This window comes from Solanum dulcamara, chromosome 4, assembly GCF_947179165.1.
Source record: "Solanum dulcamara chromosome 4, daSolDulc1.2, whole genome shotgun sequence".
In the NCBI taxonomy this organism is placed as follows: Eukaryota; Viridiplantae; Streptophyta; class Magnoliopsida; order Solanales; family Solanaceae; genus Solanum; species Solanum dulcamara.
The window spans coordinates 41,617,157-41,689,245 of record NC_077240.1 but is presented as its reverse complement, the minus strand read 5'-3'; the positions used below and the strand labels follow the sequence as shown (position 1 = coordinate 41,689,245).

The 72,089-nt window shown below is 35.2% G+C and overlaps 2 long non-coding RNA genes across 2 annotated transcripts; both read left to right on the top strand.

The window, feature by feature from the left end:
• Positions 1-34,141: 34,141 nt before the first annotated feature.
• On the top strand, positions 34,142-47,935 carry LOC129887369 (uncharacterized). Its single transcript, XR_008766333.1, has 6 exons — positions 34,142-34,418; positions 34,943-35,085; positions 37,244-37,396; positions 46,946-47,080; positions 47,153-47,220; positions 47,613-47,935. It is a non-coding gene; the product is annotated as an uncharacterized LOC129887369 (long non-coding RNA).
• A 3,142-nt stretch (positions 47,936-51,077) lies between these two features.
• Positions 51,078-53,669, top strand: LOC129885006 (uncharacterized). The gene is made up of 3 exons (XR_008766020.1): positions 51,078-51,323; positions 52,356-52,399; positions 53,392-53,669. It is a non-coding gene; the product is annotated as an uncharacterized LOC129885006 (long non-coding RNA).
• Positions 53,670-72,089: the final 18,420 nt, after the last annotated feature.

Below are 72,089 nucleotides of genomic sequence, written 5' to 3'. Positions count from 1 at the left end.
CTCTTGTTTTGAACATCGATTTGTGCCTCATTTAGGGTACAAGCTCAATAATGTATTTAGAAACCTTTTACTAAGTCATTTTTTGGTTTCCTATTATGGGTCCCACAATCCTTTTTTTGACCTAATTTTAGGTCCGTTTCCGAAAAATGCAATTTTAGTGTCAAAATATTTGTATTGATGAGGTGATCAACATTTTGATAGCGTGGAGGTATTTGGAGTTGTTTTTGGAGAAAAAGCTATCAGGAATTAGACTTGGAGCGCACATGTTCGGCTTTGAGGTAGGCTATGGTCTCCTTTCTTATGGTTGAGATTTATGAGGTAGTGTATAGTATAAATTGCTTATGGTTTGGATTGTATATGATGGGTTAGGCTTGATTCCAAGATTCTTGATTCTTTGTCCCGGTGTGAGCCTTAGGCTAGGTTGCCTTTATGAGACGTTCAATTTAGTGGGTAAGATTATTGATTATGCCTTAGTTTGGCCTTGATTAGCCTATTTTAGGTGACTTGATTGATGTTTATGGTGGTTGGTGGATTTATGCCTTAGAATTGAGTTTGAGTTGATTCTTAGTTAAGGTAGCCGTTGTTGGTAGGAATTTATGAGTCTTGGTGTCCTTCTCTATGGTAGTACTTACTAATGAGCCTCAGTGTAGTTTTTTTTACCCGGTTAGGCTTGTGAATTACCATTGGATCCCATTTTTGGATTTTGAGCTAGAATCCCCTATGCTTTCTTTTGTCGTTTGGTAGGGCTATCTGTGGTTGTAATCTTGAGGTTGTATTCCCAGTTTGATCTGGAGGTATTGATTGACTAGTTGAGCACCTGTTTTCTTATTTCATCTTCCTTGTTACCTAGTTTAGGTTGAGGTCCCTTTTGGGCTTTGTTGTTGAGTAATAGGGGTAGCGTTGAACCCTTAGCCTTGGTTAGAGGTCAGTTGCATATACTAGTCTTGTTTCTATGCTCTAGAGGGTAAGGTGCTTATGGTGTCATTATTGTATATGATTGTGCATGTTATTTGGGTGTGGGTGATGGCATGTATTGCATTGGATCTTTGATTTCTCACGGGTGTATTCAACCTCGGTGCATGCATTGGTTCTTGGCATTGATTTGAGAAAGTTGGGTTGTAACCCAAACTATTTTATACTGATTTTCTTAATGGAGGTCGTACTACCTTTATTACTACTATTTTTAATGGACTGGCGACATCGAGGATTCATTTATTTTATGATACTGGATTGAGGTATCAATGATGCACTCATTTTATGATTTCGGTTCAGTCATAAAGAGTTCCTAACCTTTTCTATACTGCTTTGACTATTTATCTCCGATCTCCGAGATGGAGTAGATTTTTAATGATTGGACATACTGATTGATACATATCTATATTGATATAAGACTTGGATCGGGACCAGGTACTTATATAGGGGCGTTTCTGAGCCCTCCATGGCAATCCCAAAGAGGTGCATGGGTCCTACTTCCTGGCTGGGAGTAGAAGTAGGTGTATATATCTTAGTATGAGGCACTTGGCATTGATGATACTACTGATTTTACTGCATGACTTTTATTCATGTATGCATTGCCTATCACCATCATAGTTGTTTGTACCTATTAGTAGTATGGGATGTCGTACGGGTTTACCTGTCTGTGGGGTGAACCTCTTGGGCATACAAGGGCTCAGGAGGTATTGTTTGACTATTTGTGAACTTGTGGCGGTATAAATGGTGGTCTCTTGTTTGAAGGTAGTTACTGTCCTTGTTCTTATTTATCTAACATTTTTGTGCAGGGATTTAGTTGATACGATCCTTTGGGCCTTTATGTGATATCTGTGTTTATGTCTATTAGTAGGTTGTCACTGTTATGTTTAGGTTCTGGGCTAGCGCCACCAGGTACGTCCTTTGGTTTCTTGCTTATTTCCTATCCTCTCCCTTTCTTGGGATGTTTCTTATTGCAGGCTTCCATATTATTCTTGTTAGTTACTTGTGATATATACTCCTTGTCTACATGTTCTTTATGCTTGCTTTATATTTGGAGCTCAGCCAGTCGATGCCTACTGAGTGCTACTTATTGGTACTCATAGTACACTTCTTTACCATGTAGATGATAGTACGAGTTTCCTTTGTTGATTTGGATTTCGTGTAGAGCGGCTTTTGGATTTTGGAGACTTGGGTGAGCTCTTGGAGTTCAGAGTTTCCTATCTCCCTTTGTTTTGGATTGGACTAGTATTTATTTTATATTCGAAGACAGTCTATATTACTATTATTATCATTGTATAAGTATAAACCTTGTACTTCCTTATTTGGTTTAGTAGCTTGAAGTGAAGCCAGAGATGATATTGATGATGCCCAGTTATCAAACCATCCATAATCAAATATGGTTTTTGTATCAATTTTTGGAATAGTCCATTCGTCTTTTGAAATTGGATGGTTTGCTCTAAATAATGTGACATTGGATTCGTTGACTAGGCATCAACAATCATGCATCATTCAAATCATCCAAGAGGATGGCATTGCATATTCATTGCCAAGAGGGTCATGCATCATTCAAATCATCCAAGAGGATGGCATTGCATATTCATTGCCAAGAGGGTCATTGCATATTCATTTGCCAAGAGGGACATTTCATTTTCATTGCATTACCAAGAGGGTCACGCATCATTCAAATCATCCAAGAGGATGACATTTGCATTATCATTGCCAAGATGATCATTATCATTTCATTGTTGGGAGGACCATTTCATTACATTGCATTGCCAAGAGGGTCATTATCATATTATTGCCGAGAGGGCCATTTCATTACATATCTTTGCCAAGAGGGCCATCATCATATCATTGCCAAGAGGGCCATCATCATTATCATATCATTTCCAAGAGGGCCATTTCATTACATTGCATTGCCAAAAGGGTCGTGCATCTTTCAAATCAATCAAGAGGATGACATTAACATAATTATTTGCTAAGAGGGCCATTGTATGTTGGTCTCATCAAAGAAAAACATCAATATTTTCCAGCGTTATAAACGCCTGAAGGGAACACGTAAGACACATCAAATATCAGAGAAAATTTGAAATGCAAATTGCCAATGGATCTTCATTCGTCCTATCGATGGGCACACATTTATATCCTATCAATGGATCTTCATTCATCCTACTGATGGACAGACAGTTATTTTGTTGAAATATCCTACCGATGGATCACCTTTATTCGTCCTATCGATGGACACATATTTATGTCCTATCAATGGATCTTCATTCATCCTATCGATGGACAGACAATTATTTTGCCAAAATATCCTACCTATAGATCACCTTTATTCATTCTACCAATGGACATGCATCATATCCTGCCGATGGATCACCTTCATTCATTTTACCAATGGATATCCATTTATCCTATCGATAGACACACATATTTATATCTAACCAATGAAACACCGATTTATATCCTATCAATAGAGTAACATACATCGTACCGATAGAATACTATTATCCTACCAATGGATCAACATATATCCTACTAATGGATCATCGTCCTACTAATGGATCAATTTATATCCTATCAATACGTCTTCATCCTTTCGATAAAGCATCATCATCTGATCAATGGAGAATCATCATCCTATCAATGGAGCATCATCATTCCTATCAATGGAATATCATCATCCTATCAATGGAGCATCATTATTCCTATCAATGGAATATCATCATCATATTAATGGAGCATTATCATCTTATTGATGGAATATCATCATCATTATATTACATCATATCTATCCATCATCTACAATATAAAATTGAAGGAAATTGGCGTCAAATATTCTAAGAGATGAATACGTGCCGATATAGTAATGACACTACCTCTTTATATGAATTATATTTTATACTAATGAGTTTTATATCAGTACTTGTCGAGAGCATCCAAGAGGATGAATTCTCAAATAAACCATAGGTACGGACGACATCAAAAAGGATGCAGCACAATGTAGAACTTTTTTCTTAGCAGCAAACTAGGACATAGTCTGAAGAGAAGTATCAAACTCTTAAGACGCGAGCTGAGGAGAGACTTCCACTACAATCAAACCACACCCCTATCAGAAGGCATATGAGTTTTTCTTGAGCCTTATCAGTTTCATTCTTTGTATCCGAAAAGCTTCAACTCTCACTGGAAGCAAATTTTCCAATCTGAGTGACAATGCTCCAAGAGCTATGGACATTATGTCCGCGTAAGGTCTTAATTATGGGTGTGAAGTACACCACATTCATGGCTAAGAGGTTGCAAATCTCTTTTTCATACTCAATTTAGTTGTCACTCTTCCTAACAGAAGGTTATCTTAGCATAAGAGATTTTCTTTTCAACCGATTGAGTTGAACTTCAAGCAGTCTGATTCCTATGTTTAAGGATATTTAGGCGGGCTCAATGTTGAAAACTCTACTGTACTCCAACAAGCTTTCTCATCTCATTCTCAAGAATTCTGGTCTCTCCATAATTCTACACAAGATAGCTTTTGTATTATTTCAAAAAAATCATGCACCAAATCAAGCGTCTCGAACTATAAGTGACCTAAATTCTCATGTAACCTGAGATATGTAGGAGACTCGATACCAGAGTTCGGCCATAACTTTCTAAAAGTCCGTACCAAACCTCCTTTCAGAAAGAGAAAGATATGGTCAGTCAAAATTCGATTGAAATTGGAAGAAACTTGGACTTTAAATGGAGAGATTGAGAGAATTTCTTGAGGATCTTCAATGGAGTCTTTGAGAGCTTTTGTAAAGAGAGAAATATTTGAATAGGTGAGTTGTGGTAAAATGAATGAATTTAGAGGTTTAGGTTAGTTTATAGCACCGAATTAGGTCGTAAAAACGTCCAGGTTCATTAACTAGTAATAAGGGATATATCTAAAGTATCCCCACTTAAAAACTAAATTCGAACAGAAAACCTACGCCAAGTCCGCATAGGCCAATTTTGAGCGAATGAGATTTTGGCCAGATTTTGACTTAGGGAAAAATTGCCTTTTGGGGGAGCAAGTCCGTGATGGTGACTTGCCGCGCACCCTACAATTTTTTGAAAAAATTATCTTTCGATATGCAGGTCCTAAAAATCCACCAAGACTATTTTTGGAATGCTTAACCTTATTATATCAAATTGCAATCTTCAAACGTCCTAGATATTACAATATCTTATCCTTGGGTACATTTGTCCTCAAGTGAGGTAAAACTAGCTTGAGTAGAGTGGAGTGTATAGCCTAATAACCTAGCATGAATGCAATAATGCAATTTAAACATCATTTAAAATCAAGTTCATGAGTATGTATACATGTAATAAGACATAGAGAGGTTGGAACGTAGGAGCTTGGAGGATTTGAGCATAAATAGTTAAATACCTTAGGTCAGAAGGGAAGGAAAGAGATAAGGATATCATTTCATCATGTTCGCTTCCTCTCTCCATGTAGTACTTTTAATTTCTTGGTTTCTCCACAATACTTTAACGGATGCAACTTCCTTGTTCCTCAACCTTTTCACTTGGTGGTCTAAAATTTCAACCGGAACATCCTTATAAGTCAAGTTTTCTTCAACACTCACATTACCCAAAGGTACAATGACATTGGGATTACCAACACATTTCCTCAATATTGATACATGAAATACCAGATGAACCGAGGCTAACTCCAATGGTAATTCAAGTTCATAGTCCACCTTACCAATACACTTTAGGATCCTATAAGGGCCTATATAGTGAAAGATAAGCTCCTCCTTCTTTCCGAAATGCATTACCCTATTCATGGGAGAGATCTTCATGTAAATCCAATCTTCTACATCGAATTCAAGATCTCATCTTCTAACATCTGAATAGGACTTTAGGCGAATTTGGGCAGCACTTAATCTTTATCGAATAAGCTTGACCTTTTCCAAGGCCTCAAACACTAACTCGGGTCCTAACAAGGCACCCTCTCCCACTTTAAACCATCCAATGGGTGATTGACACCTTCTTCCATACAAGACTTCAAATGGTGTCATTCCGATACTTTAATGGTAACTATTATTATATACAAACTCAACTAACCGTAGGTGATCATACCAACTTTCTTTGAAATTAAGACACAAGCCCTCAACATATCTTGTAAAGTTTGGATTTTCCTTTCGGATTGTCCATCTGTTTAAGGGTAAAATGCGGTACTTAGCTTAACTTTTGTGCCAAGACCCCTTTGAAAGGACTTCCAAAAGTGAGAAGTGAATTAATTACCATGATCAGAAATGATGGACAAAGGAACCCCATGTAACTTTACCAATTCTCAAATTTACATCTTAGCATAATCTTCGGCACGATAAGAAGTCTTAACCGATAGGAAATAGGCTGACTTGGTCATTCTATCTACTACCACCCAAATCAAATCATGTTGCTTTCGGGTATGAGGCAAACCCATTATGAAGTCCATGTTCACATCTTTCCACTTCCAAGTAGGAATTTAAATATCTTGGGCTAGACCTCCCAGTTTTTGATGTTCAACTTTCACTTGTTGGCAATTTGGACATTCTGCCATAAACTTTGCTATGTCCCTCTTCATACCATCCCACCAATACAATTCCCTCAAATCTCTATACATTTTGTCGGATCCCAAATGTATAGAATATCTAGAGCTATGTGTTTCACATAATATCATATCTCTTAGGCCATTAACATTAGGAACACATAACCGACCTTGGTAACCGTCAATTTCTTCAATTCAACTAAAGTTGAATCCATGTATTGCTTTGCCTTTACATCCACTACTAATGATGATTCTGAACCATTTTGAACAATAATACCACCCTCATTTAAATCAGTAAAACTTACACCCAAATAGGCCAATACGTGTACATCTTTAAGTAGCTCTTTCTTGTCATGTTCAACATGAGCAACACTAATAATGGATAACCGACTAAGAGCATCGGCAAGAACATTTGCTTTACCCGGATGGTAAAACACACTCATATAGTAATCCTTTAATAGTTCAAGCTACCTTATTTGCTTAAATTCTTTTTAGATAAACACATATTGCAAGCTTTTGTAGTTGGTAAATATATATCAACATGCAACCCAAAAAGATATTGTCACTAAATTTTCAAGGCAAAAAACAACTGCCGCCAATTCAAGGTCATGAGTTGGATAGTTTAATTCATGCACTTTTAGTTTTCTAGAAGAATATGTTATAACTTTGCCATGTTGCATCAAAACACAACCCAATCCAACCCGCGAGGCATCATAATATACAACAAACCCATCTGAACCTTTCGGCATGCCAAAATAGGAGCTGATGTAAGATGATCCTTCAATGTTTGGAAACTTCTTTCACACTCATCCAACCATTGGAACCTTACTTTCTTTTGGGTCACCTTTGTTAAAGGCGATGCAATAGATGAAAATCCTTCTACAAACCTTCTATAATATTCGGCCAAACCCAAGAAGCTACAAATATCCGAAGGAAATAATGGCCTGGGCAAATTCTTTACCTCCTTAATTTTCTTTATATGAACCATGATACCATCATCGGAAATAATGTGACCAAGAAATGCCAAAGACTTAAACCAAAATTCACATTTACTAAACATAGAAAATAATTGGTTATCCCTGAAAGTTTGTAATACAATTCCCAAATGACCCATATGCTCTTTTTCATCTTGGAAATAAATCAATATATCATCAATAAACACCACCATAAACATATCTAAGTAAGGTTTGAAAATTTGATTCATTAAACCATGAAAATAGTGAGAGCATTAGTCAACCGAAATGACATAACAAAGAACTCAAAATGGTGATACGTTGATCAAAATGTTGTCTTGGGAATGTCACACTCCCTCACCCTTAATTGGTGATAACCGAATTAGAGATCAATTTTGGAGAAGTGACTTGCATCTTGGAGTTGATCCAAAAATCATCTATTCTTGGAATGGGGTGCTTGTTCTTTCTGATGACCTTATTCAATTGCTGATAATCTATACACATGCGAAGTGACTCATCCTTCTTTCTAACAAACAACACGGCAGTACCCTATGGTGAAATACTTGGCCTTATGAAACCTTTGTCTAACAAGTCATTCAATTGTTCCTTCAACTCCTTAAATTTCACCGGATCCATATGAAAAGGAGAAATAAAGATAGGTTGAGTGATGGGAAGAAGATATATACCAAAATAAATTTATCTTTAAGGAGAAATATCGGTCAAATCATCAGAAAACACATTGGGGAATTCATTTACAATGGGAACCGACTCAATAGATGGAACTTTAAAATTTATATCCCTACCCTGTACTAGATGATAGATACAACCCTTCAAAATTATTTTCTGGGCTTTTAGGCATGATATGAATCGACTGAATCATTACCCTTCCACTCAAGAATTGGCTTATTAGGAAACTTGAATTTGATCATACTGGTTCTACAATCAATAGAAACATGGGAAGCATGTAGCTAATCGATACCAAGAATAACATCAAAATTGGTCATGTCAAGTTAAATAGGATCACAATGGAATATTTTATGCAAGATCAACACGTGGCAATTTCTATAGACTCTCTTGGCTAAAACCAAATCACCAACAAGGGTATAAACCAAAAAAGGATCTAGCAAGATTTTCGGGACATATATCAAATCATATAGCAAGGTAAGGAGTAAAAAAAGACAATGTGACACCCGGATCAAGTAAAGCATAAACATCAAAGTTAAAGACTCACAATAACATCATGAGCTCTCCTTCTTTTTATTATTCCTTTTGGTGTTACTATATTCTCTTCAATCTGGATGTCTCTTTTATTAGTTATAGCTTTTTTGAAGAATTTTCTAGTTAGTATTTCGTTGTAAAGGGGAGTCTCTCCCTTGTTTATTGTGTTTTTAGTTTCATTGTATTGAGAGAAGACCTCTCATTAGGTACTTAGTTTCTAGGTTTATTTCTTTATAGTATTAGGGATGAGTTGGTTATCCTTAGTAGGATGACCAATTTATGAACCACCATAGGAACAGAGGTAAGGTTTATGCCCCCCTTCTTGTATTTTTGTATTTTATTTATGTTAAGGCTTGGGGGTGTGTGGCTCTACCCTTGACCACCACAAGGGATAAGATCCTTGAGTTAGGTCTGTTTCTTAAAAAAATACCCACAATATACCCTAACCACATTGAGAGACCCCTCAACATCTTGCCTAACTTGAAGTACATAGAACTTATTTTTGCGTTGGCCACCACCTTGTTCAGCTTGTCCTCCTTGAGTAGCTCTTCCATGAGAATGTCCATCTCTCCCCTTGTTAAGGCATTCGAAGATCTTGTGCCCCATTTTACCACATCTAAAACAAGCACCCAAACCAAACAAATATTTCCCTCCATGGTTTTTTCCACACTTGGTACACTTAGAAAAAGTAGACTCACTAACTCCACCACTTTGGGCATTAGGGTTGGGCACCTTATCTTTTTCAAACATTTGCCCTGGAGCTTATGAAGAACCTTGGCCTTGAAACCTTTGACCTTGTCAAAAATGGCCATTACCACCTGATCTTGGGTGCATTTATACGCCCAATAGCCAATAAAACCCATGTGTATAGTCAAGATTGAGGACTAATTCCTATAATTTAGATCATTTTTAGAGTATTTGTGTGTTATTATAGCACCAACATGATTAGACCCTGAGAAATGGACCTTAAAAATGGATATCATGATGAAAGTAGAGCTCGAAGATGAAGTTGGGCGAGAAATTGAAGAAAATATGTTGTAAGGGAGCTTCTCTGTGTCGCATACTTTTCTTGAGGGATCAAAATTCAAGTTGGAATCAATTATTTGGTGAGACAGTAAGGTCTGCAATGTGGACCTAGCAGATAATAGAAGAAAAAATCGCCGAAGAAGAAAATTTGGAAAATTCCACAGTGCAGGAACATGCCCGCATCGTCAACTTTGGTATAATTAATTTATCTTCACATTTTTTGAGGCTATGAATAGCACACTTGTATGTTTTCTTATTATTCATTCAGTTTTTATTTAAAGGTTGGACGAAGGGAAACCTTCTCTAGGGTTATATTTCTTCTTGTCTTTCATTTGGAACTAAGTTTTTATACCATTAATTATTTGTTTGATTTTTTTTTCAAAACTATGAGTGGCTAAATCCTCTTGTTCTAGGGTTGTAGCCACAAGATGCGGGTTTTAATATGATTTGTGTTGGTTAAAAATAGTGTCTTTCATACAATTACTCCTATATTCTTGTTTACACTATTTTAATGCCTGATCACTATTAGAATAAATTTATTGTCTACCCGGAACTCGAGAGACGGAAAGGAAATATAACCCTAGAATGTAGGGAGCATGTTTGTTGTAGAATTTTCTAGGATAATTCATGTATAGAATGCCCGTGACACATACCTTTACGCCATGCTTGCTTACTAGAAGAGATGATAGGATTAATGCATCTTTGTTTGTTCATGTCTATCCCCGCTCAATGATGTAGTTAGGCTATAAACAAAGGTAGCTAATTAGAGGTCGAGAGACCATGATTGTAAAATCAACTCTGTAAATATGTAATTGAAAGACCCGTTGGATGCCAAAGTAAAGTATGTTAGACCTGAATTCTATAAGTGCTACAACCCTAGAATTCTTTCTTAAATTGATTAAACTTAATTAAAATTTGTAAGTCATTTATTTATAGTGTTTTTAATAGATTAGCCTTACATATAATTAAAATCAACTCTTTAAAACACACACAAATAGTCTAGTTCATTGGGAAGCAAGCAAAAGCATAATTAAAGTCCTTAAGATTTGACAATCCAATTCTAAAAAGAGCCATTGTATTAATTGTGAGACCATGTATACTTGCGTGTGGTATGGTAGAAATAATTTTTGGCGCATCGCCGGGGACTTTAAATTTTGCAATAGTTTTCTTTTCAAAGTTTTTGTAGTATTTGTGTTAGTGTTAATAAGTTGATATTAGCTGTGATTTATTGCATGTATTCTTAATCAAGCACACTAGAAAGAAGTGGGGATATTCTAGAGCCGTTAGCTGAGCTCAAGAGATTTTTATATCAACAAAGAAGGAGAGCGGATGTTCAATATCTAGTACAACAAATCTATCTAGATGAAAATCTGTAAGTGCCTGAGGTAGTCCATGAAAAGATGGCAGCTAGAATAATATGTGATGTGGCAGTCCTAATCACAGCGAATCTCACTTCCAATAATCAAAAACTGCCCGCTGGAAGTAGATTTGAATTGAAGCAGAATATGGTACAACTTCTGCACACTAACGAGTATTTTACTGGTTTGCCTCATGAATATCCCAAAGTACACATCCAAAATATCTTGGAGATCAGCGACACTTACACGCCAACTAGGGCATCTCCTGATTAGGTGAGGCTGACATTATTTTTCTTTTTTGAGGGGGAAGCTAGGAGATAGTTGAAGTCGGAACAACCAAACTCAATTACTTCGTGGAATGATTTGACTCACAAGTTTCTAATCAGTTTCTTTCCTTTGGGGAAGATAATGAAGTTGAGAGCTAAAATCTTAAGCTTTAAACAAAAATGTGAAGAGAATTTGTACCAAGATTGGTACAGGTTTAAATCTTTACTCATTAGTTGTCCTCACCATCATCAAGCTAGCGAGGTGTTAGTCCATATCTTCATTGAAGGGTTAGAACCCAAGACCAAGATTCTTCTTGACTCTATTATAGGTGGAAAGGCATTGGAGAAAACATATGATGAGAATCTATACATTGCTTAGTCACATATCTTAGGAAAATCTTGAGTGGAATGGAGGAAACTCTAGGCATGGGGTGCAAAAACAAGCGGGCATGTTGAAATTTGATGCAGTGACAGTCTTGACTGCACAGATTTTGGCCATGCAGAATATAATGATAACATATTTCAAAAATTTGGCATTAGGACAGCAGCAGGCTCTAGTGAATATGGTTCGGCAGTAATAAATATGGTGCGAAGTTTGTGAAAGTAGTAAGCATATGTCAGAATATTGTGATGCAAATCTGGAATCGGTTAATTTTGTAGGGAACACACAAAGGGGTGGAGGAACCACCCAAACTTCTCTTTGGGTGGAAACCAACAAAATTAGCACCAAGGAAAAGCTTAATATAGACCACAAGGAGGAGGATAACACTACAATCAACAATGCCAGAGTTGCCAACAAGCAGGCAGTTAAGGGAATATGAATGTGGAAGACATGCTTAAGAAACTCATGGTTGACCAAGCTAAGTTGGTTGATGGTGTTCGTCAATACCAAATCATAACTCATAATTTAGAGAAGTAGGCTGGATAGTTAGCCAGTGCTCAAAACTCTCGCCCACAGGGTCGTTTACCAAGTAATACTAATCCAAACCTCAATCAGGTAAATATTGTGAGTACCAAAAGTGGACGTCCATTAGCTGAGCTGGCTCCACAAAGAAAAGTTAGTAAAGGTAAAGTTAAAGAAACATGTTGAAGCTGGTGATCCTAGCTTACCCAGGGCGTATCAGGAACCAAAGACAAAACCATCTCCCCCATTCCTACAAAAATTCAAAAAGAAGAAGGAGGAGAAGTATATTGAAAAATTAATAGATATGTTAAAATAGGTACATATTAACTTGCCTTTAATTGATGAGTTGGAGGGTATCCCAAAAAATGCTAAGTATGTCACAAACATTGTGGCCAACAAGAGCAAGTTGGCAGAATTTGAGACAGTAGCACTCACTGAAGAGTGTAGTCAAGAGTTTTTGATAAAGTAATGCTCCCGACTGAGTAGAGAGATCCAGGTAGTTTCACAATATAGGTAACCATTGTAAGTGCAAAAATGAGAGAGGTCTCTATGATCTAGGTGTAAGTATAAACTTGATGCCTAGATCTATGCTTAAGAAATTAGGATAGGGAGAACCTAAACCAACTACTATTTTGTTACAATTAGGTGATCGTTCGGTAGCCACACCTAATGGTATTATTAAGGATGTGTTAGTTAAAGTGGGATCCATCATCTTCCGTATTGATTTTGTTATATTAAGTTTTGATCCTGATCCTGAGGTCTCTTTCATCTTGGGATGTCCGTTCCTAGAAACAAGGGGTGCACTGATTGATGTAGCTGCAGGTATATTAACTATGAAGGCACATGACAAACTAAAGGTGTTTGATGTATATCAAGGATTGAAATTGCCTACAGTTTATGAAGAGTTGTTTATTATAACTGTCATTGATGAGGAATAGCAGCCCAGTATATATATGCAAAAGACCCTTAAGAGAGAGTATTGGTGGATCAAGATATTGAGGGTGACACGGAAGCCAAAGAGCTATTCAGCATGCTAGACATTCCAAATATAAGTATGTGGAATAAGAATGAGGAGCCCCTAGACAGAGAATTGGGTCCTTCACCCAAGTCACCTTTAGAAGAAGCTCCTAACTTGGAGTTGAAGCCACTTTCATCCCATCTTATGTATGATTTTCTTGGTGTAAATGATACTTTACCTGTAATTCTTTTGTGTTCTTTGTCTGATGTGCAAGTCATAGAAGCGCTCAAGGTGTTAAAAAGGCAGAAAAAGGCAATCGGATGGCAAATGGCTGATCTCCATGGTATTAGCCCAGCTTTGTGCATGTATAAAATCTTCATGTAAGAAGGGAACAAGGAAAGTGCACAACCACAATGCAGGTTAAACCCTGTCATAAAAGAGGTAGTGAACAAATAGATAATCAAGTGACTAGATGAATGCATTATATACCTAATCTCAGACAGTAATTGGGTAAGCCCAGTCCAGTGTGTGCCAAAGAAAGGGGGAATGACTATGGTGACTAATGAAAAAAATGAGTTAATCCCCACTAGAACAATAACTAAATGGCATATATGCATGGACTATAGAAAGTTGAATGACGCCACGAGAAAAGATCACTACCCAATGCAATTCATTGATCAAATGCTAGATAGATTGGTAGGACAAAAGTACTATTGCTTCTTAGATGGATACTCAAGCTATAACCAGATCACCATTGCATCACAGGACTAGGAAAAACTACTTTTACATGCCCTTATGGGATATATGCATTCAAGCGTATGCCATTTGGGCTATGTAATGCTCCTGCCACCTTCTAGAGATGCATGATGGCTATTTTCCATGATATGGTGGAAGATTTTGTAGAAATATTTATGGATGACTTCTCAATCTTTGGGGAGTCTTTTGATCTTTGTTTGAAAATTTTAGATAAGGTGCTGGCAAGATGCGAGGAAACAAATCTTGTCTTGAACTGGGAGAAATGCCATTTTCTAGTATAGAAGAGGATTGTGTTAGGTCATAAAGTATCCAAAAAGGGACTAGAGGTAGATAGATCCAAAATCAAAGTGATCGAAAAGCTACCACCTCTAATTTCAGTTAAGGGCGTTCCTAGTTTCCTAGGGCATGCTGGGTTCTATCGGCGGTTCATCAAATATTTTTCGAAGATTGTCAGACCTATGTGTAGCTTACTAGAGAAAGAGGTAAAATTTGTGTTTGCAGGTCTTTGAACTCCTAAAAATGAGGCTAAGTGAAGCTCCAATCTTGATAGCTCCTGATTGGGATTATCCTTTGAGCTCATGTGTAATGCTAGCGATATAGCTGTGGGAGATGTTCTAGGACAAAGGAAGGAGATCTTTCATTCTATCTACTATGCCAGCAAAACTCTTGAATCAGCTCAAGATAATTACATTGTCACAGAGAAGGAGATGTTTGCATTAGTCTGCATATTTGACAAATTTTACTCTTACTTGGAAGGTACAAAAGTTATTGTTTATACTAATCATGCAGCTCTTAGGTACTTCTTCAACAAAAAAGATGCCAAGCCCAACCTAATCAGATGGATCCTATTGTTATAACAATTTGATATAGAGATCAAGGATAGAAAAGGTTGCTAAAATCAAATATGAGATCATCTATCTAGATTAGAGGATTCATCACGTGTGAGTGAACAGATGCTGATAAAAGAAGAATTCCTAGATAAGTAGTTATTAGCGTTGGATGTTACTAAACTACCATGGTATGTTGATGTTATCAATTACATAATGAGTGAAGTTTTCCCCAAAAGCAAACTCCCAGAAAAAGAAGAGGTTGATGTACGAGGTGAAGTTCTATATATTGGACAAACCATACCTGTTCAAACAGGGTGCTGATCGAATGACTAGAAAATATGTGCCTGACTCTAAGGTGCACCAACTTCTATAGAGTTGCCTTTCGTATACTTATGGAGGATATCATGGAGGAGAACACACGGCTCACAAGAAACTAAAATCTGGTTCCTTTGGCCTACATAATTTAAAGATGTTGCATGTTTTGTCAAGCACTATGACCAATGTCAACTAATGTCAAAAAATGGGCACAATATCAAGAAGTCATGAAATGAAATTAAATAATATTTTGGAGGTAGCGACCCAAGTCATTTATGATGTGTGGGGCATGGACATCATGGGTCCCTTTTGTAATGACCCTCCAGGTCATTTTTTTAATTTAAGCATTCATTCCATCATTTAAGGCATTTTTGTAGCGACCCAAGTTATTTATGACTTGCTGGCACTAACTGTTCGGTCACCTAATTATTTATTTGGGTTTTAGGCTCATTTCCCTAGTTTTTGGAGCTTTTATAACTTCAAAAGTTGACTTCGGTCATAACTTTAGGAAAACAACCTCAGAATGGAATTCTAACGACTTCATCAGCTCCGGAGTGGCCAGATTGGGCTAGTAGCATGGTCCTCATGAGTACCGAGGCAATCGGTGCGAGTTTAGGACTATTTGATGCTTTTTTCTTTGAAATTTGTCTCACAATTGACTTTGGTAAACATTCTTGGAAAATACGCTTTGATGAAAATTCTGACAACGCAGTTAGTTCTAGGAATATCTAGTTTGGTCTAGAATGACCCTTCATTTGCATCCTGGGGCTTTCGAAATGGCCTTTGGGTGTGGGACCCACTTTCAGTTGTAACGACCTCATATAGAAAATTTAACTATGCCATTGATTCCAGAATGTTGAACTTGTTAGGGTAGCATATCTCATTTGCGTGCACGAGATTTCGAACAAATTTCAAGTACCCCATTGAAGCATTTGAACTTGGTGAAAAACTTAACTTTTGCTGAAATATGGTGCAGCACCATTTGCTCTCTGCAATCATGGGCCCCAGGATGTGTTCCTCGAGGTCCATGAATTTGATCTCCACAATCACGGAGGCTTAGGCGCGTTCGCGGAGATCTATAGTCGCGTTCTTGAAGACCATTGACCAAGTCTTTTAATAAAAGACCAAGTCAAATTTCAGCTCATTCCTCAAAGTTCAAACTTAGGTTTCTCCTCCATTCTAACCTCAAATCAGGCGATTCCAAGGTCTATTTTCAAGGTAATTTCATGAGGAATCTTGTGGAAGGCTCGGAAATGTGTGGGGAAGCTTCTTTTGAGGTAAAAAATGTGTAATTAGTCACTTATTTTTGTTAATTTTGGAGTTGCATTTTATTGAAATTGTGGAGGTCATAACTTGATCATTTGAACTTCGTTTTGGGAGATATTTTAGGCTAGAGTGTGAGGGTTTTGCAAGGATCTTCGTAGTATAATTTTTTTGAGTTGGAAGAGTCTCATTTTTTTGGAATTAGGTAATCAAGAAGCTGCCATTTTTTATCTTTTAGTTGAATTTTGTGAATTTTAGTTGCATGCCCATCTTGCATCATGTGCCACCCCGTATTGTGATATAATTCTAATTTGTAAGCTTGGGTGAAGTTTAGAACCTATTTTTGAGGTTAATTTCAGAATTCCGGACGTGGGTCCCATATTTCCCATTTTAGACCCTGAAATTGGTCTATCTCCGAATTTGATGAATTTAGTGTCATAATGATCGTATTAACATTATAATTTTATTATTGATAGCATGGAAGCATTTGGAGTCCACTCAGAAGGGAAAAGCTTCAGTTTCGTGAGTAGGAGCGCACGTGGTCAGCTTTCAGGTAGGCTATGATTTTCCCCTCATAATATTGAGCATGTTAGTCAATTGTTCATTGATTTTCTTGATTTTGGAGGGGTTTGGGTGTCGAGCATGCTAAATTCCTAGATTCTACGTCGTATGTGCTATTTTCGGGTATTTATTGGACTGTGTAAGCATGACTCTTGTTATTGTTGATCATCCATGCCTTATGGTGAATACTGTGCCTATGGTTATAGGTTTGGAAGCATGCTTGGCCTTAGTCTAGTCTTAGATTAGTGTTTCCTTAGACTTACGCGATTTTGGGTGTCGGTTGCCTTAAACTTTTGGGTGTCGTTGGGCCTTAGAACTTCTCCGATGTTATTTCGAACGGTTAGCTCCCTGTAGACTAATATAGCAAACTTGAGTCTAATAGTATGAACCTTAGCTAGGCAGTAACTCAGCTTGTGACTTTACCTCTACACTGCCCTGTTCTCCTATCAGCTCTGTATCGTTTGGTTCTTGATTTTTGAAAGTTTCCTCGGCAACTCAGGGTATTTCTGGCTCGGGTTGGAATGGCATATGCACTTGGTTTGGAGGAAGTCCTTGTGACGCACGGTTGAATTCTAATTCTAATTCGATTCGGTTCTTTAGCTACCGTTACCCGGTTAAAGTCTTTGGTCTAGCTTACCTGTGATCGGTTCCTTAGCTACAGATACCCTATTCCAGTCCGTGGTCCAACTTATTTGTGTTCAGGCTTTCTAAATACAGTTACCCAATTACAGTCCACGGTCTAGCTTACCCATGCTCGACCTTTGGCTACAGCTACTCAGTTAAAATCTGTGGTCTAGCCCACTCATGTGTACTCAGTAGCTATAGTTACCCGGTTTCAGTCCGTGGTCCAGCTTACACATGGTTAAATTCCTAATTTTCTGATGAATATGCAGTTGAGTCTTCATCTACTCTCAGTTGTGGGTTGAGGTGTTAGAGTTGGAAATGGTTTGGTTCAAGTCCGAAAAATGGTAGTATCTTTGTAATCCTTTTGGGTTCAGTTCATTCTCCTTCAACTATTCTTGCATCTATCGGGCTTATGAAAGTCTGTGCAAGTGGTTGCTCTCTTTTTGTGCACGAGCGTACCCGTCGATTTTATGGGAGCTCGAAGGATTTAGTTAGATTCCTTCTCTTTGTTTGCTTGTACGCTCATGTACATACCCGCATTTACTTTTTATCCTGTCTTTGTTTGTGATCCTTTACTCGCATTTCAGTTTACTTTGGCTTATCTTGCTTAGTCATCCTATGATGCCTACTGGGTACCTGTTATTTTGGTACTCATACTACACTTTGCATCTATTTTTGTGATGCAGGTCCGAGTACTAGCTACTGGTGTTGAGTTTGAGCCAGCTGCATTCATGTTCAGAGGCGAGGGTGAGCATATTGCATCTTGGAATTACCCATCCCCTTTTGTATATATATTTTTCTTGTCTTTTGCTTTTTGAGACAACTTTGTTTCTGTGATCCACTTTTGGGACTTGTACTCTTTTTACTAGTAGCTCTATACATGTGACTTCCAGGTTCTGGGAGGGATCCATTTTGATTTGTATATATTTAGTTGCTACCGTCGTTCATGTATGCTTCTGTTATTTCATTACTGTCTTTAGATTGTTAGTCTTCTACCGTGACATCCCATTACTTACAGTTCTGGGATATGGGTTGGCTTTCCTACTGGTGGGTTATAGTAGGCGCTATCATGACTTGAGAAATCGGGTTGTGACACCTTTCCACCCTCATATGGAAATCAGTACATACTGGTGGCAGTAGACTATGTTTCTAAATGGGTTGAAGACATCACTTTGCTCGGCACTCCAAGAGCCATCATCAATGATGGAGGTAAGCATTTCATTAATTAAATTATAAAGAATCTGTTAGCTAAGTTTGGTGTCAGGCATAAGGTGGCCACAATATATTACCCCCAGACAAGTGGGAAGGTAAAGTATCTAATCACGAGGTGAAGTGAATCCTTCAGAAGACCGTGAATGCTACTAGGAAAGACTGGACCATTAAGCTAGATGAAGCACTTTGGGCCTCCCACACTACGTACAAAATACCCATTGGAACTTTACCGTACCATTTGGTGTTTGGAAAAGCATGTCACCTATCGGTGGAGCTAGAGCACCAAGCTTATTAGGCTATTAAAAAGCTAAACCTAGATCCAGAGCTGGCAGGCAAGAGGCGTATGGATCAACTTAATGAACTGGAAGAATTTAGGATCCATGCTTATGAGAACGCTAAACTATATAAAGAGAAGACAAAGAGATGGCATAATAAGTAAATCAATGCTCGCACATTCGATCCAAGATAGAAGGTGCTTCTCTTTAACTCTCGTTTGCGCCTCTTTCTAGGTAAGCTCAAATCTAAGTGGAGTGGGCCCTTTGACGGTGTGAATATCGTCACATGGAGCCATGGAATTATGGTATTGTACCAAATCAACCACGTTTGTGGTGAATGTCCAATTAGTAAAGAACTATTTTGGACAAGATGTGGATCGTGAAGAGGAAGAGATCAAGCTCGAAAATGAGTAGAGCCAGAGCTAGGTCATGCCGCGATAATAAATCAGGCACGGTGCGGCTGGCAACCTGTGAGGTGGTGTAAGAGTTGTCATTTGGAGGTTGTACGCTAATTTTTAAGGATTGTTGAAGTTTTATTTTGTTTTCTTGTAAAAATTAGGATAGTAGAATTTGTACATGAGAAACAAAATCATAGAAAAAAGATGACAATCACTAAACGGCAGAGTCCACTATAAGTCTGTGGTGCAGACCCTATCCCTCAACATACAAAAATTTCCAGGTATGTTTTCTTGACCTTTTGTTGAAATTGAGGTCTAAGTAAAGTGTGCCAAGTCCATATCACGGACCTAGAAAATTTTAGTGTAATTTTAATTTAAAATTTTTGCGCACTAAATAGCATGGTCTACGACGTCTCCCATTATGGACTTTAGGAAATTTTCGTTCACATTTTATTAAAAAGATAGATTTTACCCATTTTACTGACATTAAACCGACCCCTTTCACTATTAAACCCCAATTCCGTCCCAAAAAACCCCATTCCCTCAAATATTTTCACGCTAATCACCCTCCCCGTACTCTCAATTCTTTCTTTTTCTTTATCAAATCCACGACATCCTTTGAAATTCAAGCAGTTTTATTTTAATTTTCTCTTCCCCAAATTATTAAGGTATGTGTTCTTGAACCATTCTTTGATGTGGGTAGATGAATTTCAAATAGGTAAGCTCATGGGCTTTGAGTTTTGGCATTAAATTATTGATTTTTGGCTTGTTTTTGGATTCTAATTGTTGTGCATAGGGAGATTTTGATATGAACTTGATTTTTGTGGGTAATTTCTATGGGGTGAAGTTGTTACATGAACCTTAGGTTTGAAAACAATGAGAAAAAAAAGGGTTTCGTTGAGCACTTATTAACATGTTTTGTGAATTCTTGAGTAGCATGCATGTCAAATTGTGAGACGTTGTGGTAATTGGCTTATATTGCAAAAATCTTGGTTGAATGCATGTTTGAAATTCGGTGGATTAATTGGGATTGTACTTATCTGAATAGTCATGCAAATTCTTGAGAAGCATACTAATGAATTTGGGGAATCTTGTCACATAAAATAGGTTTAGGCCTTGAACTAGTAATGTGGAATGCATACTCTGATCTATTGAGTTGCTTCTCACAGTTTAAGAATAAATGTATGCCTATTTTGTTCAAATTAGGGAAGTCTGAGTACCTTAATATGACATGCATTCGACGATAAAGTTTAACTATGGGGTAGTTGTTTGGTGTTAGTTGTCATGTGTTGTAAGGCCAAATTTGAGGAAGTTTATGTGCTAGGTTGTTTCAAACACATGTATCATGTCATCTAGCCATCGACATGGAAAGGAACTGGCCATATATAGCCATAAAAGGGACAGAGGAGTGTCTTCCTTCCCACCTACCCCAGCTATGCCATGTGGATAGACTCATCGATTTGGGTTGAAAGCGGTACATCAGGCATGCATGAATTGGTATAAAAAACATGTGGAGTGTCGTACTTCCCAGAAATGCCTATTGATGATGAAAGTCTGACCAAGGAATTCCCGCAAATCATGAGGAGGGTATGGAGCTCAACATGAGCTTCATCTTTGCAAACCCGCAGCCAGGCAACTTGCAGGTAAGGGAGTTCTACGCGAACTTCCTACTGGATACTCGTACCCACTATGTCACTGTATGGGAAGTGGAAGTCCCCCTATTTCCGATGGTGATCAATGAAATCTTAGGGACTCTAGAGATGCCTTCTGCCACTGTAATAGAGTTGAATATTCAACCTCCCTACCACGACATCTGGCATACCTTATGCGGGCCCAAATTGGTCAATAAATGGGTTTGTCGTGGGTACAAAGTCTACCACCTCTCCTATCCATATATCCATATGAATAGGGAAGCTCAAGTTTGGGTGAATATTGTTATGCACAACCTTATCTCCAGTCTATATTACAATGAAGTTACTAGGACAGGGTCTGCCTCGTGTACACCCTTATGAAGGGCATTGAGATTAATGTGGGTGCGGTTATCAAGTCCATTATTCAAAAGTCCAGAGTGAATTGAGGCAGGGTCTACACCATTGGAGGATTGATCACTCAGCTATGTGGCAGAGCCAGGGTACCCGAGGAGCCCATTGATTATATGGCCCCGCTCACTTCTGAGTCATTTGATGTCACAAAGATTAAGGGTCTAACACCACTTTTGGGCCCTTCCTCACCTCCATAGAGCACGTGAAGAGGGATGAGATGATCACGGCCCGTATCTTCAGCCTAGATATGCTCCGACACCACACAAGCGGCCGCCCATCAATTGAGGAGGAACTGCATGAATTGGAGAACTAGTACCCACTCATTGAGCATGCTAAAGTTGTACTTGGAATAAGGCCCAATTTCTATAATCCCACTTATGATAATGTCCTCACTGATGAGGACAAGAGGGGGGCAGGTTCTGATGTTGAGTCAAATTTTGAGGGAGAGGAGTTTCCACCCTTGGCTATTGAGGATCTGGCGAATGTTGAAGAGATGGATGAGTAGATAGGGCAGTCTCCTACCTCACTTGTTCTGGTTGCTTCTATTTTGTGACACTGGGATAGTGTCAATGTTTTAAGTGTGGGGTGGGGGATTGAGTGTTTACTTATGTACATATTTCTATCTTGTTTTAGCTATTTGAGTTATTTTATTTAAAGTTTTGTTTGAATTATAGTTTGTTTTGGGTTTCATGACATTTATTTTCGATTCTTTGTTCGTGGATAGTCCCTTTGAACCGTGTAAAAAAAATAGTGTCATAGAAAGTAAGTAGTCAATATATGTAGGGTGTTTTGCTAAACTATATGATTTTTTAGGTAGCTAATGAATTGGTTGAAAAGCATGTAATCCATGGCTGTGACTATATTCAGACACCTAAAGTTCTTTTGTTAGACTTTGAGTATGTGAGCTTAATTTTGAATTCACATGAATGAAGGTTGATGATGTCATGAAGAATATGCATGGAATGAATAGATGTAATTTATTAAATCGCTTGGGAACTTAGCCACTATTTATTTAAAATTAATTTCTTGATAAAGAAAAGAAATCGACCCCACTCCTTATTCCAGCCATCGTCTTCTTCACCCCAACTCTCTTCACTTTTTTCTTTCTTTGTTATTTCATTTCTTTTAATTCTTATATATATATATATATATTATACTAATTGATTTGATTTTGCAAGAAGAAAGAAGATTTTCAAGCATTGGAGTTAAAAAAGTTAGCCGACCTTCGTCCATCTCTATTTTTGGCCACTCCGAGCAGACATGACCATTCAAATTAAAATGTAAACTAATTATGCTTCTTAAAAATGATATCATAAAATTTCATAGAATTAATTAAAATGTAAACTAATTATGCTTCTTAAAAATGATATCATAAAATTTCATAGAATTAATTTGAGTATTCTCAATTTCTCTTCGTCTTCGATTTCAATAAGATTCACGTTGGATTAATTTTCACAAACATCTCAGCAATCACTTTACTAAGTTACACATTCTTCATTGATAGACTTAATCCCCATAGTTTGTAGGAGTAATAAGAAGAAAAACAAAGTTGATCTGCTGGAGGAGTCGAGTACGACGGGTGACTAGAGAAGAAAAAGAATGGGCAAAGGGTTCAATAGGTGGGTTTGGAAGGAATGGATTATTTAAGGTTGAAAATTATTTTTAATCTTTTAAAATTGAAAATTCATTTTTTATAGTTAGATTGGGCCCATGGGCACGTGTCATAATTTTATTTGTGACTTTTTCAAGATATCGCAGGTTTTACACGTACAATATTTTTGTATACTGATTGTCATTTTGTGTTAATAGATACATATTAGTTAATATTAGAGTGTGTAATATATAGTAGTCATAGTTAAGGTGTCTAAGTGAATTATGCGGATAATTTTAAGGGGTCGTCGATAACTTAAGACAACATTTCACTCAGTTAATATGAGGAAGCTTAATTGATAATAAAATTGTCTCAATTTTTACTTCAAATTGGTTACATAATTTTTCGATAATTAATGGAGATATTTGGCCATATTTTAACTCCAAATTGACTATACAAATATTGTTGATTTTTATGCAATAAGGCATGAATATTATGCAATAAGGCATGAACATCTCATAGTGTTCATCATCTTACATCCATCCTTTGCCCCGAAATACTCACAGATTGGTCCCACCCTTGTCTCCCATTAAGCATTTCGATTCTATTAGTGAGTATGTTTATATCCTCTGTTTGTCTATTTTTCTTTGCTTAGTACAAAAATTGAGCTTAAGGGACGCTCACATGAGCCTCCTGGAATGAGAGATGGACGCGTCATGGTGGCCATCACTTTTACCTTCCCCTTTCTCGAAATTGCTAATACAAATTATTATTTTTATTTCCTTTACTCCCTGAATAAGTGTCTTAGTTCCGTCCTCTTATGTAGGAAATACTTGCATGCTCAGATTACCTGACTTCGTCTATGTCTTTCTTTTCTCTTGGTGTTGGTTATATTTTCGCTATATTCTAAATGACAAGGCTGCATCAAAACTTGAGTCTAAATCATAAGCTTTTAAATTTGCTTTTATTGTATCTTTGGTGGGTCATATCGTGTGAATATTGGCATTAAGGTTGGTGTGGCTAGACTCTTAGAGGTCCTTTAGTAGAGTGTGTTAGCAAAATTAATGCTTGCATTAAGTCAGTGTATTAGTAGTATCTTGTTTGATACACTTTTTCATGCATGTATAACTACACTCAATTGTGCATTAAGGCTTGCATTACTAATACCATGAATTTCTACGTATTAGTAATGCACGGCATTTTAACACTTGCATTAGATTAGCTAATGACAAAAATACCCTCAAAGCCTTTTTAAAACATTTCTGAATAAAGAGTGTGAAGGGTATTTTTGTAAACAACCATTTTCTAATAAAAATTATGCAAGACTTGTTATTTCTAATACATCAAACGAAATGGTGTATAAGAAATAATGCAAACACAACTAATGCAAGCATTACTAATACATTCTATTTAACATTATTTTTATACATTCTACCAAACGACTCCTTACTGTCTTACAATGCTCTTAATTTGTCAAGATATGGCCGAATATAGCTAAAAGTCTACACATTATCAAGAGGGAAGAGAATGACAGCAAACTTGTAGTGATCTTGAAAGTCATTTTTGAAAATTCTTGAGAAATTACCATTTTACCCCTCTCGTTAGTTTCTCCGGTTGTTAATTGATCAGTTTGTGTGGTTCATTTTGATAAATTCTCAAAAGTTGTTAATTGTGCGAGTTTTTGTGTTTTAGAGGTTTAAATACCTCAAAAGTGATTTTCAGTATCAATCGGAACTTCGGGTCTCCGAATAGAATTCCACCAGTTCCGAAATGTGGAAATTATCTAAGAGTGTCATCATTCTCGAATTCAAAGTTATTTCATGAAATTGAGGTCCTAAGTTGGAAAGTTTGGTTTTAAATGAGTTAAGTTTGATTTTGGTCAACAATTCAAGTTCAGAGACTCGAATTGGATTTCTGATGATTCTATTGGTTTCAGTGGGTGATTTTAGGCCTAGGAGAAGCTTCTTTATAATTTTTGGAGTTCCCGAGCTCGTTTGGTCTTTTGAGGTTCAAAATTAGTTTAGTTGTGACATATAGAGTTTTGGGTCAAGGAGACCTCAAATTCGAATTCCGATGATTCCATTGAGTCTGAAACGTCAAATTTAGTAAGAGTACATATATGGTTTGTGTATGGGATTCGAATGAATCCCGAGGGTCCAATCATAGTCTTTTTGTATTGGGTCTCAATTGTTATTTCTGAGTTCTGGTGCAGCCTGTAATCCTCTTTACGACCTGAGGTCACGCGATCGCGATGTGTTGGTTCTTTGTGATTTGCGATCGTGAGGGAGGGTCCGCGATTGCGATGCATAGCTTCCCAGTGCTTCACGATCGCCAGAGTTAGTGGCTCGTAATCGCGATGCACAAATTCATCGTGAACGGTAAAATGTCAGGGAAAACCCCATTTTCACCATTTTTGGAGTTCTTAAGCTCGGTGGGGCAATTTTTGAGAGAGATTTTTGAGGAGGAACATTGGGTAAGTGATTTTCTAACTAAAACCCATGATTCCCATTTAATATTTTATGATTTTAACTTCCAATTTCTTGCTTTTGAACCCCAAATTCTTGAATTTTCCAAAACCCGAAGTGGTGATTTTGAACTCTATTTTTGGTCAAATTTTGTGGGATTTTCAGCCATGAGCTCCATTTTACACATAGACCTTGATTCTAAAGTCAATTTCCAGTTTTACCCTTCGTAGAAATTAATTGTTTTTTAGACTATTTTACCCTAGTTCTGAGTCCTTATAATATGGGTGTCATTGGACTCCTTATGATGCGCATGTTTCATTCTTGATAGTGGGTTATCATTTTGGATGGTGAATTCGAGGATTGCTCATCCGATAGGCGCGTTCATGTGCAGTTTCGACAATCGAGGTAGGTTTGGCTATCCTTCTTTGAGACTGGGATAGGGTAATTAGTCATTCTTATATTTTAGACTTTGGGATGGGGTTGTAATGCGACTGAGGATGATTGATTATATTTGTGATGCCCATGTGGGGGCTTGATTATTACTGTGTTGCCCTTGTGGGAGCTTATTTGTATTGCATAGCCCATGGGGGGCCTTATTTGTTATCTTATTTTTTTTAGAGCATGTGATTCATGATTTATATGTGAGAGAGGCTAGGATATTATTTTACTTGTGATACCCGCATGAGGGGTTGAGTTGGGGGTTTTGAGCACACTTGAATACCGTAATGATTCTAAAAGGAGTGAACATTTATTTCAAGTACATTTCTTTCCCATGCTTATCTATTGAGAGTGTAAATCATGTTTAGGTTAAGTTTTGAGAACTTGAAACCTTATATTACATGTTGAGTTGAATATTGCCTCCATGACATACGTGTTTTGATGCATTCATCCTCATTCATCATATCATAAAACATGAGAAGTTGAGAACTATGAAAATTCTTTTTGAGAAAGAAAATGTAACACTTTTAAAAAACCTTGACCATGAAGAGGTGGCAAGGAGGATGAGCTATTAATATTGTGATCCCTTGACCATGATAAGGTGGCAAGAACGATAAGATATTGTGATTGAGGTATATGGTCTGCAAGGCCCCCATGGGTCTTGCTTGGTCGCACAGTTCAGCGGGTGTATATGACAGGTTGTGCGACAGTCTTGATTCCATCATACTACCACATCATGACATCATCTCACTGCATTGCATCTTGGATTATTTGCCTTATGTGATATTATGTGATATTGAATTGTCCTTATGTGTTTACCTTACTCGCGTCGTTCTATATAAATTGACGACACCAATGCCAGAGTGGGACTTTTCTGTGTGTAAGTGGTGAAGCATTCCTTAGTTTATTTCATAGGTTTGATTAATTTCTTATACTACGGTACAACCTACTGAGTACATGTGCATTATACTCGCCTCTACTCTTGTGTCCCTTTTTGATGCGGATCCTAGTCAGGGTATTCCGCGCGGTAGTTGATCTCTCTCTCTAGAGGATATTTTACTATTTAGATTAGTGGTGAGGTCTTGGGATTCGGACCGCCATTAGTTATATCTTTTATTTCCAGTCTTTACTATTATTCAAAGACTTACGAAGTATATCAGATTCGATCATTGTGTTAGATGCTCTTTATACTTATGATACCAGGTTTTGGAATATTTTATTTGTGCCCATCTTTTTTGTTTATTTTATGGCCTGACTTCCCCTTTTGGAAGTCTTGTATGTGTTTTACTTTTGGCTTACACATCAGGGTGGTTTAGGGATGTGTGTCATTATGACCTTGGTTTTTGGGTCGTGACAAACCCCCTCCCCCCGATATATCTATGCCTCTCAAGATGAACAAAATATGTTATTCCTCCCTTATTCCTTTTTCTCTATGTTTAAACATGGTTTGAATATAAATATTTAATTTTAACTCATTATAATCTTGAGAGATTTTTTTAATTTATTTTTACAATGGTGTCCCTTGTTTATAACCATAAGGAGGACTAGCAACTGTTTAGAGGCTTTCTTAATGACACTTTATATGCTGGTTGGCTGGTTGGTATTAGCATATAGAAATAGGATATATTTCTACTTGTGAGATTCTGATATAAAAATATGTTAAATCGGGATATAGTTTAGAAATTATTTTATTGTGAAAACCTAGTTAAAATCATGTGGAAATAGGATATAGACATTTTGATCACATTTTAAAAAAAAAATGGTTTCATTCCACAAGGAAAACAATAACTTAATTTATGGAAATTCTTAAGAATTTTCTCACATTTTTCTTCAACATTTCCTCAAGTAAGGTTCATACATTTTCACTCCTAAAAGATTATATAACGTGTTTAGTTTAAGTTATTATTTAATTGGATCGAATAATAATCAGATCATTTCAAAATTTTGAAAATCCTAATAATTGTTGAAATGTTAAGAGCTTACTCAAAAAACGACCTTAAGATTATTTTAGCCCCATTGTTTTAAATCCGTCTGTTAACCGCATTTACGGATTTTTGAAACTGCCTAATACCTCTCTTTTGAAAATCACTTGAACTCTTACCTGGACTCTGTTTATAGATATAAAGATTTTCATCTACCTCTAAATTTTTTTCTTAATTTCCTAAAAATTAAGTGACGACTCTTTATATTTTTAAAAAATAAATAGCCAAGTTCTGAAGTTTTTAATGAGTTTAAAATGGGTTGTAACATTCTTGTTATGCCATGCACATGTTGAAGCGTTATTTCTATTGAAATTTGCATTAGTTATTGGAGATATGTGAATATGAGAGCCCGCTTCACAACTTCTCTCTAAACATGTTGATGGATGGTTGAACATCAGAATGAATAAGTAAAATGGGTTGTTAACCCTTATAAAAGTCATGTGTTTTAGATTAAATAGTGTGAATTGTATGTGCTTTGAAGGGTATAAGGTTGCATTTTCTTTTCTTAATTATTTCAAAATTTATCATTTGATATCTAATTGAGATGGACTTTTTCTAGTTGAGGAATGATATGATCATTTCAATGCATTATCCCCTGATTGTCCCCCTTTCAATTTTAGTATGTCTTCGGCCATTTAATTGGATGTGTTCTTATATGAAAAAGTGGCAATCGTAAAAAATAAAGGGACAATTTTAAATATATACAATAAATTAATTGGTTTACAACAAATATAGCCACATTTTATTTACATAAAAATAGCCAAAATCATAGAAAATATACAGTGACTATACAATATAGCTTATCAAAAGTCATAGAAAGTATACATTGACTATACAATATAGATTACTTATACATGAGTTATACACTGAATATACATTATGATACACTCAAAAACTGAATATAGCTTGATTATACATGACTATACAACGAATGATCATTTTTTTGGTAATTACTTTTGTCAAATGGCCATGTGGCATAGTTATTAATATATACCATAAACTAATTAGTTTACAATAAATATAACAATATTTTATTTACATGAAAAATAGCTAAAATCATATGAAATATACAGTGACTATACAATATAGCTTGCCAAAAGTCATAAAAAGTATACACTGACTATACAATATAGATTACGTATACATGAGTTATACACTGTATATACATTATGATACACTGTATTTATAAAATATACATCAAATATACATGAATATACACTAAATTGCTATTTTTTGGTAATTAATTTAGCCGAGCGGCCCCTAACTGTAATTATTCCTTTCGGTGTGAGGAATTATTCTTAATATATTAATAACTAATACGAAAGATTATATCCTTTCAAATAAATTTGGTGTTTTTTATTTAATTTTTTTAAAATTGAGTATTTAATTAAATGAAAAGGGTATTTTTTAATTTAATTTTTATGTTAGGGTTTTCCTTCTTTTAATATAAAGTTTCTCGGCATGTGCATTATATGTGTATACTGAATCATGTAATATATGATGTGCTAAATAATATCAATATTATTATAATAAAGCTTTGAATAAATAATATACATGAAAAAAATAAAGTACAAGCAATGAATAATCAATGTGGATCGTCATATAGTGACTTATTTGTTGAGGTCAAGATGATTGAATATTGTCTGAACTTACGGGAATGAACAATCAGAGATCAATTACCTAGGTACATGTAACTTTCTTACTTAGTTTGATTCTATGAGGTACAAACATATAATGAAGTGTATATCACTTAATACATCATTGTATACAATATTTATTGTGTATGTTCTTTTTATTCATTTTGGTTGCTCTGTCAAGACCTAAACTCCTGTCTTCGACATTCGTATCTCTATTGAAAGTTCTTTACTTATCATCATTGTAAAGCATAAATGTATTGAAACTTATTTTCGCATAAATTTGAAAGAATATCTTTCATTTTCGATGAAGAATATTCTCAATGTTAGCGTTATTACAAGTTGCACTATTATTTTAATGTTCACTCTCTTTAGTGTGTACTAACTATAAATTTGAAAGGAACAAACTTTTAAAGTTCTATAAGCGAAGAAACACATAAATGTTAATCCAATACAACAACAACAATAACAACCCAGTGAAATCCCATAACATGGGGTCTGGGGAGGGTAGAATGTATGCAGACCTTACTCCTACCAAGGTAGGACGACTGTTTCCTGGAGACCTTCGGCTCAGTAAAAGCATAAATGCATAAAAAAATATTAGATAAGAATAGGAAATTAAAAGCTTTATGAGAAAAACAACAAACAAATAACGAATAGATAACAAATAAATAAATACAAATAACAAATAACAAATAACGAATAAATAAATAATGAAAGCGTCGCAGATAAAATAGAGTAATCAAAGCATAGAAAATAATAAATAATAACAGAAATAACAGAAATCAGAAGTCAAAGCGCAAGAGGTCGTAATGCACTACTACGCCTATGAATAGAGAAGAATAACGAGACTATGAACTAGCCTTCTACCCTAATGTGGGTCCTCCACACCCTCCTATCTAAGGTCATGTCCTCCGTAAGCTGTAACTGTGCCATGTCCTGTCTAACCACCTCTCCCCAATACTTCTTTGGCCTACCCCTACCTCTTCTGTAACCATCCATGGCCAGCCTCTCACACCTCCGCACTGGGGCATCTTTGTCTCTCCTCTTCACATGTCCATACCATCTCAATCGCATTTTCTGCATCTTGTTTTCCACCGAGGCCACTCCTACCTTGTCCCGAATAGCCTCGTTTCTAATCTTGTCGCTCCTGGTGTGCCCACACATCCATCTCAGCATTCTCATCTCAGCAATTTTCATCTTTTGAATGTGAGAAGTCTTAACTGGCCAACACTCCGCCCCATACAGCATAGCCGGTCTAACCACCACTTTGTAGAACTTGCCCTTAAGTTTTGGTGGCACATTCTTGTCACATAGCACTCCGGAAGTGAGCCTCCATTTCATCCACCCTACCCCAATATGATGTGTGACATCATCTCCAATAGTATTATCATAAATAAAATTTTGTTATATGCAGGCAAAATATATATTACAATTTTTGAAAATTTATTGGTTTTACCAAGATCTGCGACGATGCTCGCCTCAGCTTTTCGTGAAAAAATACCAATTGAAGTGGAGGGTTTCTTCAAACAACAAGGGGTTGGGTCAACTATTCAGAGGGCGGGTCTCGTGACAATGCCTTCCTCTGCGGTCTTTATTCAAATCGTGATGGAAAAAGCGTGAGGAGAGTTCGAAACTCGAGATGTTAGAAGGTAACTCCAAAGAGTCGACTGACTCTTAGTTGTTTTCTTTACTAAAAATGGAACGAAATGATCTTGTTTTGTTCCTGCCGATTCATAGATAGATCTCTCTCCATATAGATAGGTATCTCCGTGGATAGCGAGAGGAATCATTACCGCAAGGCATAAAGGTGGTTGCCGATGCGAAACAACTGAACTGATGGTTTCATAGTTAGACCAAATTCCATAAATGGAGTCGTATTGTAGGCAAATCCCGTTACTAGTAGTTCTGGTTAGCCCAGTTGCCTACAAAATCCTTCAAATTATATCTGATTAAATCCACCATCCATCTATTGCATTCGTTCGTCGGCGGCGAACTGATCAACTTGCATGTGTTAAGCATATGACAATATAGATTGCTTTTTTAACAATGTTTTGTTTAATTGCACTCTTGTCGTCGTTTCAGTGACTCATAGGGCTTCCCTCAGCTCAGTCTTTTTCGTTCTTGAGAATGGTCGCCACATGCTTGCGTTTAGATAGGTTAGATACTTCTTATATTAGGAGAATTATTGTAAAGGAGTCCTTGGCTCAACATTATAGCACATAGGGCTTCAGCGCATACAACTAGCTTACGTGGAAAATCTTCCATATTCTATGCCAATAGATGGCGTCCGCCCCCCCCCCCCAAACTGTACTTGCAAGCCCAGCAGGCCCTGCCTTAACCTGTCCTCAGACAGCCAGCCCTCACCAGGCTGCTGGCATTGCTAAATGCATGATATGATCATGCTTTCTGGGTCGTCTCAGACCTTCTAATTGGTATTTATCTCCAAAATGCTTGGAGATACACATACAAGGTTTGAGGCGCGCATACACAAAGGGAATTCCTTTCTTGTCCAATACAAAATTGAATATAAGAAAATACTTTCCAGAAAAAACAAAAAAAAACCTGATCCGCGTAGACCAAGGGCGAACACTCATCGTTTACAGCCGCTTGCTTAATATTATTTATATAATAATAATAAGAAATCTATAAACAAAAATAAAAAATGAAAATCTTTTTTTTTTCGAAAAATTTTCAATTATTGAATTGATTAGCACAATATTGGCAAGATTAGTCGATATTCTAAAATTCTCTAGCTAAAGAAGAAATGTATAAATTTAGTATAGTTTGAGTTCATTAAATATGATATTTACATACAAAAAATTATTGGCGCAATAACTTTGTAAATTAAGACTCTAATATCACAAAAAGTCAAGAATTGATTTATCATCTTTCATATTCTAAAAGAATTTCACTATCATTTTTGATAAAATCTCATTATAAAGTAACAATTGTATGATCATTCCTATATTTTAAAATTTTAAATTACATAAATTACATCAACTTATCTATATATAGTTGGGATAATACACAAGTACCCTTCTCAACTATAACTGAAATCGGTAGGACACACCTTAACTATACATGAGTCTTATTACCCCCTGAATTATTTTAAAGTATAATTAACACACCCTAAAACCTATATAATCACTCACATGAAGGGGGTGTTTTACACTCGCCTCTACGTCAGCGCCACATCACTAAATCGTCAGATCTAAAAAAAATTAAAAATTGTCAGATCTAAAAAAAAAATTAAAATTTATTTTTTTTTAAAAAAGAAATTTAATTTAAATTGTGCTCACCATATATTGCCTAAACTAAATCTCTAATATGCATTTTTTTTTCGAATTTCATGTTAAGTGTTTGAGTAAAAAAGAAAAAGAAAAAGATAAATTCTTCCGATATTATACAAATTGATGAAATATGTGGAAATAGATCACCGGCAATTTAAGTATGTTGTGAAAAAAATATTTATATTTCTAAAAATGATAAAATTGGGCTCTATTTCATAATTTAAAAAAGAAATTTTAATTAAAAAGATATCAACTTAAGTTTTAATGTTAACTACTTATGCGTATTAATTAATAATGAAAATGTCCAATTGAAAATGGACATGTGTCCAAATTAATCAGAATTTATACTTCATTTTTGTCTCTCGTATGCCTCAAAGAGAGTGAACACACTATCTGTGCCACCTCAGCACTGAAAGATGTGTTTTATTACACTTTAAAATAATTCAGGGATAATAGGATCCATGTATAGCTAATGTGTGTCCTAGCAATTTCGGTTATAGTCGAGGGGGTACTTGTGTATTATCCTTATATAGTTTATCAAATGAGCAATTCTTATGAAAATTTGTGTAAATATAACTTAGTTTCATTTACTATATCTCCTTGTGCTTTGTCTTTCTCTAATAAACGATTTCACTTTTAGTGTGTTATTGATATGCAAATTACATCTGAAAAGTATAGAGTTAATTGATGACAAGCAAATAACATATAATTATATACGAAGATAATCTATAAATTCTTTCAAAGAATTACAAAGATTGTATTGTCATATAATATAAACCTATTAAAAAATATAAAATATTTCAAGGTTTTTTGGGTGAGAATGTCATTGTCGAATTCCTTTAGAAAGATATATTGTTATAACCATTTCAACTTCTTCATGCATTGAATAGGTTAGGTTCATATGATCTAATGGATCATTAATAATATAATATTTGTTAGTAGATTCAAAGAAGTTCTACTTTTAAATATAATTATTAAAAAGTGTTGTTTGAATCTTTATCTTTTATTACAAACTAAACGAAACGGACATGTGATATAAATAGATTTGAAAACATCTTTGTGCTTGAATTTATACAATCTTACAAAACCTCTTCAAATTACTATATCCTCCCTTCCCTTTTACTTATCCAATATATTAAAAATAATAATTTTTTCCTTTTACTTGTTCAAGTTTGACTGAAGTAAACATGAGCAGTTTTTTGTGTATATATATGGAGGACCAAATAGTCCATTTCCTATACATTTAATACCAATTTGATCAGAAATCATAAAACCCTTCCTTAACCCCTAACGGATGACTGCAGTTTGTCTTGTTGAAAATTAGCAGGAATGATTCTTCTTCCTTATCACAGAATTGTACTGAATAACTCTAACAAGTTTGCCATGGGTTCCAAATATTTTCTCCACAAGCGATCCATTACTTTCCCAACAATACACAAGACAATTCCTGTCCTTTCTCAAACCCAAAGACTCATCTTTTCAGCATTTGCTTCAAGACCCATCTCCCCAAATCGCAGAACTTCAAGCTTCCTCCGCCAGGTACCTTTTTGCAATTTTATTTTATTTGTTGAGGTATTCATTTCTTAACCTCTCTTGTATAAACTTCGCAATGTTTTTGAATCTGTTATTTAGGTGCCGTCTGCACAATAGTTAGAAATAAACAACTGTATGTTAAAAGAAGAAGACATTCTCAAAATAGAAATGTGTTTGGATATTTGTAGTTTGTTTGAAGATTTCTCCGTTACTGGAAAATGAAACCTTAAAACCACTTCAACAATTTTCTTTTTCCGCAAAAGCTTCCTGAATAAACTCAAACAAACATATTTCGATTTTTTTGTTGAAAGATTTCAAAAATTTTCCACGAAATTTTTCTCACCTTTCTTAGCCTTATCTGACTTCTTTTTATGCTTTCAATGAGCCGAGGTCTCCCGGAAATAGCCGTCCTACCTATCATGATAGGAGTAACGTCTGCGTATACTTGACACTCCCCAGACCCATGCTGTGGGATTTCACTGGGCTGTTGTTGTTGTTGTTATTTTAAATTATTGTTTATATAATTTCAGTTTCTGGAGTAATGCTGGAAGACCCAAAGGAGGACATTGCGGAGTCAGATCACGAGATGGCACTGAAGTAGAAATTGAGCCAGATTGGAATAGATATTGGTTCTTGTGGACCAGGCCAGTACAATGGGTTGCTTTGTCCAATGGTGAGCTCCTAATTTCTGCTAACCTTTTTTAAAGAATATTTTGTATGAAAGAAATAGTGTTCAAGAGGGATGGACTTTATTGTTTAACTAGAGAAGCAATCTTTCTATTGAGATGAGCATGTTACTTTGATCAGCAAACTGCGCTGGAAAACTGATCTGCTAGCATGTCTTGTCTTGGTCTTCGGTGATGAAAAAATATTGAAATCATATTGATTTATATCATCCGCGCTCTTATGCTAAACAAGAAGAAGTAGAACTAAGTTCATGTAGATATAAGTGTAATGTGGTTGTTGCTATTGCACCTGATTTGAAGAATCAACATGTCATTTAGAAATGAAAAGAAGAAGATGAACAAGGAACGATTTAGGATTCAATTTATGCAACTTTATAATGATTATACATATCATTAGTTAATTTTACTTTTATATTGTTTTTCCTTCTTAACAAATCGCATTATTGACTTTAATTCTAGATTTTCATAGAATTAATCAGGGGAACTCTATAGTATCTGATATCATTGTAGGATCTCACTAAAACCTATTACTGTAGGATCTAACTGAAAACTTGTTAGATGTAGCCATTCAAGAGGATGAAGTGTTAAATAAACTTAATAGGCATTTGGACATGTGATTTCGTCACCTTATTTCAAATCATGAGATGAAATCCCAAATTTTTCAAAAAGCTTGATTTGAGAATTTCATATTACGATTTCACATTTTTCAAATACAAAAATTGACCCACAAGTTTATATTTTATTAAAAGAAAATTCACCATTTTATATCTACCAACCATTTATTTCATCAAACAACAACAACAACAACATACCCTGTGAAATTCCAATGTTTCTAGATGATTTATTATTTTTTTTAAAGTGATTTACTGGCTTTGGTGATTCCTTAATTAAGCTATGTGCTGGTTTCTTGCTAGTACAATCAGCTTGCTGTATGGCAGTATTATTGCTCCAATATTGTTCAAATTCCATAATCTTCATAGATAGGTTTTTAGTTAGAGTGAATAGATCAACCTCCACCCCCCACCCCTCGGACGCGAACTTGGCGAGTTTTATTCAGTGCTCACTTAAACTTTAGGTTAGCCTAATTACCCCCTGAACTTGGTAATTTTGATATCCTCGACCCTCCTAGACGTTGAGGTGGCAAAAAGTGTGAATACACTCTCTTTTAGGTGCGTGGGAGGGAAGGAAAATTGAAAACTCAACTTACAAGTGGGTATTTTTCTATTATTAATTGTCACATAATTAATATAATGATTTATTTCTTCTAATTGTCGTACTCTTTTTTTTTTAATATACAGTACTATTTTATCCCAATTTTTTTCTTTAGATAAAATGATCATTTGTTTCAACAATTTTTTTTTTTGGATCCAAATTTACATAGCTTAGTTAAAACTCTATTTATTTTATCCAAATAAATAGAAGATTTAACCAAAGTAATGAAGTTCAAATGGTGTATTTTTATAAAAAGAAAAAACACTCTGTATTTTTTTGCAATGAGTATTTAATTTAACTATGCATTATTCTTTTGTGGGTAAAATTCATTAAACATTTGTTTGGAATTTATTTTCCTTTATACTTTTTCTTTAGATGCAATATTATTTTTTTAAACGTGTATTTATTCTTTTCGTGGCCTAATATGTTAAAAACCTTGATTATGATTTTTGCCTAAATAAAAATGTTATAATCAAAATATTTATTCTAGATTTTATTTTACAATTTTGTCTTGAAAAAGATGATTTAGATAATTGGTGGACTTAAAAAGGTTAAAATATATATTTTATTCTAAAAATGCCACATGGACAAGAAAATCCATGTGGCAGCGCATGTGTCACATATCTATGTATTGTCAGCGTCCGGGGGGGGGGGGGGGGGGCGTGACAATAAAATTGTCAAGTTAAGGAGGGTAATTAGGCAACACAAAGTTTAGATGTACACTGAATAAAACTCGCCAAGTTTATGTTTGTTTTTAATCTATTCACTCTTTTAGTTAATAATATTGGGTGGGTTAGGTATTCTAAAGAAGCTTTTACTTCTTCAGCCATCTTTTTCTTTTTTATTTTTTGAATCTCGTATTCTGAAGAAGTTTACTTCTTGAGCTATCTTTTCTTTTTTATTTGCTGAATCTCATTTTTCTTCACAAACCAGAATAGTAGGATAATTGAACAGGTGTGAGAATGATTGCCTGCCGAATATTGACTGGGTTCTCTCGCATGCAAAAGCTGCAGTTTTAAGACATGAGGTGAATGGATTTGTGATTGATCCATACAATGAGCTTGATCATCAACATCCTTCAAGCCAGTGAGTATCCTTTTATGCATTTTTTATGGTTGGTGATTCCATATTAACAGTCTCATGATGATCCTAGGACGATAAAGTGTGTAGCTCAATTTTAAAATGCTTTTTGCCGCCTGTTGTTGGTGGTTGTTTGAGGATATATCGTGCTGATACCTTGTATAGGGTGAATTTCAATGTTCTCTTTGCATTTTCTCCCTGCTATATTTGTTTGCTACCACTATTCTTTTCCCCATACTGCTGCCATCTGATACTCCATTTAAAAGCAATCTTTTAGTAGTCCAATCTGCTGAAGGATCTTGACAGGCTAGCAGATTTCAAGAAGTTGAGCAAGGAAAGTGAAATTCCAAAAGATTTATGGATTCTTGTCCTTGTTGTGCTTCAAAAATCTGAAGATGGGTTCTTTGAATTATGAAATGCAATAGAGAATGATGTGGTCGCAAGTGAAGAAAGGGAAATCTTTCCTTTCCTATTGTTGAGAGTGTAAATATGGAAGATTCTTATGTTTGAAATCTAGAAAGGTTAATCTGTGTAACTTTGTGATTAAGAGAAATACAGTATGCAGTGTTATCAAGAGCAAAGAGTGCAAAAAAGCTCTAAGCTCTGTTGGGGCTTTCAGTGCAAAGCACAAATAAAGCGTGGGCTTTAATGAAAAAAGGCGCAAAGGAAGAAAAAAATACAAATATATATGTTTAGTCCAAGACGAATAATTTATAAACATGAATGACAAATATATGAACAAAGAAATTAAAAATAATTACAATAAAGTGAAATATTAATTGTTTAGTGTCATTTCTCCAGAAGAGGTTCATTGGTAAGGAAAAGTATGTCTTAGAACCTTGATGACGAGACTGAAGCGCACATTAAGCGAGGCGAAGTGCTCAACACGATTTGATCCTCGCTTCAGGGTTTAAGCGCGCTTTAAGCTTTCCTTTGATAACACTGACAGTATGTAGGGTACTAGGGTTCTTGTACACACTATTTAAACCCCAAGCTTTGAGGGAATAATCAAACTGTGCAACTCTAGTCTTAGAAAACCTTTTCTCCTATTTGTCTTTCTCAACATCTATTACCAAAGTTAAGGGTTTCTCTTATAGTTGAACACTTAAAGACTTACGATAGTTAATGAATCGAGTGAACTCAATCGAAGAGACTGCTTGTGAGGTTTTGATGGACTGGGGTTTGGACCGCTCTCTGGTCTCCCGATTTTGCTTCATGAATTTTTAAGAGCTAGATGGAGTTGGATGCAGTCATGTAAAAGCTAGGTGAAGCGGGTTTGGCACTTCAGATGGCTAAGGCAAGGTGAGGTGGAAAAGCATTCCCATTTCTTTATTTTATTTCTTATAAAAAAATGTTAGACTTTTAGTTGGAACAGTGGTGTTAAGGAATAGAGAGACTCCCAGGGTAATTTCTTAGAGCCGATTTTCAAGCTAGGGTTCTAATCTGTTGGCCTTCTGATCACCGGAAAACATCTTTCCATCCTTTATACCAGTCTTCCTTTTTCCCCTCATTTACAGCAACAAAAATTCGATGGGGGAGAAGAATGTATTTTGCGGTGGGGTCGGATCTTTTGTACGACTGGGTGGAATGCAACCGTAATCTGATGTGCAGAACGACATTCAACAAGAAAACAATGGAGTGGGTTTGTTACTTCCTACAGGAAGCTTCGAGGGATAAAGAAGCGCAGACGAGGATATGGAAACTTAAGGAGCAATGTGCACTGTTTTTTTGTTCAAGGGAAAACAACAAGTTTGGCAGATTTATAAATATGTTTTCGGTACAAGGAGACAACAAATCTGTCAATATTATCCCTGAAGTGACATTAAATGCTGGATGTAGGGATATCACGTTTAAGATCAACAGATTCATCAAAAAGATACAAGTCCCATTAATACTAACATTCGCAGTAAGGCAGACCCAAAAATTCCATATGCTGATCTTGTCAGAACTCAGAACCAGTAAATGGCAATCAAAGGGGGTAAATGGAGCATTGATCTGTACAAGCGACAATAAATTCACCATAACTGAGGGGAAAGCATCGGCTAGAGCGATGTCTTGGGCAGATGTGTGGTTGGTCATTTTAACAGAGATTTGAAAGAAAAACCAACACTGTTAAATATAGGTAGGTGGGCGGTGTCGACTTGAAAGAACGCATTTGGGGTGAAGATTTACGAAATGGCTGACACTCAATTTTTGTTTGAGTTCCCAACAAAATACATGGCAGAAAATGTTTTTCAAGGGGAGTGGAGCTGGAAAAAAGAAAAAAATCCACTTGGAGTGGTGGACCCAGTCACTAGATATTGTTTGAACAGATGACAAAGAGAATGGACTTAGGTCAGAGCTATGGGTCTTCCTCTTCACCTTTGGTCAGATAAGATATTCGAAGCCATCAGAGAGCAGTGTGGAGGATGGTTAAAAACGGAGGAGACAGAACAAGAAACAAAAGTTTTCCATAAGCTGGCTAAGGCTTAGAGAAGGTTCAAAAATATTGACATAAGTCTTAGCACTCGGTTCCTTAAGGATTTACAATAGTAGTTATTTGCAGTTTCTTATTCCAGTAGTAGTTATTTCGTTGGAGTAGTTATGTGCAGTTTTTGACTCCAGTAATGTTAGGAAACTGTGTCCTAGTTTCTTCAGGTAGTTATCTTATCAGTATTGTATTTAAACTCTGTTTATCCTATGAAATCTAAGCAGAAACAAATTCCAGTTTGAGTACTTTAACTCATGAGATTGCAGCTTTTCTCTTAATGAACCAGCACCATAGGTCGTTGGAAGAAACCATCAGATTCATTTTGCAGCGCTCCCATAACTAGATTCATATCAAAGGATTATAACAACTTGATATCAGCGCTCCCATCTCTCTCTGCGCTTTTGAACTCTCTCTTCAATTTCTCTGCGCTTGCTGCCGCTCGTGTTCTGCGAAAACCAAGTACACCACGAGGTGCGGAACACTCAGGCGAGCAAACCCCAGTTAGCTCCTCTGAGATCTGCTCAGTCATGCGCTGTCACGTGCCGCCAGAAGCCGCAGATCTGCGTTACCACGCGCCTCATGCGCCGGCTCGTATGGCAGTTTCCGGCCAGTTTTTGACTTTATTTTTTTCCCAGTGTGGTCGCCTCTGCATTCCGAGGCTGACCATATATTTGTATTTGGTGTTTCCGGCGAGTGAACAGTGCTTCCGGCAGTGAACAGGTTTTATTCACTTGGAGTTGGTACCTCCAATAGCCCATTTCCTATATTTTAGCCTTATAAATTTTGCTTGCATCGCCTAATTAAGTACCTATCTCACTGCTATTAGACTATTGCTAACTTGTGCTCTACTATTGATCATTCGTTTATCTTAGAGTATCCTTTCAATAGCATATATCTGCTTTTCTGGCTTTAGTGAGCGATGGTAGACTAGGGTCATGTTCTCGGTTGGGATCGAGGGCCAGGGTTGGGGGGCTAAGGGGGCTGAGTGAGCTTCTAGATTGAGAGTAGGGTCTTGGAATATTGGGACTTTATCGGGAAAGTCCATAGAGTTAGTTAAGATTCTTAAGAAGAGGAAGATTAATATAGCTTGCGTCCAAGAGACTAAATGGGTAGGACCTAAAGCTAAGGAGGTGGATGGGTACAAACTTTGGTTTTCGGGCAAGTCGAGGTATAGGAATGGAGTAGGGATCTTAGTAGATAGCGAGCTTAGAGATCAGGTGGTAGAGGTTAGGAGGATCAATGATAGGATGATGACGATTAAGTTAGTCGTTGGAGGGCTCACCTTGAACATTATTAGTGCCTACACACCGCAAGTGGGGCTGGACGAGGAGATAAAAAGGCGCTTTTGGGAGGACTTGAATGAAGTGGTGGTCAATATACCGCCTACTGAGAAGTTATTCATAGGAGGAGATTTCAATGGGCACATTGGGTCTGTTTTGACGGGCTATGACGAGGTGCATGGAGGATTTGGCTTCGGGTGCAGGAATGGTGGAGGAGCCTCACTCTTGGATTTCGCAAAAGCTTTTGGATTAATAGTGGCCAACTCGAGTTTCCCAAAGAAGGATGAGCACTTGGTAACCTTTCATAGCTCGAGGGCGGCGACGCAAATAGACTTTTTGCTACTTAGAAAAGATGATAAAAGCCTTTGTAAGGACTGCAAGGTCATACCAAGTGAGAATCTTACGATCCAACATAAGCTATTGGTCATGGACTTGGAGATAAGAAGGAAGAAGAAGAAGAGGGTCGTGGATGACCGATCGAGGATTAGGTGGGGTCGTTTGACTCTGTCTAGTGCCCTAGAGATGGGGGAGAAGCTGATGGCTATAGGGGTGTGGGATAGTAGGGGGATGCGAGCAATATTTGGGATAGGACGGCCAGCTGCATTAGGGAAACAGCTAGAGAGGTACTGGGGGTCTCACAAGGCTGCCATGGTGGGCACCGAGGGGATTGGTGGTGGAATGGAGAAGTTCAGGGAAAGGTAGAAGCAAAGAAGCAGGCATATGTAAAGTTGGTAGATAGAAAGGATGATGAAGAGAAGCGAACGAATAGGGAAAAGTATAAGATGGCGAATAAGGAGGCAAAGATGACAGTTTCGGCGACTAAAACGGCAGCCTTTGAATGCCTTTATGCAGAACTAGAGGACAGAGGTGGGGATAAGAAGCTATTTAAGCTTGCCAAGGCGAGAGAGAGGAAGGCACAAGACTTGGATCAAGTGAAGTGCATCAAGGACGAGGATGGTCAAGTGCTGGTACAGGAATCCCGCATTAGACAGAGATGGCAGTCATACTTTCACGAACTCTTGAACGAAGGAGGGGATAGAGACTTTGTGTTGGGAGACTTGGAGCACTTGGATAGGCGTCGTGACTTTGGGTATTGTAGGAGAATAAAGGTTGAGGAGGTTAAGGGAGCTGTTCGTAGGATGTGCAGGGGAAAAGCGACCGGACCTGACGAGATTCCTGGGGAATTTTGGAAGAATGCAGGTAGGGTAGGATTGGAGTGGCTGACTGCGTTGTTTAATGTCATTTTTAAGACATCGAAGATGCCGGAAGAATGGAGGTGGAGCACAATCATTCCCGTGTACAAGAACAAGGGAGACATTCAAAGCTTCAATAACTATAAAGGTATCAAGCTGCTAAGTCACACTATGAAAGTGTAGGAAAGGGTGATGGAAATGAGGGTGAGGAGAAGTGTGTCTATTTCAGAGAACCAGTTTGGATTCATACTGGGGCGCTCGACTACAAAAGCCATTCATATTGTAAGAAGATTGGTGGAGCAGTATAGGGAGCGAAAGAGGGACTTACACATGATATTCATTGACCTAGAAAAGGCCTGTGACAAAGTGCCAAGAGAGGTCCTATGGAGATGCTTGGAGGCGAAATGTATACCTGTGGCGTACATTAGAGCGATTAAAGACATGCATGATGGAGCTAAGACCAGGGTAAGGACGGTAGGAGGAGACTCAGAACACTTTCCTGTTACGATGGGGTTGCACCAGGGATCAGCTCTTAGCCCGTTTCTATTTGCCCTGGTGATGGATCAATTGACAAGACAAATACAAGGTGAGGTGCCTTGGTGTATGTTGTTCGCGGATGACATAGTCCTGATTGACGAGACTCGCAATGGAGTTAACGACAAGCTGGAAGGCTGGAGACAGACGTTGGAGTCTAAAGGATTTAAATTGAGTAGGACCAAGACAGAATACTTGGAGTGCAGGTTTAGTGGCCTGCCTCGTGAGGCTGACGGGGAAGTGAGGCTTGGTACCCAGGCCATTCAAAAGAAAAGAAGCTTCAAGTATCTTGGGTCTATTATACAGGAAGATGGGGATATCGACGACGATGTTTCACACCGTATTGGTGCAGGGTGGATGAAAAGGAGGCTCGCCTCCGGAGTGCTGTGTGACAAGAAAGTGCCACCAAAACTCAAAGGCAAGTTCTACAAAGTGGTGGTTAGACCGACTCTATTGTACGGGGCGGAGTGTTGGCCAATCAAGAAACCTCATGTTCAGAAGATGAAAGTCGCGGAAATGCGAATGCTGCGGTAGATGTGTGGGCACACTAGGATGGATAGAATTAGGAATGAAGATATCCGAGACAAGGTGGGAGTGGCATCGGTGGAGGACAAGATGCGGGAAGCGAGACTGAGATGGTTTGAGCATGTGAAGAGGAGAGACGCAGATGCTCCAGTGCGGAGGTGCGAGAGGTTGGCTATGGACGGTTTCAGGAGGGGCAAAGGGAGGCCGAAGAAGTATTGGGAAGAGGTGATTAGACATGATATGACACAGTTGCAGCTCACCAAGGACATGACCTTAGATAGAAGGCTGTGGAGGACTCAGGCTAAGATAGTGGGCTAGGTGGCTTATCTTTTCTTCATAGTAGTCGTAGTTTTGCTCATTTGTTTATTAACATTTGATTTCTGCATTTGATTACTGCTTATATCTGTTGGTCCGGTTTACTTTGGGTATCCTATTTATCTATAGTAGTTAATGCTCCTTTCTTTCCGGTCTTTCCTACCTTGACTTTCTCGCTCTCATTATTCATATTTTTATATTGTTTTCGATATACTTGGCTCTACTGACCTATGTCTTGTTTTTCTTCTTTTCCCTCTCTTGTTCTTCTCTCTTAAGCCGAGGGTCTTTCGGAAACAGCCGCCCTACCTTTCAAGGTGGGGGTTAGGTCTGCGTACACTCTACCATCCCCAGACCCCATATGATGGGATTATACTGGGCTTGTTGTTGTTGTTGTTGATATCAGCACAGTTGGTGAACTTGTTCCAAGAAAAACGTGCTCACTTGGATGTACTCACAAAGGATTTAGCAAATTCCAAGATCGACTCTGAATCAACTGAAAATACCAGTCATAATCGAGGTTGGAAGGGTAAAGCTACAATGGCAGGAGGGTCAGGGTCAGAAACTGGAGGAAGTTCCATCATTCCTAGATATACAAGGCTGGATTTTACTCGATTTAATGATCCCTTGGGAGGGGTGAACAGGTGGTAGCATTTCTTTCGCACTAGCAAACACTAGAAGAAGAAAAATTTGGACTGCCAGTGTGCTAAATGGAATGGCAACATTTTTATGTCCTTTTTACCTACACCTGCAGCATTGGAAAGAAGTTGAATTTCATAAGGGATCAGTTCTTGTGGGATGGTAATGCCAGTAAAAAGAAGATACATCTCTTAAAATGGGAAGTGGTCATTAATGGTAAAAATGAGGGAGGTTTGGGAGTGAAAAAACTGAAATTATACAAAAAGAGCCTACTGGTTAAATTGACTATGGAGATACAATAAGGGTGGTGATGAAATCTGGGATAGGTTAATTGATTTTATTTGTGGCAAGATGGATGGTTGAAGGCAATCCCAAACAATTGAGAATAACAGGGGGAGTCAGGAAAGGGTTAAGTGTACTGGGGGGTGGGGTATCTTTGCCAACATACTGATCCAGACGTGGGAAATGAGGCCAGAATTAATTTTGGTCAGACATCTGGCTTGGTAATACAAGTTTGAAGAACAGATTTCCAGATATTTTTAGCTGCTCTATGGTTAAGGATGGCTACATCTCTGAGTTCCATCCAAATTCTGGTTGGCAATTACAGTTCAGAAGGAATCTAATTGACTGAGATTGGAAGGTTTCTGTCAACTGCTTCAACAACTGGATACAGTTTCAATTGATCAAACCTAAGAGTATTTCTTGATTTGCTCTATTAGCAAGGACAAGATGTGCTCAGTTAAAAATTGCTAGTCTGTTATTAAAGCAAACAGGTCTAGGGATTTCTATCTGGCCCCGGAAGATGATTTGGAGAAACAAAGATCTTGTAAATCCATTCGGGAGGCTAGTTTAACTCAGAATAATTTGCAAAAGAGAGGTTTTGCTTTTAAATAGTAAATGCCATCTGTGTGAAGAGAACCAGGAAACAGTGGAACATCTTTTCGTACATTGCAGATGCTCCAGATAATATTGGGTGTTGTTTCTAAATTTTATTGGTGTATCATGGGTGATGCCTCTGAAGATTAAGAGGTTACCAGAATGCTGGCAAAGCCAAAGGATTTCAAGAGGTCTGAAGCAAATTTGGAAGACTATACCCATATGCAATTTCTGGACCATTTGGCTGGAAAGGAACAAAGCTTGTTTTGAAGGAAAAAGGAGACATATTTCTAGAATTAAGTATAAATGTTTGCATAACTTAAATTTTTGGTGTAAAAGTAGTATGTTGGATAGGTTGGATCAGTTTGACTATTTGAGTTTGTTATGATGTGTAGAAGATTGTTGAGTCCTGCACTATCCTGTGTCAGCTTGATACTTCATTTATAAATCTTGACCTTTTAAAAAAAATGAAGAGAGATTCTATACATGAATTTTGCCTGAAATGTTATAGGTGGGAGTGACAGGGAGGTAAGGGTTTGGGAGTACGAGGGGATGAAACTTCCCCTCCAGTTGGATTGGGCGGCAATTCCACAATCCCATCCAGTGGCTTTATTTCATAAGAAACAGAGAATGATTTGCAATAATTCTTGCTTTTGAAATTTTTTCAGTAGATTTGTCCTGCACTATAGGAATTTTTACTTGTATCTCAAGCACCAGTTTTTTCTACAATGTATGTTGGTTGGCCTTTCTTCTTCGATGTCTTCCTCTCAAGAGGAAACTCCTACTTCCTAAGATCTCGAGCACTCATTTTTCTCCACAGATTGATTACCCTTGTCAACCCTAAAGGCTGAAATTTTTGCAAGTTCAGGATTCTTGATTATATTCCCTTTTCAAGATATTACCTACAGAAATATTCAACTTGGTGAAGCATCCACTTGTTCTTGTCCAACTCTTCATTATGATAACATCCTTAGGTTGCTGTCTTACCTATTTTCATTTCTATATTATGTTTCGCTCTTGAAATCAATATGAGTTCTCTTTGTGCTTGAAAGATTGAAATTGTAGTTGTTATGGTTCATGTTCATTACCATTCAGTTTTCTCCAATATCGAGATCTCTAGGAACATGTTCTCTTTCGTGGTGACTTCTTGGAGTTGGGTTATTTATAACCATTCATTTAACAAACAGAGTATGAGCCCGTTTGGATTGACTTAAAAAAAGTAACTTTTATGTATGAAGTGCTTTTAGAACTTTGAAGTGCTTAAAGTTATTTTTATAAATAAGCAGTTGAGTGTTTGGATAAAAATGCTTATGATGTGAATTTTAGGGTTAAAAGAATAAAAAAAGGTAGTTTGAAAATTTAGTTAAAATATAAGTGATATAAAAGTAATTTCCATGGTCAAAGAAAATGACTTTAAGCACTTTGGAAAAAAAAAGTTAGGAATCCTAACTTTTCATTTTTGACTGACTTTAAGAACTTTATGGCTTAAAGTCAGCATTAGGCAAGCACGTCCAAAAGTTAAAAAGGGGCTTTAAGTTGGTTTTGACCAACTTAAAGCCAATCCAAACGGGCTCTATGTCAGTGCACAACACCATTCCTGTCATGTTTGGTTTGTTGAACATCCGAGACAGGATGGATGACTTAAATTGTTGTGTTACTTCTGCTTTGTTGCCTTTGTTCTTATTCAATTCGATAATATCGATGACCATCAAATATGTTTTGCCAGTTGCATCATTAGGTAGGAAGTCCTCCAAATCTGTACGATATTAGCGGAAGTGCACACTTCATAAACAAATGTGACAATGGTATTGTTATTCATCATAATAGAGACCCTTCGGCTGGCCCCGTGGATCAAGTGCAGGTTTGGTTTGCTTAGTAAGATCATTAGTTGTTTACCTTAGATATTTCGCTAAAAGTTCTTTTTATACGCTAGGTTTGTGTAAGAAAGGTATGGAACAAAGTTAGTGAAACAGTTGGTGATGCCTTCTTGTCATATGACAGGTACTTGATATTTTTAATGCAAACTCCCCAAACATTTTATGGAGTCTTTATGTTATTATTTCTTCTTACAACATGCCATGCACTAAGAACTCATAGTGAAACTGGATCTGTTTATATTTTTAATCTCATAGTTAATTTACTGCTGAGGAGTATTTGCTTTTCCTTTTTTTCTTTTTTACTACAAAATAATGATGTTTCTGCGAGTGCTGGAATTGGTGTACATTAACACCCATTTTTTTTTTCAAATAAAAAGAAACATTGCTTTGATCTTTGTGACTTAGCTCTAAGACACTGTAACACACTAGAAATTCAGCTACCCATGAAAGAGAATCTATTCAGAATAACACCTTGTTGAAATGTGAGATGATGCTGCTTGCCTCGCTATTTTGCAGGGTGACTGGTGAATTCATGGACATTGATGAGCACCCAAGGAAAGGCTAGCTAGCAAATTCTGGATATTTTTCCATTGTACATAGTGGGTATGATACTTTACTTTTGATGAGAGATCACAGCTCCTAGAAGAAGTTTGGAGCCATATTGTGTGTAAAGACAGGCAGAAAAATCTCAGCGGTTGGCATACATATATGTAGTGGAGCATTGTGCCTAGTGATGTTCTTCGCTTTAGCGGCCCTTGTAAGATAACAAGCAACTATTAAGCTTAGAACATCCATTTTTTGTAGGGCGGTGGTGTTGGAAGCTTTAAAATTTACTCTTGTTGAATTCTTCAGTAAGTGTGCTTGATTCCTGGGAGATTAAACTAGTCTTATAGTGCTTAGGTGAGCAAATGCCATATTCTCAAGTTACAAACTGTTTAGTTGTAAAATTAAATGGGTGGATCGAGATTGTTATGTGGATAGATAGGATCTCGTGGAAAATTTTAAGTAAATTTTCCTATTAATGATTGAAGGTAGGCATCCTCCTTTCGCGGATATTATCAATCTTGTGATATAAGAAATATGTATTCACTGTATTAATATGGTATGTGTTTTTCTAGTCCACCCAATTACGTTGTCGTAGGTCAACGTTAGCTCTTTTTTTACTTTGGGCTTCTTACTCAACTATACAGTTGACATTTTTTTCAAACAAAAAAATACCAATGTATCGATATTATATGAATAATATATAATCATGTATATATGATGAATTACTATGTATTAGAAATTTATATACATCTAAGAAGCAGTTATACAATTTTATACATTACAACAATTCATTTTTTTCATGAGCTGATTTTTTCTTCAGTCTCAAATTCTAGATATAAGTTTATCTTGATATTTCAATTTTTTTGATATATTATCCACTTAAAAACGTGCACTTTTGGACTAATTGACTCAGAAATATACAAATTAGACAAAGTGGCCAAAGTTGAAGAAAAAAGTGCATACGCACTGTCGGCCGGATGCCAAATGATAATTGGGTCATTTTTAAGTAGGGAATTTTGACTCGATGGAACATTTTGTCTAATATCTCATCATTCTTGCCACCTCCTCTTGGTCAAGGGATCACAATGCATCCACTACCCTGCCGTAAAACTGCCTCGGTCAGGGACTCAAGATACAAAGGTTTAAAGGTGTTTTAATACATTCATCCTCATTCATCATATCATGAAATATGGGAAGTTGAGAAATATGAAAATTCTTTTTGAGAAAGAAAATAAAACACCTTTAAACCTTTGTATCTTGAGTCCCTGACCGAGGCAGTTTTACGGCAGGGTAGTGGATGCATTGTGATCCCTTGACCAAGAGGAGGTGGCAAGAATGATGAGATATTATGATTGAGGTATATGATCTGCGAGACCCCCATGGGTCCTGCTTGGTAGCATAGCTCGGCAGGTGTATACGACAGACTGTGCGACAGTCTTGATTCTACCGTACCACCACATCATTGCATCATCATATTACATTGCATTGCATTGATATTTGTGCTGCTTGAATTATTTGATTAATTGCGATTATGAGCTGTTATTATGGGTTTACTTTACTCGCGTCACTATATATATATAAACTAGCGACACCGATGTCAAAGTGGGACTTTTCTATATGCAGGTGGAAGCGTTCCTTAGTTTATTTCATAGGTTTGCTTAATTCTTTATACTCAGTCAGCTAAAACCTACTGAGTACATGTGAATTGTACTCACCCCTACTTCTGTATCCCTTTTTGATGCAGATACTAATCGGGGTACCTCACGTGGCAATTGATATTCTAGCGGATAGTGTATTCTCAGATTAGTGATGAGGTCCCAGAATTCGGATCGTCACTAGTCTATCTTTATTTTTCAGTCTTTTGGATCATTCAGAGACTTATATTGTATCTTCAGATTTGAACCTTGTATTAGATGTTCTTTATACTTATGACACTAGGTTTTAGGATAATTTTTTTTATTATTTTTCTTTTTATTTAAATTGTGGCATCACTTTCCCCTTTGGGAGTCTTGTATGAGTTTTATTTTTAGAGTTACACATCAGATTGGATTTTGAGATGTGTGCCATCATGACCTCGATTTTTGGGTCGTGACACCAACACTCCGCACCATATAACAACGACGCCTAACCACCATTCTATAGAACTTACCTTTAAATTTTGATGGCACCTTCTTATCACACAAGACTCCAGAGGCAAGCCTCCACTTCGTCCATGCTACCTTAATGTGATGCGTAACATAATCGTCGATGTCTCCACTACTTTGGATGACAGACCCAAGATATTTAAAGCTTTATCTCTTAGATATAGGTTGAGTGGGAAGCCTCACTTTCATGCCTTGTTCATCCATTGCAACACTGAATTTGCACTCTGTGTACTCTGTCTTTGTCCTGCTCAATTTGAACCATTTGGACTCTAGAGTTTGTCTCCAAACCTCCAACCTATCACTAACTTTGTCCTGAGTTTCATCAATCAAAACTATGTCATCCCCAAATAGCATATACCATGGAACCTCCTCCTGAATAAACCGTGTCAGCTCATCCATCACCAAGGCAAAAGTAAAAGGACTCAGTACAGATCCCTGATGTAGTCCCATCTCAACAGAAAAGTGATCTGAATCACCTCCCACCTCCCTAACTCGAGTCTTAGCTCCAGTATACATATCATTTATCGCCCTAATATACACCATCAGAATACCTTTCGCCTCCAGACACCTCCAAAGAACATCCCTCGGAACTTTATCATAAGCCTTTTCAAGATCAATGATGTTACACCCCGGATTTTTTTTTGTCTTACTATGGCTATAGATGACTTAACCGTGAACTGAAGTGGAGTCCACTTAATAGATTTTTATAAAAAGGACATATGATAATTTATATGGATAATGTATGTGAAGTTAAACACAACTCAAGGAGGACCCTTGAGCCAAATCCAAGTGTGAGCCCTCCAAAAAGATGGTTTTAAGTTATGTTTTTGGGCAATCTGACTTGGGGAGACCATAACGCCATCATGGCTCAGGAATTTGGGAAACCTTATAAAATAAAAGTTGTAGATAATTGGATTATCTTTCCAACTATAGGTTGTGGTAATTTATTCGATATCGGTATCAAGAGATATGACAGTTTTACTAAACAAAGGTGCTGGCTGCGAATTTTAATTCCGAATTTTAAAAATGGCTCGACCGGTTTTCAAATTTCTACTGATATAGAAATATTAATTGAGATTAGGGATTAATTAACCATGGTTGAATTATTAAGTGAAAATTTGAGATTAATTGAAATGAATTAAATTAAATAGTAGGATGAAAAATGGTCCCCACTGCCACATGGCCAATTCTAATTGGCCCATGCTTTAGTAGGGGACATCTAGTCACCTTGGGCAGCACACATGGTCTTCATTTTGACCAAAATAGCAGCCAAAAATGTGTTCCAACTCCAGAATGTTCAAGAAAGAGAGAGAAGTCCTCATCTTCTCCAAATTTCCTAAACTTTTGAGAAAGAAAAAATAGAGAGAAGTAACGAGAGAGAGAGGCGGACAAGCTTGAGAGTGAGGGAGAAATTGAGGGATTAAGTGTGGTGATTATTCAAGGTTATGAAAGCAAGGATGGATCCATTAGAGAAGCAAAAAAACATTTTTGACCAAGCCCTCAAATTTTCAAGCAAATTGTTTCATAAAAGCCTAAGGTAAGATTTCATCTCCTTTTTCGTTTTTTCCTCATCTTGAAGGTAATTGAAGCTTGTGTGAGTTGATAAATGAGTGATGAATGTATGAAATTATGGGTGTTGATGTTGAGGCATGGTAGGAGACGTTTGGGGCTGTTTTGGTGTGGAAAATAATGAATTAATTTTGCTTAGTATTTGATTGTTATTGTTATGGATTTTGGGATGAGAATGAAGGGATTAAATGGTTAAAGTTGAGGTTGAAATTCGTTTGTGGGCTATGGTAGGACTTGTGGTGATATTAACATGGCTTTCTTGAATTTAAATGAGTGATGTTTATGTTGAGGGGCTGCTGCAATAGGTCACGAAAATTGTTGAAAAATAGTATGAAATAAGGTGTAAAAATTATAGGTGGTTTGCTTGGCTTGTGGTAGGTGTTCATGAGGTTTTTGAACATCTTTATGTTGTTAGTTAAGGGCTATTTTGATAGGTTGTTATTGTTCTTGTTGAGATTGGAATATTAATGATAATTAAGGTTATAATGAAGATATTAACTTGTATTAAATGGACTTGGAAGCAAGAAAATCCCATGATTAGTGTTGGTATTAAAATGGACAGATTTGGAGTATTTTTGAATATCGTCTTGGCTTGTCTTGACATGGAATTTGAAGGTGTGATTATTGATGTTGCTTGGGGATTTTATGACTGGTTTGAAAGTGGAAAAAAAGTGAGCAATATAAGGGAGTTGCTGCCCAGAATTTTGTGTTTTGCAAACCCGTTTTTGGATGGGACTGCTGTTAGTAAATTTAGCATAACTCCTTGTGTAAAGCTCCGTTTTGGTTGATTAAAGATGTTTTGGAAAGCTATTTGATAGAGATAAAACTTTCATTTAGACTCTAAAACCCAGTTTTACTTTTATATACTCGAAAAAGGGTGATGAAGTTAAGGGAAGGTGCTGTCCAGTTTTTTTTGTTTTTGTTTGAAATAATCTACTAACGATAAAAACGTTTTATGCCTTTCCATATCTTAACCATAACGCTTAACGTATTAATATAGGTATGAGGCAGCATATACATGTTGTGTGTGGATAAACACTAAAGGTATGTAAAGCTAACCTTCTTTCTTTTGGCATGATTTATATGAAACAAACGGACGAAGGTATAAATTCCAAAGAAGCTCCAATTCTTAGAGACACTAGGATGGCTAATGTTCGTAAATTCCTAGAAATTATATCATTATATTTTGATACATGAGTTTGATTCCAACCATCGTATTTTGGTATAATTCATCTTTTGATATAATTCATGCTTTAGTAAAATTCATAATGGCAATCGAAGGTTACTTGAAATAACTATTATCTTAATTTTTAAATGATAGTTATTTCAATTATTCAATTGATCCCCATATTATGTTTCGAAATATGGAAAATGATTTCTGAAAGACTGTTTTGACCTAGACCATTGTGACATCGGAAAGAAGTACACTATGATTATAGCTCAGTTTCTTTTATATGACTTATCATCAGGATTAAGCTATTGAGTCTCTATAAATGTTTTTATATTTTAAATTACATTTAGTTTCTCACTACTCTACTCGTGCATACTGTAACCATTCTTTCACTGAGCCTGGGCCAGGATATGTTATCAAGCGTACTTCTCTGCATTTTTCGCTGTGCCCCGACGTGAGGGGGCAGGTATGACATGTACATGGGTTGTGGTGTATGTTATGCCACGGAGTTATGCTGTGCCATGTACACATATGATTTGATATGATTTGATATGGCCATCTGATATGATATGATCTGTTACGGAGATATTCCCTACTCTGGTGTTATGATGTGCTGTGGTGCCAATGATAGGAGGGCGACCACGTTTTGTTCACCGAGTCCCATGACATGGGGCCGGATATGGCATATGTCTTTGCATATATGATTTGTGATTATGATAAGCATTTTGAAATTTTGAACATTTATTTCGTTTTCTGCATCTACTATTCAGATTATGGTTTTACTTATTACAGTTCATGTTTTACATATTCGGTACATTTTTCGTACTGACCCCCTTTCTTCGGGGGCTGCGTTACATGCCCGCAGGTACCGAAGTTTGATTCGATGATCCACCTGTTTAGGATATTTGCTGCATCGTTGACAGTGCTCCCTTGTTCGGAGCTTGTATTTTGGTACTGACTTTATCTCTGTATATTTAGATATTTTGGTCAGGGGTACGACGGGGCCCTGTCTCGTCATATGACTATGCTATCATCTGTAGAGGTCTGTAGACAGATTTATGTTGTGGGTTTTGTATATATGGTTTGGATTTTGTGTGTTTTGTAACGACTTATCAGCCCTCGTGCCTACATCTATTTTTTTTGGATCTATTTAGCAATCTTTTCTAATCACTACCTTTGTTTATTCGGTTAAAAGGCTAATTTGGGATAAGGGTACGTTTGGGTGCTCAATTCGGGCACCAGTCACGGCCTACGGGGTTGGGTCGTGACAAATGAACACTAAACCCGCTTTCATTTTCTAATTTATAAATACACAAAAAATGCGTAAATGAGAGTAAATGCAATAAGATTGATCCAGGATGAGAAGTTGGGGTCGGGTAGGTGTTATGTCGGAAAAAGATGATTTAAAATTAATTTCAACTTTATAGAGAAAAAATTAATTTTAGAAAAGAAGAGTCGCCACTTAATTTTTTTAAAAGAAATTAAGAAAATTTAATTTAAAAGACCCTAACAGATTTAAGTCTTAAAAATTCAGAGAAAAAAGGTATGAGGTTCTTATTTCCACTTTGAGAAGATGTTAAACATTCAAAGTGGCCGCTAACGCGCGGTTATCCGATGATTTGAAAAATTATTTGATTAACTTTGAAAATATTAATTTAAAAGGAAACGAAGACTTTAAAATTATTTTTTTTAGTAAAAATGATCAAACTTAAACATTGAAAATAATATACGTGTGTATAAAAAAAAGTAAAAGTTTATCAAATGACTAAGATAAAAAATTATTTAAAGAGTAAATTAACATAAATTAGTTTATCTTTAGGAGAATCTAATTAAGTTAAAACAAATTAAAATTAATATCTAAGCAAGCATAAATAACATAAGTAACTAAATTATTACAACCCGAATCAATATAAATAAATAATAAATAATACATTAAAATATGGCCCGACACTTAGTTTTTGTACGCCCAGACTAAGCTGTTGGGGCATCTGCATTTTGGGTCTTAAGCACATTTTTACTGTATATCGCAACTGTATATACACTGTATATCAGTGTATACAGCCACCAATTATCTGGTTTATTAGATATAAATGGACTGTATATTAGTCGGTTTGTGCTCCAACACCAAAAATAAAGTGTGTTTGGCTGGAAAAGAAGAGGATTTTAGTAGTTGTTGGTTGGTTTTAATGGAGATATGTGAAAGAGAGGGATAAAAGTAGTGAAGAAGAGTTAAAATTTGTGTTATTTATAATGAGGGTGAGGGAGAGAGTGGAGAAGAAGAATAAATATTATGAGTATTTTTTTTAGAAAGAATTAAAGATGAGAGAGAAAGAGTTTGAAAATGGTTATATAGGTGTTGAATTTTTGTTGTAGTTGTTGATGTGTGCGATTTTTTAGAAAGAATAAGAGAGGAGAGAGAGAGTTTGAAAATGGTTATATAAGTGTAGAAAATTATGTGTGATTAGTAGGATAGGTAAAATTATGAAAAAATTTGTGTGATTAGTGGGGTAGGTAAAATTGTGTGAAAAATTTGTGTGATTACTGTGACAGGTATAATTGTGGGGAAAATTTAATATTTATCCGTATTTTTAATGTATTCCTAGACTTCGCTAAAAATATCAAAATGAATATGAACAAATGACATGTAAAAATGTAAATTAATGAACTATGATAAAAAATATCTATAACTAAATTTTTTTAAAAAATAAACTAAAATCCTCATCTAAGGATAATTATCGATAAAATTGATTTAAAATTGTAAAAGTGCACTTTTGAACTATTTAACAAAATAAAAATTAAAAGTATTAATTTTACAAAAGTCAGACCAAAATTGGGTGTCACCAGTAGGTATGGAAGTCGATCTAGGATAGGGTGTCGAGGTCGAATTCTGATTCGTAAGTCAGCTCCCGAGTTGGGTGTCGGGGTTGAGTTCCGGTTCTAAAGTTGGATCCTAAGTTGGGAGTGGTGTTGGGTTTTAGGATTGGTGTTGGGGTCAGATCCCAATTCAGGTGTCGCGTTTCGATTTGTATGTTGGGTTTCAAATTAGTTATCGAATTCAGTTGGAATGTCGAATCTCAAAAAACATTTTCCTTCATACTATACTATTCATTCATTACTTTCCTTTCTATACTATTCATTCATTACTTTCCTTTCTATACTATTCATTCATTACTTTCCTTTCAAGTTGATTAAATTTCAGTAGTAAATGAAATTGGTTATGTCGTAAAGCCATTCTTTTAATGAGAAAATTTCAAAACCAATTGATTTTATGGAAAAAATCAGACTTCTTCACTAATGTTTTTCTAATTATAATTCGTGATTATAAATTAATGCTTTAATGAATCAAGTAGCATATTAGACTATAGCTAAGGAGCTTGATTTTCTCCCTAAAATTAGTTGTTATTGAAATTCTCTTAATTATACAAATACATACTGTTATGTGGAAAAAATGGTTTAAAATTAATTTTAACTTTTTAGAGAAAAAATTAATTTTAGAAAAGAAGAGTCACCACTTAATTTTTTAAAGAAATTAAGAAAACTTAATTTAAAGGATCCTAACAAATTTAAGTCTTAAAAATTCAGAGGAAAAAGTACGAGGTTCATATTACTATTTTAAGAAGGTTTTAGAACTTCAAATAGCTGCTAATATGCGGTTATCCGACGATTTAAAAATTATTTGACTAACTTTGGAAAAATATTAATTTAAAAGAAAACGAAGACTTTAAAATTATTTTTTTTTAGAAAAAATGATAAAACTTAAACATTGAAAATAATATACATATGTATAAAAAAAAGTAAAAAGTTTATCAAATGACTAAGGTAGAAAATCAATTAAAGAGTAAATTAACATGAATTAGTTTATCTTCGGGGAAATCTAATTAAGTAAAAACAAATTCAAATTAATATCTAAGCAAGCATAAATAACATAAATAAAATAAATTATTACAACCCGAATCAATATAAATAAACAATAAATAACACATAAAAATATTGCCCGACACTTAGTTTCTGTATGTCTGGACTAAGTTGTTGGGCCACCTACGTTTTGAGCTTTTGGCCCAATTCTGTTGTAAATCACAGTTGTATATACACTGTATATCAACGTATACATCCACCTATTTTCTTGTATATCAAATATACATGGATTGTATATCAGTCCGTTTATGTTGCAACACCTGTAAAGACATTTAGTAAATATGTTAATAATGAATAAATAATAATAATAGTAATAATAATAATAGTAGTAGTAATACAAAAATAAAATCCATCTTATGAACATGGGAGACCTTGGAAATCGACAGTAATTTCTTCATCGACCAATTTCAACTTGTAATATATAATATGCAATGTAAACTTAAACTACAATTTTCGTCTTTTAAAGTGGAGAGACCTTGAAAACCAATGGAGAGATTTTTTTATTGGTCAATTTTAACTTATAAAAATATAATATATATTCACGATTAATTTAAATAAAAATTCCAAAGGGTAAACAATCCCTAAATACAAAGCAATAACCAAAGTGGATCAACCCAAAATTAATCATAGCAATAATATATTAATATGGTAGGACAACAAAAACAAAGGACAGCCCGGTGCACTAAAGCTCCCGCTATGCGCAGTTGTCGGGGAAGGGCCCGACCACAAGGGTCTATTATACGCAGTCTTACCTTGCATTTCTGCTAGAGGTTGTTTTCAAGGCTTGAACCCATGACCTCTTGGTCACATGGCAATAACTTTACCAGTTACTTCAAGGCTCCCCTTCAATAGTAGGACAACAATAATAATAATAATTTAAAACCCTTTAATAAATAATCTAACAATATGGAAAGTAATAGCAATAAGTATAAAAAAACAAGAACAAACAATGATACAATGAACGCGTATCAATAAAAATATCATATATGTGAAATTATGAATTAATTAATAATTTTACCCATTACATATATCACTTTACATAAAACAAAACAAAACTAATGCTCTATAACTATACAATTCATTAGAAAAGGAAGAAAATCTAAAATCAGTCAATTAGCAAAAGTTATAACTAAATGAAAACATAAATTAGTCCGTTCAAATAATATAACATATATAAACTTAAACTAAATTTCCGTTTTTTAAAATGGGGAGGCCTCAAAAACCGACGGAGAGATTATTTCATTGGCCATGAGACCTACAAACAGTTTAAAAAGGAAACACACAAAATTAAGGTAAAAGAATAACATTAAAGACGTCCAAATTAACTAAAAATGACACCCAAACAAGAATAGTAAACAAAATCTTAACGGAGAATCATGAATAATGACCGGAGGACATGAAAACACAGAAAACAATGTCTGGAGTTTGACCTCCTCCGTCCAAATTTGAAATGGAACAAAATATACGTGGAAATGCAATAAAATATAGCAACAAGAACAACAAAATCATAAAACAAAGTGAAACAACATTTATGTCTAATTAAATTTGGGAGTAAAAGCTCAAACCTCATAAAAAATGAAGTGTGTTTGGCTGGAAAAGAAGAGGATTTTGGTAGTTGTAGGTTGATTTTAATGGAGAAATGTGAAGGAGAGGGATAAAAGTCATGAAAAAGAGTTAAAATTGATGTTATTTATAGTGAGGGTGAGGGAGAGGATGGAGAAGAAGAATAAATATTATAAATATTATGGGTGTTTTTTTAAGGAAGAATTAGAGAGAGAGAGAGAGAGTTTGAAAATAATTATATAGGTGTATAAAATTGTAGTGTATAGGTGTTGGACTTTTGTTGTAGTTGTTGATGAATGTATTTTTTTAGGAAGAATAAGAGAGGGGAGAGAGAGTTTGAAAATGATTATATAGTTGTAGAAAATTGTGTGTGATTAGTGAAGTAAAATTGTGGAAAAAATTTGTATAATTAGTGGGGTAGGTAAAATTGTGTGAAAATTTTGTGTGATTAGTGGGGTAGGTATAATTGTGGAAAAAATTTAATATTTATCTGTATATTAATATATTCCTACACTGTGCTAAAAATAATAAAATGAATATGAACAAATATAACAAATGACATGTGAAAATACAAATTAACGAACTATGATAAAGAATAGATATAACTAAAAATTTTAAAAAATAAACTGATAAAATCCTCATCTAAGGATAATTATCGATAAAATTGTAAAAATGCACTTTTGAACTATTTAACAAAATAAAATTAAAAGTATTAATTTTACAAAGTCAGGCCAAAATTGAGTGTCAACAATTATCTCTTTCTTTGGATGGGATCGATGAAAGAGATAATTGACAAAGAAAATTGACTAATTCAATTTTGGCCGTACTCATGCCCTTCAGATAAGGGTGTAGTTTGATTGAAAGTTCCACATTATGTTGCGTCCTTGTTGATGTGACCTTTACTTGTGGTTGAATTGAGAACCCACCCTCTTGGATGTTCCCGCAAAAACCAAGATAAAATTCTTTAGTAAAAATAAAATTAATGAAAAGGTAGCATCTCTTACGATACTTTTTGTCATCTTCTTCACATACTCTTGTGGATATGTTATTGTCTTGGTGCTTCAAAGTCATGCATGTCGAAAACCTTCATCTGATTGTTGAAGCATGGTATGAGTTCGTTGAAAGGACAAAACAATATCCATCAACAGAATATTTAGCAAAATGAATGCAGGTCCATTAGTAGGACATGTAAGAATGATCCATCGATAAGATACAAATACATGTCTAACAATAAGACGAATAAAGATCCATCGGTAGGATGATGTTGTATGCCCATCGATAGAACGAATGAAGGTGATCCATCGGCAAAATATGATGGCATGTCCATTGGTAGGACGAATGAAGGTAATCCATCGGTAGAATATTTCGATAAAATAATTATCTATCCATCGGTAGGACAAATGAAGATCCATTGGTAGAATATAGATGCATGTCCATCGGTAGGATGAATGAAAATTCATTGGTAGGATATGTTGGTCCATCGATAAGACGAATGATGATCCATTAGTAGGATGATGTTGTATGTCCATCGATAGAATAATTATCCATTGGCAAGTTGCACTTCAAATCTTCTCTGATATTTGATGTATCTTACGTATGCCCTTCAGGCGTTTATAACGTTGGAAAATGCTAATGTTTTTCTTCAATGAGATCGATATACAATAGCCCTCTTGGTAAATAAATATGCAGATGTCATCCTCTTGGATGATTTGAATGATGCACGATCCTCTTGGCAATGCAATGTAAAGAAATGGCCCTCTCGACAAATAAATATGCAAATGTTATCCTCTTAGATGATTTGAATGATGCACGACCCTTTTGGCAATGCAATGTAATGAAATGGATCTCTCGACAATGCAATATAATGAAATGGCCCTCTCGGCAATGATATGATAATGATGATGGTCTCCCTCTTGGCAATGCAATGAAAATAAAATGGACCTCTCGGCAATGATATGATAATGACCCTTTTAGTAGTAATATGATAATGGCTTTCTCGGCAATGCAATGTAATGAAATGGCTCTCTTGGCAATGATATGATGATGGCCCTCTCGGCAATGATATGATGATGGCCCTCTCGATAAAAATATTACCACTTCCAATAATATAATATGAATGTCCCTCTCGACAAAAATATTACCACTTTCGATAATATAATATGAATGTCCCTCTCGACAATGATAAGATAATGGCCTTCTTGGCAATGCAATATAATGAAATGGCCCTCCTAGCAATGATATGATGATGACCCTCTCAGCAATGATATGATAATGGCCCTCTCGGAAATGATATAATGATAGCCCTCTCAACAATGATATGATGATGGCCCTCTCAATAATGATATGATAATGGCCCTCTCGACAATGATATGATAATGGCCCTCTCGGCAATGATATGATGATGGCCCTCTCGGTAATGATATGATAATGGCCTTCTTGGCAAAGCAATGTAATGAAATGGCCCTCTCGGCAATAATATGATGATGGTCCTCTCGGCAGATAATGGCCCTCTTGGCAATGCAACGCAATGAAATGGCCTCTCGGCAATGAATATGCAATGTCATCCTCTTGGATGATTTGAATGATGCATGACCCTCTTGGTAATGCAATGAAAATGAAATGGCCTTCTTGGCAACAAATATGCAATGTCATCCTCTTGGATGATTTGAATGATGCATGACCCTCTTGGTAATGCAATGAAAATGAAATGGCCTTCTTGGCAATAAATATGCAATGTCATCCTCTTGGATTATTTGAATGATGCATGACCCTCTTGGTAATGCAATAAAAATGAAATGGCCCTCTTGGTAATAATATGCAATGTCATCTTCTTGGATGATTTGAATGATTCACGACCTTCTTGGCACTGCAATGTAATAAAATGGCCTTCGACAATGATACGATAATGGCCCTCTTGACAATGATATGATAATGTCTCTCTCGGCATTGCAATGTAATGAAATGGCCCTCTCGGCAAATAAATATGTAAATGTCATCCTCTTGGATGATTTGAATGATGCACGACCTTTTTGGTAATGCAATGAAAATGAAATGGCCCTCTTGGCAATGATATTACGACTTTCGGTAATATAATATGAATGGCCCTCTTGGCAATAATATGCAATGTCATCCTCTTGGATGATTTGAATGATGCATGACCCTCTTGGTAATGCAATAAAAATGAAATGACCCTCTTGACAATAATATGCAATGTCATCCTCTTGGATGATTTGAATGATGCATGACCCCCTTAGTAATGTAGTGAAAATAAAATGGCCCTCTTGGCAATGAATATGCAATGTCATCCTCTTGGATGATTTGAATGATGCATGACCCTCTTGGTAATGCAATGAAAATAAAATGGTCATTTTGGCAATGATATGCAATGTCATCCTCTTGGATGATTTGAATGATTGTCCACTGTAATAAGGTAGATGGCTTGATGTTTGTCCACTTTAACGAGGGGATGACTCAATGATTGTGAAAGTGTCATCCTCTTGATGCTTTCACATCTAACTTTATTTTTACTCTTGAACAATTTGTGTTCGTTGGGACTCATGTCTTTGATGGAAGTTTATACGAGGCATCGGTGGCTCACATCTTGAATTTGTGTTTTCTCCATTCTAGCAATATTGGAGATCATTTGAAGTTGACTTCGAACTTCTAACCATTCTTGACAAAAATTTTGAGACCTTTCTCAAAAATGTTGTCCCAGTTAGATCTCTTGACAAATCTCGTGCTGCTGAAAAAAGAATTTTGACATTCTTGTAGAATTTTTGAGACCCAGTTGCATATACTAACATGATCTCCAATCTTGACTTCCTGGAGATAGTATCTTCTTATGAATTTTTGAGATCTTCTCAAAAATTCTGTTCCAATTTTCATTATAAGGGAGAAATTAAAATCTTACAGGAAACATGACCGAGCCATTATGGCGCCTACATATCCTGTTGGTGCAGGAATCAGGTCAAATGTAGTTCCAAATCTGTGGATGATGAATACTGCAAAATCTGAGACAAGACTATCTGTAGACACGTGTAATATGAGCATAATGAAATGGAAAAATGTATTCCTTGCAATATTTTCAGCTTAAAAATACGAGATATGCCACCCTTTTGATATGGACAATCCAATGAAGTAAAATTGGTATTTCACATCGATGAGATTAGCCTAATGTCACATTATTTAGAGCAAATCATCCAATTTCAAAAAAAATATAATTTTTTAAAAAAATTATCCCGAAGGTTCTTTAGAATGTATTAAAAAATATGGGTGCTTGTGTGTGTGTGTTTGTGTTTTAATGTAAGAAGATAGTCAAATCTTGACTATAATTGGTATTGACAATTAGAATTGCATAGAAATGTTTTCTCATTTCCTTTCTTATAACTGAGATTGACTTTGCGGTAATTCCTATAGCTTCAAGTAGTACCTCAAACATACTTAAGTGTCGACAAGAGTTTTTCATCTTTCTTCAAATAAAGGTTTAGAATTATACCAATCCTCATGTTTCAAGTGCCCTCACAATAAAGAAAGTCTTATTTCGCACATATCTAAAGTGTTTGATTTGAGAACATTTTGCAAAGTGCACTAACACTCTCAAGAATGTTCAACGCATAACTATGATACCATATGCTTGGCCTGCATGTAAGTCTCCACTAATGTGAGAATATTTGGAATGAGATCATGTAGGGCTTGTCATTGGCTTGTAATATGGGTTTAGGGTCAGGTAGGATATTTATTTAGGATAAAAGTGACTTAATTCCCCTTGAGTGTCACACTGAATATGTGTTTTTGATGATTGATACGCCTTTGACGTCTGATCCTCTTTCTTTTGTCTCGACTTCTTCGAGTCCTTATTTGATAGAGTTTTTCCTCTTTTCACCTCTTTCTTTTGTCTTGAATTCTTTGAGTTCTCATTTGTTAGAGCTTTTCTCTTTTCACCCCTTCTTTTTAAAGTTTTACCTCTTTTGTTGGAGTATTTTCTTTCTTATCTTTCATTGACCTTGTAAGGGTATTTTTATCTTGTCATATTTCTTTCAACTTCTCCCTTTTTTGTTTCTAGAAGTCATCTTCATTTTCTTGACTTTGCTCTTTTGCCCTTGATAATTTCAAAGTTGGATCTTCTTCAGTGATTTGCACGTCTCCAGTGCACTCAAGAAGGTTGGTCTAAGAGAGGGATAGTGCATGTAAGCACTCAGAAGGGAAGGTCTAAGGTGTGGTTGTCTAAAGAAAATGCTTTAGGCTCAAAGTGGAGAAAACTAGGAATTAATGTTATTTGGTAGGCTTTGAAAGGCACAATCGGGTCAAAAAAGGCCTACAATCCTTTTTCAAACCAAACATAACTTAGGATTTCACTTCAACAAACATTCAGGCCAAGTTCTAGATCAACAGTGCGATGCAATTGAATTTTAATCTAAAGCTCACCACACAATGCACATGAAGCCATGAGGTTGGTTTTATTCTTACCTTGAATGCCTGCAAGAGAATTTTCAAGAATCACAAATGTATAAATAAAAGATACCAACAGAAGCTATGGTTTACAACAAAGTCAATCATTTTCATCATACCGAATATTTCGCATGCTCCAAACTATATTTTTCCCAATCAAGAAGATATGACTCTTAAAATATGTACACAATTTATTATTATTATTTTTATTATAATTTTTTTGTTGAAAAAGAAATACCGAACCTAAGAAAGGCTGCCTATGTATCTCACTGAGATGAGAATCAGGTGTACGTAGTTCTTGCAGATATGATATATAAAATAATTTAAAGATTTAGACAAAATCAGAGTGACGTCTCATAAGTTTAGTGCTCATTGACATCTTCAGTTGGGGAGTGTATTTTTCCTATTTGTACCAATATGTTTCGCGTCCTCTCAACCATCGGTGAGGACACCTATCGTTGTATTGTTTTTCAGATATTCCTCAAAGATTATACAATGGTGTGTTCTTCTAATTTCCTGCAGGAATCACTTGTTGTGTTTTTTTTGGGGATTGTCTCTTATGACTTGAATTCTTTCAACTATTCACGAGAATCATACATTGTTATAACCATCCCCGACTATTGTCAGGGATAGTTTTCCTGCAAAGATATGAGAAAAGTGTGAAAGCAGGGTCATTATAAAAAATAAGTAATAAGATGTAGGAGTAAGACTTCATAGTCAAAGACTCCCCCGATTTACCTTTCAGACTGTGTATTGATGTCTTGTAAAATTTAAGGTCATCGTTATTTTCCATTAACTCTTTGTTCCTGCAAGATCTATATGAGAAAGAGTTATGATTTTTCTTAGATTAAAGAATTAAAAAAGATTAGAGTTAAAGTTTGTGGTTGAATGTTGTAGTAGATTTGAGATTGCCGTGATTCCCTCTCTTGAAATAATGTCGTCTCTCCTGCGTACAAAGAAAATTTATTAGTTAGGAAGAGGGTGTTGACCTCTCAAAATTGAGATCCAATCATTTATCGCATGATATCCTTTGATAACAGCCTCTACAAAAGAAAAAAGAATCAATTTTGTTGAACCTTAGATCTTTGAGAAGTAAGCAAGTTTGATTTTTGACACAGATCAGTCTTTTCCTGAAAAAGAAGAATAACTCAAAAGACAAAGTATTAGTTTGTGTTTGTAATAATTAATGCAAAATAGAACACAAAGAACTAAACATATTAATGTTGTTTTGTTTGAAGATGAACTAATCCATGAGTGAATAAAGACTAAATAGATAAAAACTGGCCCATTTTTATTTTAGGATTGATGTATGAGAAAGGTTGACTTTTGTTGAATCACGAATTTCTTGCGCTTCAACTTTTGTACCTTAATTCTTTTTAGATGCAGAAGAAGTTCTCAATTTCTTTGAAAAAATGAGGAAAAACTAAAAACTTCAAAGGAGAATTTAGGTCCTAGGTTGTTTGATTAGCTTGATTTTTTTTATGAAACATCAACCTTTTTTTTGAGACGAGAGAGCAAGGCTATGATTTGAGAGTAAAGTTCAAATTTTGTTGAGAAACTAAAGACCCATGGAGTATTTGGACTCACTTTCGATAGTAACTCGATATTTATGCCAATGAAGCTCTAGAAAAAATTTGAAAAAGAGTGGACTAGAATGTCTCCAAATGAAGCAACATATTCACAAAAACGGTTATAGCATATAGCACATAAACAATTATTGCGCATCCTAAACAGATATGTGATATTTTTTGTGCCAAGGATAGGCCTAATGATTTGAAGAATGTATATCATCATTTGAAACATTCCATTGCCCCCCAAAAATCATATTTATACAAGCTTTATAAATAAACTGAATGGGGATATATAATAGGAAAATGGGATACAAATAATCGATCCCACGCAGGGGTACAATCCTAAACTAAGGCTTCGTGGTAAATCTTTCATTCTTGACTTCTTAACATCTCCGAACGCCAACGCCTTTTGGATGAAGTAGCATCTTGTGAAGATCCTTCTTTGACTACTAAAATAAACTTCCAACCCCGAGGGACAATGGTTTGTCAAACGACGTATACAACCTTCAAATTTAAACATATAGGTATGGTCGTCCATTTAGGCCGAGGGCCATTTTGGACTCAATGTGGTCTTTCTAATGGGCCCAATATCCCTTGGGTACTGGATCGTCTTAGGCCAATGCGCTAAATCAGAATATTGGTAATGTTCTTCGCTAGGTTGACTAAGAGTGACTTTTGCAAAATTGGTAACCCAAGCAGACAACTCAGGCTGAAACTTACGACAACCATTGGACGCATGACGTATCAATAAATTATCGATCATTCCAAAAAATGGTCAAGTATAAAAAGCCCAGATGCGATTCCGCAAAATCGTTCTTTAATATACTATACATTCAATATGAAGATGCCATGAAATGCAAATGACAGTTTAATATGTAAATTAAACACATAATTGTGCAATTAAGAAAAATAAGAATTACTAATTATTACAAACCCAAATAGTTAGTCAAATAAATAATCAAATCTAATGGTTAGAACCTATTAAATTCTCCAGCGGAGTCGCCATTTTGGTTATGTTGAAAAAAATGGTTTAAAATTAATTTCAACTTTATAGAGAAAAAAATGAATTTTAAAAAAGAAGAGTCGCCACTTAATTTTTTAAAGAAATTAAGAAAAATTAATTTAAAAGACTCTAACAGATTTAAGTCTTAAAAATTTAGAGAAAAAGGTACGAGGTTCATATTACTATTTTAAGAAGGTTTTAGCACTTAAAATAGCCGCTAATATGCGGTTGTCCGACGATTTAAAAATTATTTGACTAACTTTGGAAAAATATTAATTTAAAAAAAACCGAAGACTTTAAAATTATTTTTTTTAGAAAAAGTGATAAACTTAAACATTAAAAATAATATACATGTGTATAAAAAAAGTAAAAAGTTTATCAAATGACTAAGTAAAGGTAGAAAATCATTTAAAGAGTAAATTATCATGAATTGGTTTATCTTCAGAGGAACCTAATTAAGTTAAAACAAATTAAAATTAATATCTAAGCAAGCATAAATAATATAAGTAAAATAAATTATTACAACCCAAATTAATATAAATAAATAGTAAATAACACATAAAAATATTGCCCGACACTTAGTTTCTGTACGTCTGGACTAAGTTGTTGGGCCACCTACGTTTTGAGCTTTTGTTCTAATACTGTTGTATATCACAACTGTATATATACCGTATATCAGCGTATATAGCCACCAGTTTTCTTATATATCAAATATACATGGACTGTATATCAGTCGGTTTGTGCTCAAATACCTGTAAAGACACTTAGTAAATGTGTTAATAATGAATAAATAATAATAATAATAATAATAGTAATAATAATAATAATAGTAGTAGTAATACAAAAATAAAACTCGTCTTATGAACATGGGAGGCCTTGGAAATCGACAGTAATTTCTTCATCGACCAATTTCAACTTGTAATATATAATATGTAATGTAAACTTAAACTAAAATTTTTGTCTTTTAAAATGGAGAGACCTCGAAAATCGACGGAGAGATTTTTTCATTGGTCAATTTTAACTTACAAAAATATAATATATATTCATGGTTAATTTAAATAAAAATTTCAAAGGGTAAACAATTCCCTAAATACAAAGCAATAACCAAAGTGGATCAACCCAAAATTAATCATAGCAATAAAATATACATATATCATTAATGGTAAGACAACAAAAAAATAATAATTTAAAACCCTTTAATAAATAATCTAACAATATGGAAAGTAATAGCAGTAAGTATAAAAAAAAATAAGAACAAACAATGATACAATAAACGCGTATCAATAAAAATATCATATATGTGAAATTATGAATTAATTAATAATTTTACCCACTACATATATCACTTTACATAAAACAAAACAAAACTAATAATCTATAACTAGACAATTCATTAGAAAAAGAAGAAAATCTAAAATCAGTCAATTAGCAAAAGTTATAACTAAATAAAAACATAAATTAGTCTGTTCAAACAATATAACATATATAAACTTAAACTAAATTTCCGTCTTTTAAAATGGGGAGGCCTCAAAAATCGACGGAGAGATTATTTCATTGGCCATGAGACCTACAAACAGTTTAAAAAAGGAAACAAACAAAATTAAGGTAAAAGAATAACATTAAAGACGTCCAAATTAATTAAAAATGACCCAAACAAGAATAAACAAAAACTTAACGGAGAATCATGAATAATGACCGGAGAATATGAAAACACAAAAAATAATGTCTGGAGTTTGAACTCCTCCATCCAGATCTGAAATGAAATAAAATATAGTGGAAATGCAATAAAACATAGCAACAAGAACAACAAAATCATAAAATAAAGTGAAACAATATTTATGTCTAGTTAAATTTGGGAGTGAAAGCTCAAATCTCATCAAAAATGAAGTGTGTTTGGCTAGAAAAGAAGAGGATTTTGGTGGTTGTTGGTTGGTTTTAATGGAAAAATGTGAAGAATAGGGATAAAAGTCGTGAAGAAGAGTTAAAATTGATGTTATTTATAGTTAGGGTGAGGGAGAGGGTGGAGAAGAAGAATAAATATTATAAGTGTATTTTTTTAGGAAGAATTAGAGATGAGAGAGAAATAGTTTGAAAATGATTGTATAGATATAGAAAATTGTAATGTATAGGTGTTGAACTTTTATTGTAGTTGTTGATGGGTGTGGTTTTTTAATAAGAATAAGAGAGGAGAGAGAGAGAGAGTTTGAAAATGATTATATAGGTGTAGAAAATTATAGTTTATAGGTGTTGGACTTTTATTGTAGTTGTTGATAGGTGTGGTTTTTTAGGAAGAATAAGAGAGGAGAGAGAAAAAGTTTGAAAATGACTATATAGGTGTAGAAAATTGTAGTATATATGTGTTGGACTTTTGTTGTAGTTGTTGGTGGGTGTGATTTTTTTTAGGAAGAATAAGAGATGAGAGAGAGAGAGTTTGAAAATGGTTATATAGATGTAAAAATTGTGTGATTAGTGGAGTAAGTAAAATTGTGAATTTTTTTTATGTGATTAGTGGGGTAGGTAAAATTATTTGAAAAATTTGTGTGATTAGTGGGGTAGGTATAATTGTAGGAAAAAATTAATATTTATCTGTATTTTAATATATTTCTAGATTGTGCTAAAAATACTAAAATGAATATGAACAAATATAACAAATGACATGTAAAAATGCAAATTAACGAACTATGATAAAAAAATAGCTATAACTAAAAAATTTAAAACATAAACTGATAAAATCCCATCTAAGGATAATTATCGATAAAATTGATTTAAAATTATAAAAAATGCACCTTTGAACTATTTAACAAAATAAAAATTAAAAGTATTAATTTATAAAGTCAAATCAAAATTGGGTGTCAACACATACCAGTTACAGTTTTACAAATACATATTGTATAATATGATATGTATTAGTCCAAACTTGACATAACTTCTACTTCATATAGCAATAAATCTTAGTAGGGGTGTATAAAATCGAACCGAAAATTGAATCAAATCACAAATCGAGTCAAATCGGAAAATATTCGGCTAGTGTTTTGGTTGACTTGATTTGGTATTGAAAAAAGTATATGATACCTGGGCTCCGGGAGGGAGAGATGTAAGAAAAATTACCAACTTGACCCTTAGACCGAGTATCATATTTGGTTATTTACTAAAATCTCCTTTTGGAGGGGAAGGGTGGATTGTTAGTGTGGACGATTTAGAAGATGCATTGCATTCTCCGGTTAATTCAAATCGAAGCAATTGGATGTCCAACTCGGGCCTATATGACATGACCGATCAATAGATCCACCTTTGTCATATATTCCATACATCACACTAGATGGATATCATATTCATGGAATACGATTAAAAAATTAGCCTATACTTGAGTTGGTTTGGTTTTAACTAAAAAAGTCGACCCGAGATCAAACCAACCCGATATTATATATATAATTTTTAAAATTTATTTTATACATAAAAGTATTTACTTTGATATAATTTCTAAATATTTCTACTTTGTCAAAATTTTTATCTTTTAACATATTATTAAAGTTTGAGACATAGAATTTTGAATGATCCAATAAAAGTTATAGTTCATAGATATTAGTAACTCTAACAAAGCTCAAATCAAAATCAAATCAATACTAATAATGCTAAAAAAAAAAAATCAACTTTAAGAATGAGCATAATGTTGAATATTTGTTCTTTAGTTTTATATTGGTTTAATTTAGACAATTAAAATACATAACTTAATTTCAATCTTTCTTTAATGTTTAGTCATGTAATTAATACTTATCAAGCTTATTTTAGCATGATTTAATATTTTTAAATTATGACTTATTAATTTGCATATTTGTTTTATGCGATTTCACTAATTTTGTATTGTTAATTATGTTAGTGTGATCACTCATCTCATATTTTGTGTTATTTTGTTAAGAAACACCTTAGATAATAATATTTTAGTAGTACTAAAGAAATATTTGAAGCACAAGTTAATTATATATTTATATGAATTTTTTACCGAAAAAAATCGAAAAAAACCCGAGGTTGAAAAATCTAAGTTTTCTTAGTTTGATTTGATTTATAGATTTAAAAACCCGACACAATTAATTTGGTTTGTATTTGAAAAATTCAAATCAACCCAGTCCAGTCAAGGGTACACCTCTAAGTTTCAAAAGTAGAAAGTACTTTATTAAGTCATTATTCATCCAAGAAGTAATGTAGACTACCCAACACGAATACGTAATACTAATTCATAAATACAAAGTTCAAAACTTGCAATATGACCAAAGATGTTAGATGTATAAATAGAGAGCTACAACCAAAACACAAACTAAGCAGCTCAAGACTTATTTCTTCACGGACGCCTATTGTGACATAAAACTCTACACAATTTTTTACTATGATTTTCGAATAACTCTCCTGATATTTTGTCTCAGTTCTTTCTTTTTGGCCTTCCAGGAGATCTTTTGTATATGGGTGGCAAAATTTACATATTTCAATATGTATTCAGGGATCCTTCAAAATGTTTTGTCCGGTAAAAGATATATTGATACCTCGTACGTCTTCAACACTATCTTCGACTTACATAAGTCTTGAGCAATATTCGTTTGGTTTGAATTTTTTCTCTTAAATTCAATATAGCCCATGCATGTGCACATGAAATCTCTTCGAGCTAAAACCTTTTGCAACTAATTTTGCTTTTCAAGACAATCTATATATAAATTTACTTGCTTCATCGTTAACTGTGTGCATATATTGTTGGAAATCTTACGTAAAATACTCCATCATGACAAACACTAATACTTTATCACAAACACAAACACTTGTAATGAATTCACATAGCTTGAGGCGTGCTTCTGTCACCGTCCTTATGGATATTTCACCCGATATTAGTATATCCCCTAGAATTCAACAAGCGCTTCGAGTATAAATTAAAAGCCAGAAACTAACAAAGATTAAATAATATACACCCAGCAAAAGAATAGAAGAAGAAAGAAGAATTGCTGTCTTTTTCCACCCTCAACCAACAGTACAAAGGAACTCTATTTTACTCTCTACACTCCATAATGTTAAACTTATTTCTCTTTCTTTTTTGTTATTGATCATTAGCTTTATTGGTAAGTTTGTTTACTGCATTTTTCATATTCTTCATTTTCTATAAATCATTTTTGATTCAATATTTTCATTTTTTTATATGCAGGTGAGGATTGATCACAATAAAAGCTAATTTTTTTTCTACTATATACAGATTTAGAGTAAGTAATATCTTTCATTCTAATTTTGTTCTTATTTTTTGATAAAAATAAATACATTTGAGAGTAGTTTTCTGAATGTGTATATAGACAAATATTATTATATCATATATTTTTGGTGATAATATATATATATATATATATATATATATATATATATATATATATATATATATCTTAATAGTTGAAATTTTATAAGATATTATAATTTAACATATTCGAACAAAATATAACAATTTAAAATGATTAAAAATAGTAAATTAATATTATTAGTGAATCGCTCCAATATATATATATATATATACTAGTTATATGTATAGATATTGATTGATTGATGTGTTTTCTCATGTTGACAGGGTCAAAAGAATAATAACTGAAATGTTGATAATTTGTATCAACTAGCGATATATTATGAAAAAAACTTATGTATCAAATCGCGATGTATCAGCGTCATTTCTATGTATCAAAAAAGGAATTTTTAATTTTTTTTTATAAATAATAGAGAATAATTGAAAATATAAAAATATAAAGTGTGTAATTTGATAATTTTTTCAATAAAAAAAGGTTTGAATACGCTTGCTAGTGTGGTCCCCCCAAAATAAAAATAGTAATAAAAAAAGCTTCCTAGCCCTCCCCAAAACCGAACTGATTAGAATGGTCGTCAACCAAAAGTCAAATACAGCGTGGAATCTGGACGACACATTTCTTTCATATGTTTCTCTTTTAATTAGATATTAAAATTCGTGAACCTAATATATATTTAAAAATTGTTAAAATTTGTTCAACATAACCAATGAATTTTTCAAATTGCGTTCATAGTTAAAATAAA